This window comes from Chenopodium quinoa, unplaced genomic scaffold, assembly GCF_001683475.1.
Source record: "Chenopodium quinoa cultivar QQ74 unplaced genomic scaffold, ASM168347v1, whole genome shotgun sequence".
Classification (NCBI taxonomy): domain Eukaryota; kingdom Viridiplantae; phylum Streptophyta; class Magnoliopsida; order Caryophyllales; family Amaranthaceae; genus Chenopodium; species Chenopodium quinoa.
Window position 1 is genome coordinate 10,462,805 of NW_018743331.1, and position 72,089 is coordinate 10,534,893.

General features: G+C 37.6%; 2 protein-coding genes and 1 long non-coding RNA gene across 4 annotated transcripts; 2 read left to right on the forward strand and 1 right to left on the reverse strand.

Annotated features, from left to right (window-relative positions):
* Positions 1-7,902: 7,902 nt before the first annotated feature.
* On the forward strand, positions 7,903-26,953 carry LOC110737924. Of its 2 annotated transcripts, XM_021918271.1 has the most exons (11): positions 7,904-8,363; positions 8,566-8,682; positions 12,736-12,836; positions 13,024-13,095; positions 20,907-20,988; positions 21,116-21,196; positions 22,894-22,932; positions 23,706-23,771; positions 25,616-25,765; positions 26,479-26,607; positions 26,736-26,953. In XM_021918271.1, exons 1-11 carry the CDS (start codon positions 8,115-8,117, stop codon positions 26,751-26,753), a joined length of 1,104 nt encoding a protein of 367 aa, XP_021773963.1. In that variant the 5' UTR covers positions 7,904-8,114; the 3' UTR covers positions 26,754-26,953. The 2 variants fall into 2 exon arrangements, with proteins under 2 accessions (XP_021773964.1, XP_021773963.1); XM_021918272.1 differs by lacking the exon at positions 21,116-21,196 and having other exon boundaries at positions 7,903-8,363.
* Positions 26,954-33,395: 6,442 nt separating this feature from the next.
* Positions 33,396-37,373, forward strand: LOC110737634. Its single transcript, XM_021917967.1, has 5 exons — positions 33,396-33,613; positions 34,133-34,597; positions 35,320-35,898; positions 36,029-36,749; positions 36,795-37,373. Exons 1-5 carry the CDS (start codon positions 33,396-33,398, stop codon positions 37,371-37,373), a joined length of 2,562 nt encoding a protein of 853 aa, XP_021773659.1.
* Positions 37,374-54,148: 16,775 nt separating this feature from the next.
* LOC110737526 lies at positions 54,149-54,611 on the reverse strand. The gene is made up of 3 exons (XR_002514423.1): positions 54,507-54,611; positions 54,302-54,412; positions 54,149-54,216 (listed from the first exon to the last, which is right to left on the reverse strand). It is a non-coding gene; the product is annotated as an uncharacterized LOC110737526 (long non-coding RNA).
* Between the last annotated feature and the right edge of the window lie 17,478 nt (positions 54,612-72,089).

Consider the following 72,089-nt stretch of genomic DNA (forward strand, 5'->3'; position numbering starts at 1 on the left):
CACAAGGTGACATAGTAGGTGCCGATTAGGGTAGCTCCTTATTTGGAAGCTTAATATTTTAATGGACTATTTTTAAGGAAGGAGACTCGTTCGATGAGTTATCAAAAACTATATATCAATAAATTAAAGTAGAGTCATGAGTCAAAGGTAAGTTGACATGTGTTGTAGGCAAGTGTGTTTTATTTATTTATTTATTATTATTTATTGTTAGGATATTCATGTTAGTGTGATTATTCCTATTAGTGCATATGTACTAAGCTTTTGTTGATTCATACTTTGTTGTTTGTGTTTGGCTTTTCATTGGTTTGACCCTACTATGACCCATTTTATATGGCGAGTAGTGAGGTTGAAATAAAGAGAAGTACAGGTCGAAGGAGCATATCAAGCATGATGGGATTGAGCGAAGAGGGATATATGTTTCTTTGTTTATTATTTATTGTATTGAATTATTTATATAATCGTTGACACTAACATTAATTATTGTTTTGATATTTTAATTTGGTTTTTAAAAGGGTCTTTAATGGTTCCAAGTTATTTGTTTAATGTTAGTGGTTTTAAAGTTGAGTTTGTCTTATTAAAATTTATTTTTATTTGAGTTTCTGAAAGTTAGTCTCCGTCATAAGACTTTGAAAATAGCCTTTGTCGTTATCATGGTGGCGGTAATACTTTGGATATTTCCTAAGAATGAGTTTTATTTGGAGTTAGAAGGTATTTTACAAGAAGGGAATTTCCAGGGTATTACACTTTCGACCCTAGGTTCCTTAATCAAGGAGTAATAGGCATAGCAACATCCCCGTGTCAAGTCGCAACACAAGGTCTCAATCTGCATTCAAAATAGAACAAGAGCAAGAAACCACTGATATCCCTCTTACCAGTAAGTGCATTAGCTCTAGTTTGTTCAAGCTTCTTGTACCTTGTTACTCACTATGATTTCCTTCATGTTAGGTCTGGCTCCGAACATTAAAAAGAAACGAAAGTATCCAGAAAAGACTACGCCTTCCAACCCTGTTTCAATTGACAGTAATGAAGAAGAGCTAGGGAATACAACAAGCATTCTAGATCTCTTAGAGGAAACTGTTGCTTCAAGGTTACTATCATTAGAGAAATAGCCACCCCGTGATCCTATACCTTTTCCTCCAACAAGTCAAGATCCTGACAAGAAGAAGAGAAAAGGTGATGATGGTCCAATTAAGGACCAGAGTGCTGCTTCAGATAAACAGCTATTGGGCAAAGATTCATCATCTGGCGGTGAACCACAAGCATCTAGTGGTAAACCAAAAGCTTCGCAAATTGAAGATGATGTGGGTGTGCAAGCAAGTCCTAGCCAATCAAATGTCAAGACATCTGTTTCAAGAACAACTTCGGTTTCTTATCAACAATCCAAGACCCCTGCCACTATGCAGACAAACCAACCTACTTAAATTGTTAATGTTAATGCTAAAGTTGATGGCCCCTAGTATCTGACCCATCGCCTGTGACTTTAGAGTTTATACCCGAGCCCAAATAACCTTCTGATGTGGTTCCTAGCAAGGGCAAAGCTGTCCAGAATGGTGCTGAATGAGGGATGATTGACCCTGTATCCATTCCAACTCCCGAATCTTTGCCTGAATCGACACAATCTCTTGTGACAATTTAAGATGAGGGAGTGGGGATCCATGATGATACTGCATCAAGAACCACAGGGTCCATTCCACAAACGGTGTATAATGACACCATAAGTGCCCAGGCTAAGGGTGCTGAGCCTCAGATTGATGCTATGAAATCAAATCTCCGAGAAGAGGCTTTAGTTGTAAAATGTGCATCTCTAAATTTAGGTGAGTAACACATGTCTTCTTTTCATATCTCTTTATGGGTATCTAACATGCCCATTATTTCCAGCATTGAAAACCATCGATAAAGGAGATCAGGGCAACAAAGCTTTAACCATATAAGAGTCCGGTGAAAGTAAGCAACCTAACCTTATTAAGTTATGATGTTTATTTAGTCTTTATCAACACCTGATTGTTACACACATGTATCCAACAACTATATCTCTAGAGATCAAGTTTCTTGATGAAGTCCTAACTCTTTGTGAGAGAGTAGATTTCCAAGAAGCACCAAGTTCACAAATTAAATTATCTCTGGAACTCATGACTCAAGTTCGTCTATTGGGAAATAGTGATCCAGTAGTATGGGAAGATCTATCTGACACTTGTCAAGCATGTGCTATTGAGTTAGCCAAGAAAGGATCATCTCTTCCCCCTTTAATGATTTTTGATATATCTCAGCAAGTGTTCCAAGTTTTCCAACAACTAGATCTTTTAAAGAAAACAGATCTAGAGATAGATGCTGAAATGGAGCATCTGCGGACTGAGATTGATGAAATCATAGAAGAAGAGAAGATTCAGGCTAAGAGATCTATGCTAGAATGGAAACTTCAAGATTGTAGAATAGAGAAGAAACAATTGAAGCGTCAGATTTCTGAAAGTGCTCTAACAATTCAAGAAACTTTGTCTCAATTTGATCGCCACGGTGAACAGATGGCGTGGATGAACAAATGCAAGATTCTTCTTTCTGAGGTTAAACGTAAAGCATTTGCTGAAAAGTCTCTTCGCCTGTGAACAGTACATTTTATTTGCCAAAAGCCTCCAACGATGGATACTTTTGTTATAAATTTTTATACTGCTCCTATTTGCTTGGGTTGTACTGTTTTATGAACTTTCCATTAAGCGCCCTTGGAAACATTTCCCCATCTAAATATTGCAACAAGTAGGCGTTCCCTGACATGACTTTGTGAACTCTTAATGGACCTTCCCATTTAGAAGACCATTTACCAAAGATGTGGTCTTTGTAGTCATGTTTAGGAAGCTTCATCTTCCACACCAAATCTTCTTCCAAAAAGATTTTATGTTTCACCTTTTTGTTGTAAGATTTTGCTACTTTTTTTTTCTAGGCTTCGATTTTAGCTAGCTCTTAGATTCTTTCACCCTCAACGTCCATCAGTTCAATGGACATCGATTATTGGTAGTCTTCTTGGCTTATCCCCATTTGTTTAGCTACCCTAGTGGATTTAGTGCTTAACTCTGCTGGCAGGTTCATGTTCATACACTAATTGATAAAGAGTAGTCCCTATTGCATCTCTATTTGATGTTCTGTATGCCTAAGTAGCATAGTGTGTAAGAACATGCCAATTTTTAGGATTTTCATCCAACATCTTAGGAATTCCTTTAGAGATTACTTTATTAGTGGCTTTAACCTATTCATTGGCTTGAGCGAAGTAAGGACTTGAATGAATCTTTTGGATTACTAATTCCTTGACATAGTTGCTTGGTCTATAGTTACAGATTCTAGAATCCCGTACCTTGTAAAGATTTTCTCCTCTAAGAACAAGATCACCGGCCTTGTATTAAAGTTTCTGAAGGCCTGGACTTCAATCTACTTTGTGAAGTAATCTGTAGCTATTAGAATATATTCATGATGAGCAGATGAGGGAGGTTTAATTGGCCCAATTGCATCCATCGCCCAACCTCAGAAAGCCCAAGGTTTAATAATGGGGTGCAACTCTATTACTGGTGCCCTACTTATTGGTCTAAAGCGTTGACATTGTTTACAACCCTTTACATACTGCAAACAATCTTGTCTAACTAAAGGCCAATAAAAACCCATGTTATAGATTAACCACCTCATCTTTGTTCCTGCTTGATGAGACCCACAAATTCCATGATAAACCTCTGCTAAAATGGTTAACACTTTCATTGTGTTAACGCACCTTGGTAAAATTCCTTGAGGATCCTTTCTATACAACTTAATTCCCATAAGAAAGTATTTAGTAGCTGTTAGCCTAACTTTTGCTGGAACCTTTTCTATTGAGGGGTCTTTTAAGTACTCTTTAATTTGCTCTCTTCAGTCTATGTCCTGTGCGAGGATACTATATTTATGTACTTCTGCCTTCACTTTTTCATCTAAAGGTTTCAATTTGTTTGTGTATATGTGAATCACTGATTCATCGAAACCTTCAAAATCAGGTAATGAAGCTTGTTATGCCAAAAAGTCAGCCTCTCTATTTTCTTCTCTTAGGATATGAGATACTTGGATGAATTCAAAAGCATTAATGAACTCTGAAATGATAGATGAGAAGGTCATCGCCAAAGGTGATATTCCTTTGTATTCTTTTTTTACTTGAGCTATCACCTGTTGTGAATCGCCTAACACCTTAACCTTTGTAACACCCATATCTTTCAGAGTCCTCAAAACAATCACCAAGGCTTCAAACTCTACTCTATTATTTGTGCATTGAGTCAAGAAAGTGATCGCCATTTTAGTCACTACACTACAAGGTGAATAGATCACAATTCCCGCTCCAGCTTACTCGCTCCTGCTAGATCCATCAAAGAACATTGTCCATGGTTTTTCTTCCTGAACCATGACATTCTCCATAAGTGGATGGTCGGCCAAACAGTCAACCAAGGCCTGTCCTTTAACAGCCTTTTGAGGCACATAAGTCAGTTCGAATTGTGACAGATGCATACTCCATTTACACAACCTTCCTTTGATGAAAGGGTGATTTAATAAGTATTTGAGTACATCTGTTGGTGAAATAATCTCCATCGAGAAAGCCATAAAATAATGATTAAGTTTGATAAAAGCATCATACAAACTCAAGCACCATTTTTTCAGCATTGGTGTATCTAGTTTCAGTATCATGTAAGATTCTACTTAAATACAAAATTGCTTGTTCATGACCTTGTTTGTTCTCTTGGGTTAACATGCTCGCAATTGAATCCTTGGTAGCTGAAAGATACAATCTAAAAGGCTTTCCATTTTGTTTTGGAGGAATTCGTATTGGTGGAGTCGTCAGCTTCCTCTTGATTTGTTTGAAGGCGTCTTTATGTTCGGGCTCCCACTTGAACTTTTCTCCTTGCTTAAGTTTAAAAAGAGAAGAAAACAATTTTGTTTTCCCAGCTAAGTTAGTGATAAACCTTAGAACTTAATTAATCTTTCCCAAAAACTTCTAGAGTTCCTTTTTATTGGCCGAAGGTGATGCTTCAAGAATTGCGTTAGCCTTCTTTAGTCAACCTCTATGCCGTTCTTGTGAACCAGGAATCCCAAAAAGTTAATGACTTTAACCCCGAAGGCACAATTAAGGGGGTTTATCTTTAGATCGAACTTCCTCATCCATTCAAACGCTAAAATGAGGTGTTCTAAATGCTTTGATAAGTCATGGGATTTTACCAAAACATTGTCTATGTAAACCTCCATAAAGTCACCAATCATTTCATCAAATATGAGATTCATAGCTCTCTAATACGTTGCCCCTGCATTCTTAAGTCCAAATGGCATCGCCACATACTCATAGAGTCTTAAGGAGCCTGGGCACCTAAATGTCGTCTTTGAGCGATCATTTTCAGCGGTCCTTATTTGGTGATACCTAATAAAACCATTTAGCGTTGATACAAACTCATGTATTGATGAGGCATCTATCAACATATCTGCTACATGCATGGGATATTGATCCTTTGGGGATGCACTGTTGATGTTTCTATAATCTGTGCATATCTTGATTTTGCCATTCTTCTTAATCACAAGAACAATGTTAGCTATCCACTCTGCATATTTGGTGGGTTATATGAATCCTTCTTCCAAGAGTTTGGCAATCTCTTCCTTTATTTTAGGAATCAACTCTGGCGATAAACGTCTCAAATTCTAGACTATAGGATGTAACCAGGTTTAATAGGAAGCCTATGCTCGTTAATAGAAGGATCTATACCAGGAAATTCGTGATGCTCCCATGCAAAACAATCCTTATATTTATGAAGTATATCAGTCAATAATGACTTGTCTTTTGTGAGTAATTCCTTACTTACATAAGTGAATCTAGGACAATCATTAGTTCCGAGATTGACCTCTTCTAGAGGATCATGGATTTCTTGTTTGATATCTTCACTCGTAGCCCGTACCTTTTCATTCTCTTCTCCATCATAGAACTCTTAGTTCGAGTTTGGCGATGATCGGGTATGGTCATCAGAGTTTGAGTAATAAGATAGACATTCAGGAGCCTCCATGTTTGTGCATTTGAAGTGCTTTATATTACTTAAGATTGGATATGTTTATTATCTTTTCTTTGTACATTTGTAGTTTGAACAAATATTATGGATAATTATATAAAAAACAAATTCAGATCTGGTACTTTATTAACTCTTCAAAATTTATATGCAAGTTATTACTCGCAACATGATATAGAGATTAACACAAACATGGAGGCTCTTGAATGTCTATCTTATTACTCAAACTCTGATGACCATATCTTTATGTCAGTAAAAGGTCTTTGGGCTAAACTGGTTCAAGCATAGAAGGAACTGGGCTGATGTCACATAAAGGCCCAATACATAGAGGCCGGTTTGGGAGGCTAATGGATGTTTTTAATTTTTGAAGAAGTGTTGGAGCCAAGAAGCATAACCGTACAATAGTTATGGGAGTTAGCCATAACCGCTCCATTTTGCCTATAAATAGAATTGCAAGGATTAAAGGAAGGCATCAGCAAATCAATCAACAACAAGCATTTCATTTCTTTTAAGCTTTCTTCTTAGATTTCATAGTCTCCCTTGGCTTAGTAGCCAACAGTAGCATAGTTTATCACGTAGAATTTATTGAAAATCGTTCGCCTTTCCAAATGTTTGATCATGGAAGTAACCTCTCCTTCAACTTGTACATTTGTAGACCTGACTTGATCTTTTAACTAATGGAATGCATGTTTATCTTTCGTCATATGTTTATCTACTCGTTTCTTTGAGCAATTTAACTTGTTTACTTCTTTTGGGAAAGCTTCCTTATTTTTTAATTTTTTGGTTAGCAAGGTTATAAATCTTTGAAATCAGTAACTTGAGGGGCAGCCCCCTAATACTCTAGAACAATATAGAGTATTAGGTTAGCAAGGTTATAAATCTTTGAAACCGGTTACTCGAGGGGCAACCCCCTAATACTCTAGAACAATATAGAGTATTTAACTTATTGGTAAAGAACAATATTTACCTCAATAATTGTCAACCAAACAAAAATGACTACATTTGGTAATTGTAACACTTAATAAAACGGAGGAAATACCAATATGCAATCACAAGGAAAGATAATACATAAGGAAAGAGAGTGCTAAATGGTATACATTTTAGTTGTTTGGATTGAATTTGAGTTGAGTTAAATACAAGTCGAGCCATTGAGAAGTAGAGTTGAATACGAGATGGTTAATAACAGTAACAAGTTGAGTTGATTACAAGTGAGGTCACTATTAAGCCGAATTGAATTCCACAGGCAGTAACAATTCGAGTTGAATTTGGGTTGGGTAAGTAATAAGTCAAGCTGAAATATGGGTTGGGTCAATACCCAACTAGATTCAATTCAAGTCTCAACAAGTTTAATAAGGTTTAGTTAATAAATTGTTGGTTGTATTCGAATTGGGTCATCTCTGAATTAATCATATATGGTTGGATTATGTGTTGTACACACTTAATAAAGTTTTTGGTTATATAATCTATTATTATAGAACCTATTTGAACAAAATGATGCCCAAATGACTATAAAATTGTCAAAGATTGAATTTTGTTCAATGACTATTGGACAACTAAAAATTCATCATATAATAGATACCAAATCATTGCTAATTTTTACAACATGTCGTAGTTGTAATGTCCGTCTTATTTGATTTAATTATTTATTTTTAATATTATAATTTTTCATTTTTGATGCTTAATATTATCATTTTTGGTTGTTGTATGTGTAACATCAAGTTAGTAGACTAATCAAACTATTGACTAATTTTCCTTTAAACAAACGCTTTTTGTTTTTTTGGTTCTTTGATTTCAATTCACGCCATTTAAGTACTCCATCTAAGCCATCTGGCACACTTTTTAAACTTTTTGCAATCATTATTACTCTTGTTGGCGTTATAATAATACTTCACTGAATCATGTGATGACTTCCTAGTTCCTACGAGTACATTGTAAATGAATTAAACTATTAAAAATATTTTTGTTTTTGGGTAAGAAATCAAACTCTCAGTTTCCCACTTACTATGAAAACTTTTCCACTCTTGAATTGAATTTGTGGGAGATTTATAGATCTGGAAACTTGTAACAAATTAGATGATGAAGCGAAGAACAACAAGTTTCCAGATTAGATCTTCTCATAACCATAAATGGAAAAGGCGGTTGTTCTTTGTGATTCTGCTGTGTCTTTGCATTGTGAGCTTTGTTTTGCTTGAAATTAATCGACCCACCATCAATTTGCTCATGCCCTTTCCGAATTTCTTTGCTCAAAAGCCTAAGATTGCTTTCCTGTTTATTGCTCGCAATCGCCTTCCTCTCGATTTCGTCTGGGATTCCTTTTTCCGGGTGAGTTTCTTCTTTCGCTATAAGCATCGTTAATTAGTTTTGAACATAAGGTATTACTTTGAGAGCGAGGGATAGCTCAGGTAGTTAGTACTTCCCTCCGGTTTCAGGGGATTCTTGGATCGATTCTCAATCACCCGCCCATGTGGAAAGGAAAAAAAAACTAATAATTTGGGAATGTAATTTTGTGTTTACCTGTTTGCAGGGTGACAAGGATATAAGGTTTTCAGTCTTTGTTCATTCAAGACCCGGATTCCTGTTCAATAAAGCAACAACAAAGTCCTTGTATTTTCTAAACCGTCAAGTTAATGATAGTGTACAGGTACCTTATATCTTTGTGAATCTTGAGCTGATATCTCGCAATCCTGTGAAAAAAACATGTTATTTGAATGAGTGAGAATACTGATAAATTTAGGAGCGTAGGTAATCAATTTTACAGCTTTAATATTTATTGTAGCTTTCTCCTTTTATTAATTAGTGATTATCGACAATAATAAAATGCCGTGGCTAAACAGGATTGAAGTGACAGTAGGTGCTAATATAAGCGCCATCCTTATCTTGGCTTACTATCTCGAGATTGGAAATCCAGTTTCTTATTTTGCTTCTCAACAAACAAGTAGAAATTGAATATCTCAGAGGCTGTCTTGCCCCATGACTTCCGAATAGCAAAAGATTATCCAAGTGATGTTCTGGTTTAGTTATATTGCAATACTTTAACTCAGCAATCTGCCCTTTAATACAATGCACAGAAGGAAGTGCTGCACAGGAAATATTATTTGATAATGATTAAATTGATTATAGTGACTACTTTACTTATCTTTGGGCATAAAAACCGACGAGGAGAAAAAAAATTACAAAGGAGGATGGCTAAGTGAATGGGAAGAGATAATAAGTAGATTTCTAATCATATTGTACATCGAGGAGAATCTTGGGCGAACCCCCACAAGTATGATTCCAGAGGAAACTACAAACGGTATGCTCAGAGTTTCAGCATGCTTGTAGCTAACATTTGAGTGAGCACCCAACTAATATTATGTAAAAGATTCGGAATTTCGGATAGATTAAGCAAAGTAATAGAGTTATAAGAAAGTTTGAGGAAGAAAACTTGAATCTTTGATATTTCATCAAAAGTATCTTACAACAATAGGTTCAGCTTATCACTCTCCGCTAGTGACTAGAGACCACTAATCTCCTTAACTCATCTTACAAACTGCCTATTTCATCAATAGCTCTCTTCCCTTTTTATATGTACACTTTCAATCCCTAGCATGGCTCTAGGGTGGCAGCTGGTTTGTCTTCTAATGCTTAGTCCACTAGTGCCAATTGGTTGCTGCTCTAATTGCTGGGCCACCTCTGCTACTGTAGGGCCGTTGCTGTTCTTCTTAGTGGCCTTGCCACGTCCTCTCCAGGAATATGTTAGGAGGACTTTAGTCTGCTACTGCCAATTGGTTTCTGCTCTTCTTAGTAGCCTTGCCACGTCCTCACAGGAATATGTGAGGAGGACCATGATTTTTAAAATTTTTAGTTGATACAATCAGACCGGATTCCTTTCCCCAAACAATGGCGAGGGATCCCTCGGTCCATTGCACCTCCCTCGTCATAGATTTTCATCTTGTCCTTAAGGAGGAATGATGGAAACCAATCTTGATTAATCGATGCTTTCTCTTGGCCTCAATTGATGGCAGCCCTTTGCATTTAATCATGGCTTATGTGTGAAAATTGAGTTCCCATTCATGTTTTTGGTGCACTACCAGGACCTCCTCTGGCTCTACAATGGGAAACCCCGTGTAATCTGACCACCTCTTTCGTGAAAACATCAACATGTCTAAGTCCAATAAAATGAGCGTATATGGATTGTAGATCCACCACCACAAATATTTTGTCTTTTCCTTAGGACCTGGGTGAACCTTCCACAAAGGTAAGGGAAATGTCCTCCCAAATAGTCTTAGGATTAGGAAAAGGTTGAAAAAGCCTCGTCGGTCTCAATTGAGAGTTCTTTATTTTGTTGACACACCGCGTATTTCTCACATATTCCCCCATTGCTTTTTGCATTTCCGACTAAAACCACTTGAACGACATCGGCAAGTATGTCTTCATTTCCCTAGAATGACCCCTAGTCGGAGAGTCATGATACTCTTGCAAAAGAATCGGAATAAAGGAAGATCCCTTATTTTCTCACTATATGCCCTTTGTATAAAACCTTACCATTCTCTAATGTGAACCTAATCATTACCAACCATGCATCCTGTTAATTTCTTGTTGTTATTTGTCCCACTGAGAAATTAGTGTGCTCACGGCACCCTTACCCTCTGCCACCTTTCGGGATAGAGCCTCAACCACTCTACTTGAAGAGCCAGACTTATATTGGATTTCGAAATCGAAGCCCATCAATTTACGCACCAACTTTTGATAATCCGCCCTCACTTCACGTTGTTGAGTGATGAAGCGAAGGCTTTGTTGATCAATTCTCACAATAAAGTGTTGGCTCATTAAGTAATGTTTCCAATGAATGATTGCAAAACTTATGGCCATAAGTTCCTTCTCACATGTGGACTTATTTTGAGCCCAAACCCCTAGTAGCTCACTGTAAAAAGCAATCGGTCTGTTGTTCTACATAAGCACAACACCTAGGCCATTGCCGACACATTTGTCTTGTTTACAAATGGCTGACAGAAATTGGGCATCACTCCACACATAATCGCCACGAGCCATCCTTCTCATTCGCTGGTAAGAGCGGACTTGTAAAGGGCTTGTAGATGGTTTGATGATTCTGGCTTTTAGCATCTCTCAAATAAGCTTTTCAATTTTGTCTTTTTGTATTTGCGGGAATCGAGTTTCCATTCTTGAATGTTATAGCATGCTCATGCCTCATATGGGCGGCAACCCAAATGGGGTGCTAGAATCGGGCAACATTCTCTTAAAAAACTCTCCCTTTTTTATTCAGAGACTGTATGATAACTTTGAGGGACTTCCAACTACACTGGGAATTTCGGTAACCTGAAATTTATAGTGACTTACCTAACTTCTTGAGCCAATGGACCCTAAGTATTACATCTGCGTTCCCGAGATTGAGTGGTAACAAGTCTTTTTTAATCTCCAATCCGCACACTCCTCTTCCTTTTGTCATCCGCTCGTTGTGGTGGGTTTTAATTCCTCCACCCTTCCGACAGAAATGATGTTATGCGTGGCCTCCGAATCCACCATAACAATCACCCTGACCAAATTAATGGTACCCTGCAATTTCATGGTTATGGGGATTAAAGTCTACACGCAGGCGGCAGAATCGAGCTCTTCCTTCATCGGATCTGCCTGCTCTTCCTCCTTTTGATCCACCTACTTCTTGCACCAATTCCCGGTTCTCCAACGTTCATCACATCTAAAACACAAGCGTTTTGTCTTCTTTTCTTGCAATTCTTTTTTATGGATGCCTTTTTTTCTCCCCTTAGAGAATTAGATGAGCTGGCTGGCCCATGTTAACCGACCCTTGGCAGGGTTTATTGAAACTCCTTATGCCACTTTTATAAGTAGTGGTGTTAGGTTGCCCACAAATGAGCCCATACTCCCAGCAGTCCCTTTAGCAAGCGCTATGATAGGCCTAACCTTTCCTGGCCCACAATTACCTCTTCTCCAACTTGTCTCCTATCTTGACCAACTCCATAGTTTGTTCAAGATTATACAGATCAAGTAATCGGACCTCTGTCTTGATTTTCTCCTCAGCGACCCAACATTATGCTTTCCAGCACATCTTCGAGAGGAGAGGCCAACTCTGAAAAATTTCTCTTGTATTCGGCCACCTTCCAACATGGGTGGCTGCTAGCCTGCGGCCGGATGGTGAAGCACACCAAACCTGTCTGATATTTAAATTTTTATTACGCATAAGAGTGAAGTGGAAACATTAATTTTGAAATAAGGATACTTAAAAGTATATATTGATTGGAGTCTGGAAATAGGCTTTGCTGACTTGGAGTCAGCATTTAAGTACAGTGTAAGATGTGTGCTGGTTTAACAAACCACGTATGCACAGATGTTAAAGCTATTGCCCATGGCTCTTTAAATTAGCTGAAGGGTATTTGTGATATCTATCCTCACCTGGTCATAATTAGCTCCACTGCCCATTTGTTTCTCACCTGTCTCTTAAGAATGGTTCAAAACAATTATGCACTTTACCTTTGTCACAGTGATAAACTACATACTTAGATGCATGCATGCAACTAGACTAAGGTTTGAGTCTTGTTAGCTCTGAGTTTTCTTTTGCATACATTTTTTCTTACCCATCTGTTTTCTTCTATTCAATTCAATTTGCATTGCCAGTTAGTTAAGCTTGTCCATTGGAAAGTTTTGCATTTTTGGCCTGTTATGAGCTTTATTTCTCCAGGTAGATTGGGGAGAAGCTAGCATGATTCAGGCAGAGCGAATTTTGCTTAAAAGTGCACTTGTCGATCCTGCTAATGAACGATTTATTTTCCTGTCCGATAGGTGAGCATTAATCTGTTTGAGGTTCATTTATTTTATCCTGCACATGTATGTGTATGTACTCTAATAATTTCACACCGACGATTAGTTGTTAACTAGGCCACGATTGATGGATATTATTGTTTTACTAGGTGCTTATCATAGGTCTTCTCTTTCTAACAATATTTCAGCTATGTGATTTTTTTTTCAGCTGTGTACCACTATACAACTTAAGTTATACGTATGATTATATCATGTCAACATCTACCAGTTTTGTTGACAGGTAAGATTTGTTGGTTCATTTTTTGAATTGCGGTTAGTTTAATTTACCAATTTAACTAAAATTGTTCATGTCAATATTACCAAATAATTCATTTAGAAATTAAATAAGTGGAATCTCTCTTTTCCATCATGGAACTTTGTTGCAAAGTAGACTAAATCTATGAAAATTCTTGATAAGATCGAATTTTCGAAAACACTATAGAGCTTTGTTCACCATCTAATATATAGTCCAATTTAACACATGTAATAACAAGGCAGATACCACACATGGACTTTTGCTTTCTCTCGCTTAACCCCATTTCTTTCATTCTTTTCTCAAATTTCCATTGCTATTATTCAGTTTATCAAGGATTAGACCCACAAGCTATCTTACTAGTTAAAGGTTATCCTGAAACTTAATCCTTGTGATGCTCAGTCCGAATCGGATGTAGTTCAGGCAGTAGTTCCTGAGGATATACATTATAAAATCATTAAGCACAGATTTCCAAGCCTTGAAAGGATTATGCTAGGAATGGGCCGAGGCCTCCAATCATTGCCACATATTCTAGACGCAAGAAGAAGCAAGGAGGTTAACAGAAAATTCAGGGAGTTGCTGTCACTTTTCTGTTATGCTTATTAAATAAAGATTGTATTCTGTTATTATCCTAGAGGGTTTATTAGTCCTTTTGGTTAAGGGAATATTTTCTTTTATGATTAGGGGGAATGAATGCAATGAGTTGGTAATTAGTATAAATAATCCATCCAGGGGTGTAGTGAGGACATCCAGAAAATTGAGAAGTAATTGGGAGAGTGCCTTCCTCTCAAAAGAAGGGCTGCTTGTATTGCTTGGTTACTCTGGCTAATTAATGCAGCCCCTAGGACTACTCTACATTGCTCTCAAATCCTCTATTACTGTTTTTTCCTGTTTTGTCTTTCTTTCCCTCCCTTGTAGTTTCATTTTGGCACTGCAAGCACAGCCAGTAAACGGTATCGTTCTGGCGACTGTTGGACCAGAAAACATGGCCCCTAAAACCAATGCGCAACGAATGGCACCAATCCCGATGGCTGGATCCTCCGCGCTGAGCGCTACTTTCACTTCTATCGCTTGAGTGAAGGGGACAACATCGAGGCTGCCCTTCTCTGGTTCCAGTATGAGAACCGACGCCGGCGAGTTCGTAGATGGGTTGAGCTGAAGGCTCTTATCCTCCGTAAGTTTCGGCCACACGAGGAAGGGGGGCTCTACGAACAGTGGATGGCCCTCCAGCAAGGTTCTCTAACGGTGGCCGAATATAACCGGAAGTTTGTTAAGCTGATGGCACCGCTAGACACGGTGGCAGAAATAGTTGCTCTAAGTAACTATATGACGGGGTTGAATGGCGACATTCGCTCTGAGGTAAGAATGATGAGGCCTTGTGATTTAGATGACGCTATTGAGCTAGCTATATCAGCAGAGGAGAAATTATGCTATGGGCCCCACCTTAGTAGCCCAGATTTTAAAAACCAGAAAAACACCTACTCAAAAAATACCCACAAACCAGCCCAAACAATACCTTACCCACTCCAGTCCTAATCCTCACTACACCCAAAGCACAACCTCTCCTGCCCAAACAAAAACAAACCGTAACAATGGAGGCATAAGGAGGTTGAGCAAGAAGGAAATGCAACAGAAGAGGGAGCTAGGGCTCTGTTTTAGATGTGATGAAAAATGGAATGTTAACCATCGGTGTAGGTGACGAGAGTTGAGTGTGCTGCTAGCAGTGGATGATGAAGAGGGGGAGGAAGAGGAGGTAGGTGAGCTGACGGTGGGTGAAGCGCCGGACGACAATCTGAAGTCTGATACCCTAGCGCCACCACCAGCGGTCTCCCTGTGCTCTGTGATGTGTGATGGGCTTAACTCAGGCAAGAACGATGCGAATTCCGAGTACTATTAACGAGAAGGAGGTGGTGGTGTTGATAAACTCGGGTGCCACACACAATTTCCTGTCCACAAAAGTAGCCCAGTTTCTGGACCTTCTGATTACCGATAACTACGCCTTTGGGGTGACTCTAGGTGATGTCCGGGCAGTGCAAGGCTCCGGAGAATGCAAGGGCGTAGTGTTACACCTACAGGGGATAACTATAACAGAGGACTACTTGGTCCTACCTCTTGGAAATTCTGATGTTATTCTAGGGATGCAGTGGTTGGAGAAGCTGGGTACGGTATCTACAAATTGGAAGAAGCAAATAATGAAGTTTAGGGGGGAGGAGCCAGGGACCCTCACTGGTGACTTGTCTTTGGGGCGATCAAGTGTGTCTCTCAAAGCTATGTTCTGCTCACTTTGTTGTAAGGAGGGGCAAGGATTTCTGTTAGAATTAACTGCTATTAATAAAGGGCAGGATAATAGAGAGCCATAACCAGAGATTCCCCCCTACCTTCGGTCCATATTGAAGGAGCACAGGCAGGTCTTTGAAATGCCTAAAGGCTTGCCACTCAGGAGGACAATTGAGCACTCTATTTTGTTGAAAGAGGGGACTGACCCAATCAGTGTCCGCCCGTACCGCTACCCACAGAACTAGAAAACCGAAATAGAGAGACTGGTCCATCATACAACCCTCTATCAGTCCTTACTCTAGTCCGGTGCTGGTGGTTAAAAAGAAAGTCGGATCGTGGAGGTTTTGCGTTGATTCCCGAGCACTCAACAAAAGCACTGTGCCAGACAAATACCCAATTCCAGTAATAGACAAGCTGCTGGATGAACTCCATGGGGCTCAGTTTTTTTCACCTCAAATCCGGGTACCATCAAATCCGGGTTTCGAAGTCAGACATTCCGAAAACTGCCTTTCGCACTCATGACAGCCACTACGAATTTCTAGTGATGCCGTTTGGACTCACAAACGCTCCGGCGACCTTCCAATCCCTCATGAACACCGTTTTAAGACCATACCTCCGTAAGTTCGTCTTGGTTTTTTTGATGATGTTCTCATTTATAGCAAAACGGTGGATGAGCATAGAAATCATTTGTCAATAGTCCTGAGTGTATTATGGGAGAATCAGTTGTATGCTAACCGCAAGAAATGTGATTTTGGCCAAAAGAAGGTTGCGTATTTGGGGCATGTGATCTCGGGAAGTGGTATAGAGGTCGATCAGACTAAAATTGAGGCCATGACAGCATGGCCGCAACCTCGGAACTTAAAGGAATTGAGAGGATTCCTGGGATTAACGGGGTATTACAGGAAATTCCAACCCCTCCCTGAGCAGTTAAAGAAAGACAAATTCGGATGGCATGAGCAGGCAACCGAGGCATTCCAGAAATTGAAAAAAGCCATGACACAAGCTCCAGTCCTAGCCATGCCTAACTTCAATGAAACCTTCATTGTTGAAACAGACGCATGTGGCCATGTGGTGGGAGCGGTGCTAACCCAGCTGGATCACCCTATAGCTTTCTTCAGCCGAACATTGGGAAGCAGGGCCTTGGGGAAACCAATTTACGAGAAAGAGATAATGGCAATCGTGCTAGCAGTAGAGAAGTGGCGGCATTACCTTCCGGGCCGTGCATTCATTGTGCGTACGGACCAGAAAAGTCTGAAGTATTTCTTGGAGCAGAGGGAGGTTGGACAGGCATATCAGAAATGGGTAGGCAAACTCCTGGGGTATACATTTGAGATTCTGTACAAGCCTGGCGCAAGTAACAGAGTGGCTGACGCCCTGTCCCGTGAGTTTTTCCCTGATATTGAATGTTCATCGTTAGTTTCTGTGTGTGGATTCCAATGGGAGCAAATTTCGAAGCTAATTCAGCAAGACCCATTTATAAAGAAGCTAACAGAAGAGATTAAGGGAGGGGTCCAGCCCTTGAAATGGTTTACCCTGGAAAACGATATTCTAAAGTATAAAGGCAGAATCGTAGTCCCAAAGAAATCGGCCCTCACAGCAGCTCTCCAAAAAAGCACAGCCTATCACCCCCAAACTGATGGCCTGACGGAGGTGGTTAATAAAGGGTTGGAGGCTTATCTCCGTTGCTTCATAAATGGGAAACCAAGTTCCTGGTACACATGGGTACCGTGGGCAGAATATTGGTACAATACATCCTACCATACTTTTACCTTGCACACTCCATTCAAGGTCCTATACGGAAGGGACCCTCCACACTTGATAAGATATGGCACAGGCAATACGTCTAACACCTGTGTTGAGGAGCAGTTACTTGAACGGGATGCGATCTTGGATGACTTGAAATTTCATCTGCTCCAAGCTCAGGAGTACATGAAAAGTTATGAAAATAGGAAGAGGAGAGGACACTTCGAAATTGGGGACTGGGTATATTTGAAATTACAGCTGTATAGGCAACGTTCGGTGGGTAGAAAGGGAAACATGAAGCTGTCCCCAAGATACTTCGGGCCATATGAAGTGACCCAGAGAATCGGTGCAGTAGCATATAAGCTCAAGCTTCCTGATGAGGCACAAATACACCCTGTGTTTCACATTTCTCAGCTGAAAAGAGCTAATGGTCAACACCTCATTCCTACCCCCTTGCCCCCTCAGCTTTGTGCTGACTTAACCTGGGCTGTTGAACCGGAAGCTGTGCTAGGGGTGAGGAACAAGATGGGAGGGCAGAAACAAGCCTTGGACCTGGAAGTTTTGATTCACTGGAAGAATATGTCAGAGTGTGACGCCACTTGGGAACCATATGCAGACATGGCCCAGCGGTTTCCGGACTTCCACCTTGAGGACAAGGTGAAACTTGTTGCGGAGGGTATTGCTAGGAATGGGCCGAGGCCTCCAATCATTGCCACATATTCTAGACGCAAGAAGAAGCAAGTAGGTTAACAGAAAATTCAGGGAGTTGTGGTGAGCTGTCACTTTTATGTTATGCTTATTAAATAAAGATTGTATTCTGTTATTATCCTAGAGGGGTTTATTAGTCCTTTTGGTTAAGGGAATATTTTCTGTTATGATTAGGGGGAATGAATGTAATGAGTTGGTAATTAGTATAAATAATCCAGCCAGGGGTGTAGTGAGGACATCCAGAAAATTGAGAAGTAATTGGGAGAGTGCCTTCCTCTCAAGAGGACTGCTTGTATTGATTGGTTACTCTGGCTAATTAATACAACCCCTATTACTGCTCTACATTGCTCTCAAATCCTCTATTACTGTTTTTCCTGTTTTGTCTTTCTTTCCCTTCCTTGTAGTTTCATTTCAGCACCGCAAGTACAGCCAGTAACTTGCAGATTAATTGAAGGCCAAATCTAATAATACGCTTAGGCGATGTTATCTACTAATCCCCACTCTCTATTGTTTGGAACTCTTTGCCAGAAATCTCCACCCAGCCGCCACCAAGCTCCTCTACCACATGAGGTGGCTCTGGTCTCTCGGAGTGAACATTACTAATCTATTTCTATTTCTGGAAATTCTCGCAGAGAATGGAACGAATTCATAGAGTACTAGGGTGCTGCACCTTGTCACCCAACTTAGAGTAGTGAAGGAAACTCATCGTCGATGAGCTAAAATGCCGCCTCACCTAATCACCACTTATGGAACAACAGCATTGTTACTCCCTTTCGAATATATCAGTGCATCGCTTTCAAGTCCGATGATGGCAATCATTAACTTCTCCACATTTAACTAGAAAAAATTGAAAAAAATCCTCTAATTGAAGAATCCAATCCTCTGAATTCTTCATTGCGAAATCCTAACAATGTTGAAGAAAACATATGGCCTTGGATAAATTCTTTTGTCAAAATTAGGATTTTTAAAAAATGGTTTCACCAATCTCCGTTGGAAAAATTGATGACCTAAGATTTTGAAAAAAAGACTTAAACTTGCTTAAGTGCTTGGAATTTCATATAGGAGCGCATAATAAAATACAAAAGAAAAAGGGAAATTCTCTTTTGGTAACACTATACTATTTAATTTTCTCAGTGGTGAATTGCGAAAAATCTTACTCTCTTTGTTAAACTTGAACTATTGATTACCATTGATAAGTGTTATTTTAATAAAAATCCTTAACTATAGTTAGTTTTTTACTTTTTTTAATAATTAAATTATTATAAAAATATTTTTTTTAAAAAAAAAAAAACCAAACCCCTCCCCCACCCAACCTAGCCACCAGCAGCCCCTTCCCCTGCCGGCGGCCAGGCCTCGGCCGGCGACAGCCGACCTCCCCCACCCCCGGCCGGCGACGCCCATTTCCCCCACCCAACGCCACGACACCCCACTTCTCCATTCCCCCACCCCGATTCTTGTTCTTGTATGCTTCCCTCAATGTCGACTTCTGCTTTTGGGACATCACTATCAAAACTTGGGCAAAATCCCCAATTACACCACCTTACTCAAAATCCCCCCAAAAAACCCAATTAATTCAATCAAATCATACAAAAACCTTAAAATTAAAAACCCTAGAAAATGGAAATCGAAATTTGCTTAACCATGAGATCCTTAAGCCGATTCAACAAATCAGCCTTAGGTTTTTGCATCAACTCATGGGGTTTGTTTTTTGCTGTAAAAGTTCACACAAATATTGTAAATTCAATCAAAAACCGCAGTTCGAAGACATTAAGAAAGCTTGATTTATCGAAATTGGAGGAGATAAGTAAGTGAAATCGTCGGGGACAGGGGTAGGAGGTCGCCGGCAGGGGAGGAATGGTGAGCGTCGCCGGTCTGGGCACCGCTGGTCGAGATGGGGAAAGAGAGGAGGTGGGGGCGAGGGAGGCTGGGCGTCACCCGCTGGGGTTGGGGGAGGTTGGGCGTCGCCGGGGGTAATGGAGGCCGGTGCATTGGCGAAGGTGAGGCCGGGCGCCGGCGTGGATGGGGGTGGGGGAGAGGTGGCTGGCTGTTGGGAAATGGGTTACTTTTATAAAAAAAATATTTCTAAAATAAATGTAAAAAAGAAAAAAAAAAAAAAAACTAACTAACTATAGTTACATATTTAGGTAAAATTTATCATTAATGTTATAGTTGACTTAATATAAAAAATTTAGGTTTACCAAAGATAATAAGATTTTTCGCAATTCACCACTAAGAAAATTAAAAAGTATAGTGTTACCAAAGAGAATTTTGGAAAAAAAAAAATAAGAATAAAAATATCAATAGGTTAAGAGCACTATTACCAAGATGATCTATTTGATTTAGGCAACTTAAAAAAAAAAAAATACAAATGCGAAAAACAGTAACTTTGATTTTTTCTCAAAAGGAATTACATCCAACAAAAAGCAAATTAATGAATCAATGAGTTCAAGTTGTTCAAGTGATTCAATTGCCCACAACTTTATAGACTTTAATCACCAAATTTTACGAGAACACAAATTTCTGAAGCCCAAACTGACAAATTTTTAAAATTTATTTCACACCTAAATGTATCCGTCTAGCCCCTATGACTATTTACAAGGACTAAACTAAGATCTACTAAGATTACGACAAGTCCCTAACTCTTAACCTCTAAAGGAAATCAACTTAGCTTGCTTAAGTTTGACTAATCAGATCTCATGCCATGTAAAGAAATCAGAAAAACAATATTCCTAATTGCTTAAGACATGAAATGGCTATTATAAAGGATAGTGAAAACTTGTAAATCAAATCCAAACATAATAGTTCTAAAATATGAAGAGTCCTAACGAGATTATTACTCAATTAATTGGGCCAGCCACCGTGCTTTACTTCCAAACTACATGTTTGTTAGCTTTCATACAACGCACAACCTTTGTATTAAAGCCAACATAAACCCTATGCAAGGCCTCTGTTGAGCTTTAAGACTAATGCAATATTCTTATGAAAAAGACCAAGTACATCGTCAAATGCTTCTGCATTAGGTTTATGAAAAGAAAGCTATTAAATTTAGTTTTGTTTGATGGTATTGATAGTTTTTCTGACTCAAAGGATGGACGCTACAATCCAAAGATGCAACCTGTTATTCCTGTTACAAATTGGCGTAAAGGCTCTCAGGTGTGATTTTTATGAACTTAGTGGTTTGATTAATGCTTGTAGTATTTACTAAGGTAAAGTAATTTTTTTAATTTTTTTTAATTTTTGTGTAATTTATTCATTTTTTTTTTTTGGGCTGTGGGGATAGTGGGTTATACTAAACAGGAAACATGCAGAAATTATCGTAAAAGACGAAACTGTTTTTCCTGTATTTCAGCAACACTGCAAGGTAGATACTTCTGCCTGCATATTTGAAAAAACTTTTCCAATTTTATTTATGAATACGAGATATATTATCATGTATTTCATCCATCAACTTTAGGAATATATATGTACATATCTCTGTATATTACTACGGTACTTTAAGTTGATATTCATTTAGAGACTAATTTTTTTCTTAATTCTAGTTTCCTTTTGTCACAGTAGTCCAACATTTAAGGTGTAAGAGTGTTATAATGATAATCTATGATGCTTGGACTTTTAAGAGTGCCATGCTTGGTGTAGATCTAAGAGTTAGTAAAAAGATAATTCTTAACTCAGACTTGTGAGAATAGTTACTAATTGTAAAAAAATTACAGAAACCATAAACACAGAGGAGAACTAAGTTAAGTATTCTTGCTAAAATGCTAGTCATTGACCGTTATACCAGAATCTTTTAGTCCAAACTATATTTGTGTTTTGATTGCTGAAGTAAACTAACTTAAGCCAAGGAAAATAAAGCAGGTGTTAGACCATTATTAACATGAAAATACCATCTTTTCCTTATAAGATAGTGGTGTTTGATGCAAAAATGCCATATTTTCCAAGAGCGGCTCTGGTAAGTAAAATAAATCATAACTGGGATAAATGTAAGGCCCCACCCACAGAATGAAGTGATACCAGAATCTCTTGGTTTCTTTGAAAAACGTTTTGTGAGGCATTATGAAGGTGGAAAAGTAAGTTGAGATCAGTAGATCTAGCTATGAAAGGCCTTTACCACAAATTCAAATGTATTCACGCTGGATATTCCATTGAAAGTTGCATAAATACCTGACACCATTCTTATATTTTAAGACATTGTTTAAAAGAGGCATTAGGGTATTGGTCCCTGTGGAGTGATTACTAGGCTGAAACATATGACGCATTGCAAGTTTGAAAATTATTAACTCTGCTTAATTAGGTGACTTATATGGAGGGATGTTAAGTGATTTCAAGGTGCAAAAGCGAAATTTTTAAGAGGAGGCAATTAGCCAACGATGTTGTGAATAATGAATGAAGTTATCTAATTTATTTTTTGAAAGTTAAGGCTCATTATAGATTGATTTCATATTTTTAAACATTCAAACTTTGACAAGAGTTTATGGAACTTTTAATATAGGCAAAGTCATGTAAAACCTTGCATAGAATAGAAACAACACTAATTCTAGACAGTTGCCTAACAAACTGTGTGCGAGCTTCCTAGATTACCACGTAAGTCCACTCTAAGCTTTTAATTTGAAACTTAATTGGGCTAAACTAAGCATTTTGTAACATAGTGGATCCAAAAGACCAAAACAAAGCTTTTTTTAACCGCACTATAAAAGTATGGAAAAATCACTTGGGGTTTCAACATAAATAATATTTTATACGTAGCAATTCCATCAAGTGTCTTTGATCCATGCTATATAATACAAAAATTCAAGCCCAACAAGTGAGTCCATTCCGAATCCCAATGTGTAGGTAAATTAAATGGGCTAAAGTTGGCACAACATCAGCCATTGTTCGAAGGAAAGGTTGTCAAGATTTTGCGGTCCTCTTAGGCCATAGATTTGAACTTTGGTTCTCATCAATTTTAGGTTGTTTTTGTTCCCCATTTTCATTGTGTTGTTTTACAAGGAAAGGATTTGGTATTTTGGTTTATTCCAACTCAAGGCTTGTGGTTCTTACAAATGTTTCCTCTTGATGCAGAGAAAGTCACTTCCAGAATTTTGGCGTCATCAACCCTTTGTAAGAGCAATCCTAGCTTCCTCTCCCTCCTTTTCTCTTATTGTTACATTGTGTGTTTTTTGTTACCTACGTGTTTATTCTCCATCCCCCTCACCCCGCCCAGTTTTGGGTGGGTGTCTTTGTGTGTCTACGTGGTGGGTTGCAGGTGTATGTGTGCATGATGTACTTTACTTTGTTTTGTTCATAATAAGGTAAATAAATTAATGTGGGACATGGAATTTATCTTTTCAATTTTTGTGTTGATGAATCCACGGTGAGTATAAGATAATCTAAGCGAGGGAGTGTAGAAAGGTGTAATAAATGTGGGTTAAGAGGGGTATGATGTTTTATTTGGAAAATATAACCTTAGTAGACAATTAATTACATTATATATAGGTAAATCATTATAAAACACCTAAAGAAAACTTCTAAACCAAGTTCTTACCTCAATCGCTGTGATGTGATCTGCAATGAACGCATCGTTTCCATTCCTACGACACTATAAATGTTTTCCAGATCCGTATCTAAATTATGGATGAATCTCTACAATCAATTATATGATTTTCTTGATTTAACTTTATTATAACCTTGAAATGTGGATCTGAGTGACTTTTATTGAGAATAATTGATAAAGAACCTGATTTTGGAATCGGATTACTATCATGGACTTTTGCATGAGATTAAGCTAGTGCATTTCTTGCGAACTCATTATTGTTCTCTTGGTGTACAAATTTGTACAAATCAGGTGATACATTCTTGGATTTTACCTGATTTTCTAAAATTTTGTATCGCAGCCAGTTGATACATCTAAGGAACACAACTGCATACCAGATGAACATTATGTTCAAACGTTGCTTGCTGTAAGTAGCCCAATCAGAGGATTGTCTTGCAAGTTTATTATCTTTGAAAAAATTCTGGCATTGCTTTAAACTTGATTTTCTAAATTTAGAATTATGATTATCTAGTGCTTTTTAACTTCGCTAGAGGGAGGGTTTTCTGCTGCTATTCCCAAGCCTAAATAAAGGAGGAGGTTATGGTAGGCCAGTGACAGCTAGTGTAAAACATTGTCACATCGCTTGACACGAGCCACAATGATTGAGAGTAGTACTAGGATGGGTGACCTCCTGGGAAGTCCTCATGTTGGTTCATGTAGCCGACCCCACTAATGGGATTAAGGCGTTCATGTAGAACAAGAAGAAGAAGAAGAAGATTATCTAGTGCTTTTTGTTTTTAATTTATACTACCTCCGTTTCTTTTTATTTGCAACGATTAGACATTTTCTACTTACACTTTATGTCAAATCGTTGCAATTATAAAGAAACAGAGGTAGTATTTATGTTGGACTATGCTAAAATTAGGTAATTATAATTGTCTAAATTTTGCGGGGCAGCTATATGAAAGTTCTGTACGTTTTCAATTTTAAACCGTTATTGAAAGTTCTGTACACTTAGTTTATTCAAATTTTAAAACATCTTTCCACTTGTTATCTTGTTATAAGATGATGAGTGGGTATAAGGAGAAGTAAAAAGCAAGTCAACTTGTTATAAAATGATGAGTTGGTGTAAGGAAAAGTAAAAAGCAAGTGGGTGCAAGTTAAGTAGGAGAGACAGTGTAAAATTGTCGGTGTGTGTAAGATACACTAAGAGAGTGTGAAGGTGTAAATATTTTTGGGTAAGAGGTGTATGATGGTAAAGATAATCTGCCAAAATCGGATGAATAAAGTGGATAGAAAAAAAAATCATAAGTAAGAAGTTAGTAGAGAAAATTAAGATAGAGGTAGTATGTTCTGTTTGGTTTTATATACTATAATGTTCGTAGATAGATGTATATTTCCTCTTGAACAATTATTCTCTTACTTTTTATATACTACCTCCATTTCGTGTAATGTGCAATATGTACTAAAAAACGGTTACAAATATTTTATTTATCTTTTCCTTTTTTAAGTTGTCATTTCTCTCTATCTTTCTCCTCATCACATTCATCTATAATTCATTATCTTTCTTTCTCCATTTAACACTAACAAACAGATTATGTCTAGGAGTCCGTATCAAAACATTTGTTGCGTATAATATAAAACGGAGGTAGTACTTACTTTTTTTTTTTTTTTACTAAATATATTTCCTCAATTCTCAATATATTTTGCAATATGTAGGGGAGACACAAAATCTAAGAAAGTGGGTAAAAAGTGTGGGGTACCACAAAATCTTGTAAAGTACCTGCAATCCATGTGAATAAGAAAATAAATTTATAATAACGGTATATTGGGTATTTATGTGTGAAAGGAAATGTTGGATTGCCTTAGTCGGAAATGATGTTATATTTGTGAAACTTCTACAAAAGGTAATTGTTGCAAAAAACGGAGGAATGAAAACATAATGTTATTATGTATGATGTCATTGGATTAGTTTAAATGTAAAGTTTTGCACTTAGGCCGCCTGCAAGCTTGAAGGTCAAATTTTATATATGATCAAAGCAGACTAAATGGTGTTCTTGTGGTTTGGTCAATAAATTCTACTTGTACCATTTTTGTACAATTCAGCCAATTAACTTTTTCTGTTTGCTGTGGGCTGATATGCTCCCATTAGTTATTAGGAAGTTCATAATATGGAGGTGTAGAAATGGGTTTTAAGTGAAATTTTTTGTTATTGTTATTAGTAGTATTATTATAATAATAGTAAGTAGTACTCATTTTTATGTAATTCAGCTAGAAGGCCTTGAAGGAGAGATAACAAGAAGATCTTTGACACATACGGCTTGGGATCTTCCAGCCTCTAAAGACCATGAAAGACGTGGATGGCATCCTGTAACATATAAATTTTCAGACGCAACCTCTGAATTGATTCTCTCCATTAAGGTATGCTTCTTCCTATTTTACGGCAGTATACTGTTTTGTTTAAAACCAACACTAGTTCTACTGTTCCCTCCTTTTCCTTCCATGTATTTTTATAATGGACTTGTGCTTTTTTTTTTTTAAACAAATTATTAGAGTTAGCCTACCTTGTGAGGATGACTATTTATTGCACACTAATGATGCACTCATATTGAGTTTTGTTATTATAAGAAGGATACACCTATATGGTTGGACTGGTCCTTATACTTGGCTGATAATCTCATTAAATCTGTGAGACAACAATCACCATGTCGTTTCATTATAGACTAGTAATATGGTGTATATGGTTATGGAGGATCCGGCATAGTGGCAGTTGCAACAGTAATCTTATCTAGTGTTTTTTTTACTGAGTCTTAGGGCATGCTTGGAATGGGGGTATTTTTAATATGGGGATACTAAATGTAAGTAAAGAAAATGTAGATGGATTTAGGTGATGAGGAAAAATGAGGTTGTGATGGTGTAATTCCCAGGAAAATCCAAGCATAATTAATACTTGTTTATATTACCCTCAATCCAAGCATGCGCTTGATCAGAAAGCCTAGGGTTATCTTCACATTGCGATTAATGTGTAGAAAAGTTAACTGCAATTTCATCCCTTGCATCACAATTAAACATTATACTACCAAATGTTGGTTATGTTGGAAAGTGGATGATTAAAATTCTTGGCAACTCTGCAGGATATAGATAACATCTACTATGAGACTGAAAATCGAAGAGAATGGTGCAGTAGCAAGGGTAAACCCTCCCCTTGCTTCCTCTTTGCAAGAAAGTTCACTCGGCCTGCAGCCCTTCGTCTGCTTAATTTGGTAGGCAAAACAATTGCACAATATTGCAACTGATGGATTTTATGCATAGTTTTTTTCAAATTATATCTTCATTTGTTATTGTCATTGTCTGCTGTTTATTGTCTAACTTTTCCCGTGTTGTCGAACAGTCTCTGCTTGGTTCATAGAGGAGGAATTTTGATGCCTGCGCATAAAGTATTGGGAACTTATCATATAGTGGAGCAATAAGTAGATAGTGAAAGGCAATGTATCCAAACACCTCAGGCACAAAGAGTAGAAAAAAAAAACTAAGAGAAACTAGTAGCTTATATATCATGTATTATAGGAATTTATTATCTAAAATCCCAGTTAATTTTTTACTTATTTATTTTTTTTAATAATGTTTCTAGCTGTTTTATTTATTGATTAAGTAGATTTGCTTTTTTTTTTTTTTTTTTTTTTTTTTTTTTTTTTTTCTTTTTCCGGAGATTAAAAAAATTGCAAAAATTACCTTAGCCGTGGTAGTTGATGAATTTGAATATTGGATAATAACAAGATTTTAGATTTTTGGGGCTACATGTGGAGTATATAGTGTCTATTTATAACAGGGAAAAACAAAAAAAAAAAAAAAAAAAAATTTAAGTATGGATAAAGTCATATATTACTCATGGATCATACCAATCCTATTTTATTAGATTTTAAATAGAAATAATCTTTTTTCATCCAATAAATTTTTTAGTAGATTATTATATATGAAAGCCAATTTAACAATGTGAACAAAGAACTAACTAGGACAATTGGATCTAACTAAATTTTTAGTAGATTAATTCAAACATATTCAATTCATTTTCCCAAAAATCAAGCGTACTGTATCTCCTTTCTCTCTCCTCAACCATTTTCTCTCTCTACCATTGAAGTAAGTGAACTAAATTCTCCGAGGCATTCAAGCTTTAACTACTCCATTGAAGCGACTTTAATTTCGAGTTTTCTCTAATCCATTGAAGCAGATTATGAGGTAAGATGTTTGTTTTCTGCATCAAGTTCGTCGAATTTGGAATTTTTTTTAATTGTGTTTAGGGTTCCAGTTGACGAATTTGTTTTGATGTGATTGAATTACTTTTGTTATTGACAAGTATTTAATGTTTTGCTACATGTCTATAGTATTAGATTTAGCTTAATTTCGAAATTTATAAAGTTTGTCATAATTTCTACTTAAAGTGGAGATTTATTAGGAATTCATTTGTTGGTGGTTTTTAATGATAACAATGGCTTTGAATCTCTTACCTTAATATCTTATTTTTCATATATTTAGAAATAGTTTTGCAATAATAAAAGTTGTTGAAGTAGATTAAAATTCCACTAATATAAACTTCATGTCCTTAAAAGTATATTGAATTTTTCTGAATTTAATTTAAAATTTGAGTATTTTTGGTGTTTTTCTTGATAATATTAATGAATTGCCAGTAATTTAATTTGGTCATATTTTCTAAATTTTCTAGAAATCTTATGAAGTACCTGTAGCACCATATTGGTGGATATTTTAATTTTGTGTGAGTATTACTGCATCTGTAAAGTACTCGATACTTGTAGTTTTAGTTATATTTGTAGGCTAGTATTAGTTTGAGACTAGTATTTGTGGTTTGGTTATAATTTTAGGCTATATGACAGAATGATTGATTGTAATTATATTTTTGATCCAACCACTATCTTTGAGATTATTTCCTGTAGTACATGGAAACCTATAGTTGTTCCATAAATAAAAAAAGGGAATTATTATATTTTAGCTCTAAATAAACTAATATTGCGCAAAAGTAAACTTAATTTCTCTAAAAGTAAATTAAATATGCTTTTGTTCATATTCTAATCAAGGTACATTGCTTATATTATGTGCTTCATCTTTAGATAAGTTCACATCTTTATTCCTCATAAGTTATAACTTAGTCCTTGAGTAGTTTGTTTTTGTTTTATATTATGTGCTTCATCTTTAGATAAGTTCACATCTTTATTCCTTATAAGTTATAACTTAGTCCTTGAGTAGTTTGTTTTTGTTGGATGTGAAATTTAATGTTAATACGTGGGCTAATAAAATAGTTGCAGAGACCTAAACTCCTGATGCTCAGCATTCTTTTTCAAATTAAAACAAGAACTAAAGTCATTATCAAACAACAATGTTATTAAATTAACATTTTTGTTGATATCTTTTTATTTTTTTATTTTTTTTGTAAATTATATTTAATTAACAATGTTATTAGGTCGATTCTTATATTAGTTGTCTCTAAAAGTAAATAAAAAAGAAGCTAAAGTGAATAAAAAAAACTTTATAGTAAACCTACAAGGTTAAGTGGTAGCGGATGCATAGAGTTATCAATAAAAGTAAATATAAAATGCACTTAAGTAATCTAAAATTTCTGGAAAGTAAATTAAAATAACTAAACATAGAATTAAATTAGCTATAAAGTATACTGTGGATGCCTAAATATGTCTCGCTTTTCATCGCCATTTGATTCGAGTAGAATATGAAAAAAAGGAACATTTGAGTCTTGATAAGAAATCTATGCCATTTTCGTTTTCTATCATTTCATAAGCCATTCTAGCCATTTCAATAGCCCAAACACTTTTATTAGCCCAAAATCCATATTTCATAGCATGATTTTCCCTTTTCGTAACTAGAGCCTGAAATCGAGCAAATCTGACTTTTGTGACTCATAAATTTAAGCAAATCTTACATGGTTGGATTACATACCCTTGAAATAAGCTTTTTAATGATATATCATAAGTTTATTTCTGAGTTATAATGAAAAAGATATGAACGAAATACCATACTCAATCCAAAACCAACACTCCTGCACTATTTTGACAATATCTTTCAATTAACAAAAGGTATTGACCTGATTCTAATTGGGCTGCAAAATAGACTTCTATAGGTTTCTAACAATATATTATTTGTCTTAAAACGAGTATGAGATAAAAAGTTATGATAAAAACAAAAAGTGCAAAGCTGTTGACCCGTGCGACGCGCTTTCAAAATTCTATCTTCTTTTAAAATTCTATCTTCACCCGATTTTTTTGCCCTATAAATACCACCCTATTTTCTGATTTTTAAGAGGCAAATCTGAGACTCCGACAACTATTTTTTCAATCCAATATGATCCAAAAGACTTAATCATAAAGTTTCGACGTACAATTTCTATTGTTCCAAGCTTTATTTCTAATCCTATTCAAGTAATTCAAAGTCCAAAACAAGATTCGAAGGTTCTACCTTTTTCACCAAGGCGGAAGGTAAAATTCCGAGGGTGATATCAATTTTTCTAACACTTTAATTTAATTCTTTTAATTTATTATTTTTATTGAAGTTAATGACGATTTATTCATGATGTGGGTATTCAATGATGCACATTTGGAGTGAGTATTAAATTCTCTTGATTTTATTTACTCTAATTATTTTTACTGCTTTGAATACTGGCATCATGTTTAGAATCGTTACTTTTAATTATTAGTATAATGTTTAGGCGTTATATTAATCACGTTAGTATCATGCACAAGATTTTATTAATAATTAATTAGTATCATGTTTAGGATGCTTTAATTACTTATTTAATTATGAATGAGTTGATTCTATATTTCTTTGCATGCTTATTTGATTTATTAATTGCATGTTTTAATCAAGACTTGTAATTGAAAATCATGCCTAATAAGATAATTTAGACAACCGGTTTAGGTTCCTAGTACTCTTATTGTTTAATTCTAATCACAATAATTAGTTTTATGTGTGCATTAAATATTCAACGAACTTAGATTACTTAGTTTGGAGTGAATTGAATCTCGTTTGTATGTATTTTGGGTTGTAGTTAATGTATGACGCTAAAAGAATCGAGTAGAGTACAAGTACGAGTAGAATTAACTTCATGACTCAATCCGATTATCATCCTCGAATATCTAGTCATGGTTCAAGACTAGGCTAGTATGGAGTTAGTAATCTCCTGCATTATGAATGGGGTGTATGAAATGAATGGTGTCCTTCGAACAAGTGTATTATACCAAGAAAAGGTTCAGAATTAATTACGAAGCTAATTGTTCAGTTAAGTCAAGTGATCAGAATGCCTAGCTGGAGGCTGCTTCCGATCAATAAGATTAATATAATTAATCTCACAACTTGCTCTTAACTGAATCGACGGGTCGTACCCAAGCACGTAATAAATCGGAGCGACAGATTAAGCTGGAGGGCCTAAATATGTCGATAATTATATTTTAGACTTAAACGTCGGATTTTGAGCCTAGAGCGTTGAAACCTAGCTTTAAATGTTAAAGCGATTCGAAAAATCAACTAAACGAAAAAATCGTTGGGTGACACAATATGCTAGGCTCGCAAGCCTAGCACGAGACCTTGCCGTGTAATCCCCCATATTTTTCTTAGTAAATAATAATTATATATTTTTATGTATACGAATATTTTTAATAATTTTATATTTATATAAATATTTTGGAAAGATTTGACAAAATAGAAACGATAACTTATATTTCAATAGCATAGTTACTCACTTTGGGCCATGACTACCATTCTAATTCTACAAAAAAAAAAAAGCCCATACCCTCATTTTAATTAAGTAAAATTTTCTCAAAACCCACGTATAACTATTCCTATTGCCTTCCCTTTATTACTCCTCCTCTACTGCTTCCTCGTCTCCATTCAAGACTCACAAAAAAAAAAAAAAAAAAAATTCGCTGCACTGCTGCCCTCGCCACCTACTGCCACCACCAGCCGGAGAGAACTTTGTAGAAGGTGACTTCTAGTCTGAAGGTGGCCAACCAATTCGTGTACTCAAGGTATGTATAAGAATACGAGGAACCTTGATTTTAGGAGCATGTTTAGGGACTTGGAAAAACCTAGAATCGTGCTAGGGAACTTGTGGATTGGTTGAAATTGTTTGGTAATGAGTTGATTGATGATAAATGTGATGATTGGTTTAATTATGTACGAGAAATTTGCATTGATTTTCCTTATGAGCATTATTTATGAAATAATTTGCAAAGTAAGCTTAGAGGCAAAGATATAAGGATATATGGAATGAACTATTTTTGTTACTTGTTCATTTATATTGAAATGGAATAAGTAAAGGAAGAATTAAAGTCTTATAAGACGAGGTTGAGAATTTGAGGTGCCTTGTGCACTTAAGGTGTTTATACACCGAGGTAGTTAAAGGATGAAATAATAAATATTGTTTCACTAATAAATTAAGAATTGAATTGGAAACTTGAATAATTTGAATGATTGATGTATGATTGGTTGTGTTGTTTTGCATTTGAGTCATCACCAAGTTAAACTGGTAAATCACGTAAAGTGCAAGAAGGGTGAACAATAAAACTCTGGATTTGTGCACATCTAGAGTAATGACAAACAGGGGTTGGGGTTCACGAGGTATTAGCCGTGTACTTTTTCAGAGGCCGTATAATCTACGAGTTTATTGTTTTCAAATACTTTTAAAATTATAATGAGTTAGATGAGATCTCACACTAGCTATGGCCACGGAGTCACGCCCGTTTGCTATTGGATGTTTATTAATGTCTTCCGAAAGGAGGTATAGGGTTTTCTTTTATTAATGTTCCGAAATGGGGCATAGGGGGACATCCCGGTTAATTGATTAATCCAACCAAATTAATGAAATGATCAGTGCTAGTTATTGATAACTTAGTAATGATTAACAATTGAGTCATGTGTTCAATTCAATGATTATATTGTGAGTGTACAGAATGCTTGTTAGTAACATGCTAGGGCTTTTTACTATATTTCGTAGCTTGTATGTACTTAGCGTTGCTGATTTCGTGCTTTTGTATGTATCTTCTTGGTCATGATCTTTGCCTTTCTATGACCCTGTAATGATTCAATTCTTACACTTGTAAAATTGGGGAGCAGATTAATCACAGGTTTTTACACAAACTGAACTTGCATCAAGGTGATGGGATTTTGAATGGAGCGTTGGTTAATCCTTTAGATTATTTCATTTCATAAATTGATTTTATTTTGACACTAATTCTATTTACTTCCTATTTTACTAGGTTTTGAATAAGGGTCGTTATGGTTCCAACTTGTAAGACTAAATTTGGTTTTGACTTTTAGTTTTAAAACTTATAATCTTTTAAAAACTAAGTTAGTTTTCCGCTGCTGATTTCTGAAACTGGCCTTAACGTTTGAACACGTGGCGGTAGCACGCCAGTAATTCTCTTACAGGTTATTAAAAGTATTTACATGTGAATACAGGTCATTACAGGATATTACAGGTTAATGCAGGTTTTACAAAAAAAGAGAATTATTGGGGTGTTACGAAGTGGTATCTGGGAGCTTAGGTTAGATTTAATTACCACTAAAGCCAATTAGTACGTCTTAGGCACCTAACTAATCGATTAAGGATTTTGTATTTAAAAGTAAAAAATGATTTTAAATTTAACTGTGTTTGAACTATTTGTTTTAAATGTTTATAAAATAATTTTGAAACTTGAATTATTTATTTGGTAAGATTTGGGTAGAATTAGAAAGGGCATGCATGCATATTGATTACTTCGCATTTATTTAATTATTTTGCAAGTTGCTTAGTTAATAAATTGTGTGATAGTTTTCTAATTAAATTTCTTTCTTGATGTGTTCATGTTATGCCTTTCGAATGCTTGTTATGTTGGGATAACGTAGAGAGATGGATAAAAATACAGTGAAGGTGACTCTTCTTAAGCAAGAAGAGGAGACCGATTACAGCACAGACTCTTGGGATGAGTGGACTTTACATCCAAATAAAAATGATGAAAGAGAGGTAACATACCAACGTTGGTAGGAGTACAGGATGACTAAGAAGAAAAACAGAAAGAAGGCTATTCGGAGAATCCTTTATGAGTTATCAGATGACGAAGAGGATTTAGAACCACCAAAACCACAGGTTTGGAAGAGGACTACTAGGAATCTGAATCCGCTTTACAAAGCTGTTATTAAGGACTCCAAAGATGAGAATGATCCTATTTTTGATATTAAACTTATAATGAAGAGAAAGACAAGAACTCTAATGTAGCCCCTTACAGATTAGACTTATTAGAGTATAGTTAGTCTTAGTAAGGTTTTGCTATCAATAATGGTTATTAGAACCTCATTTAGTTTTGACTTTGACTATTGGATTTTAATTAGTAGCTAGAGCTACAGAGTTTGGATTGGGATTGATACTTTTATTGGATTTATAATAAGAGTTATTATTCTATTATAAGGATTCCATTTCTGATTTTTTGTGTTTGATTTAAGACTAATATAAGTTCTGTGATTACATATAATTTTGAGGAAAATTTCTTTGTTTATGATTAAGTTGAGTAAGAGTGGCGCGGGATGGGAACTATTTTTTTTTTCTTGACTTTACTTAAACCTGCGTGTGGATTGTGCTATTATTGTTTGATTTTGCTTAGGACGAAGGGGTGCAAATACTAAGGTACCCTTTTGAACCAATTTATGTGATAAATGTAGTATTTAATTGAATGAATATATGCGCACGATGTTTGAATTCTGTTTAAGCTGGAGTAAAAGTTTACCTTCTTTCAGGCATAGAACTAGAATGGCGAATAATGCTGCTTTAGCTGAGGCCATCTGCATGTTGGTTGAGAATTTGAATCAGAATCGAGCTGACCAACTTGATCCCCATGCTGAGATGTTTAAAAAGTTGGCTCAAGTTAGGCCACCGGTTTTCAAGGGAGGTGCTGATCCTACTTTCTTGGAAAACTGGATTAGAGAGTTTGATAAGCTATTCGTGGCATTGAATTGTCACGAGGGTATGAAAGTTTACCAAGCTGCTATGTACCTCAAGGATGAGGCCGATATCTGGTGGAGAGATAATGCTGAAATAGTTAAGGCCAAGCCAAAATTTGGGTGGGAAGTGTTTAAGACTGCATTGAGGGATAAGTTTTACCCCCCGTTTTTGAAGAAACAGAAGGCTCAAGAGTTTATTAACTTAGAGATGGGCCAAATGTCAATCTCAGAATACTACAATAGGTTTATGACCCTTGCCAGGTTTGCCCCTGAGGTTGTACCGACTTAGGAACTAAAGGCTTAGAGGTTTGAACAGGGATTGACCAAACAGCTGCAGAAAGACCTAGCTGGGAAAGTCTTTAAGACATTAGATAAGGTATATGAGAGAGCTGCACACATGTACCACCTGAACTCTAAGGATGTGGGGGAGAGTGCTAAGGTTGGGGAGAAAGGGAAGGACTTTGGGAATTCTGAAAACTAGGGTCACTTCAAGAGGTTTAAGAATGGGAACCCATATGAGAGGAATAACCAGAATGTTAGCAGATTTTCCAACGCTAACAATGGGGAGAGGAAGTTCAACTGCAAGAGGTGTAGGAGAAACCACCGTGGGAGAGACTACGAGGGAAATTTGGTGACTTGTAGGTTTTGAAATAAGAAGGGGCATAGGGAGTATGAGTGTTACACCAAGCAGAACCAACAAAGAAACAGTGGGAATACCCAGCAGAGGCCCAACAACTTTCATAACTAGGAAGGTAGAGGCAATGGTCAGAATGGGAAGTTCGGGAATGGTAACAGTAATGGAAGCAACAGACCTGGAAATGGCAATAGCAACTTTGGCAATGGCAACAATGGTCTCTAAGGAAAAAGCAACACTCCAGGGCGCTTGTCTGTGATGAGCAAAGGAGAGGCTGAAAGTCCTCAGATGTAGTCACCGGTACTTTTTCTATTCACTCTGTTTATGTTAAAACCTTGTTTGATTCTAGAGCAACTTACTCTTTCATCTTTACTTCTGTTGTACGCAAATTAAACTTATCTGAGTCGAGTCATGTCGATGTGTCAGTCAGTAGGCAGACTGGCAAACTTGTTCATTGCAATAGGTTATTCAAAGGCTTGCCTTTGAAAATAGGAGAGGTTGTTTTCCCATCGAATCTTATTGAGTTTAACTTGGGGGACTTGGATGTCATTCTGGGGATGGACTGGCTAAGCTTATACAAGGCTAAGATAGACTGTGAGATACAGAGAGTGCACCTAAGTGATCCTTTGGGTAAGACGGTGTCCTATAGACGTTTTGGGAAGCCGAAGGGCATTGGGATCATTTCTGCTTTAAAGGTTAAGAAGTTGGTGAGTAAGGGGTATCCATTGTACTTTTATTGTGTCCAAGATTTGAGTAAGGGTGAGAAAAGGCGGATTGAGGATGTACCCATTGTGAATGAATTTTTAGATGTCTTTCCGGATGAGATTTCGGGGATGCCACCTAAACGGGAAGTTGAGGTTACCATTGACTTAATTCCAGGAGCTGCACCTATTTCTAAAGCACCCTGTAGAATGGCACCAGCTGATGAGTGAGCAGAAAGTTCAATTGCAAGAGTTATTGGATAAGGGGTTTATTAGGCCTAGTGCATCACCTTAGGTAGCACCATTCTTGTTTGTGAGAAAGAAGGATGGGAGTTTGAGGCTATGTATTGATTACAGAGAGTTAAATAACGTGACTGTGAAGAATAAGTACCCTTTATCGAGGATAAATGATTTGTTTGATCAGTTGAAGAGGGCGAGTGTGTTTTCAAAGATCGATTTGAGGTCGGGGTACCATCAGTTGAAAGTTGCAGATAAGGACATTCCAAAGACAACCTTTAGAACTCGTTATGGGCACTACGAGTTTATAGTCATGCCATTTGGGCTAACCAATGCACCTTCCATATTCATGGACTTGATGAACCAAGTGTTTCATGAATACTTAGATAAGTTTGTGGTTGTGTTCATTGACGACATATTGGTGTATTCGAGGAATGAGGAGGAACATGCTCAACATTTGAGAACCATTCTAGAAACTCTTAGAAGTAACAAGCTGTATGCCAAGTTTTCAAAGTGTGAGTTCTGGTTGGAAAAGGTTGCATTTCTAGGGCACTACATTTCTAAGGAGGGTGTATCAGTAGATCCCGCAAAGATCAAGGCAGTAAGTGAGTGGCCTACTCCTAAGAATGTGACCGATGTTCGTAGTTTCTTGGGATTAGCTGGGTATTATAGAAGGTTTGTTAAAGACTTTTCGAGAATAGCCGGACCCATGACCGCTCTTATGAAGAAGCAAACTAAGTTTGAGTGGAACGACAGCTGTGAATTTGCTTTTCAAACCCTGAAAGAGCGACTAACCACAACACCAGTACTAGTGTTGCCCGATGGGAGAGACGGATTCGAGGTATACATTGATGCTTGAAAGCATGGTCTGGGATGTGTTCTGCAGCATAATGGGAGAGTGATCGCTTATGCATCGAGACAGTTGAAGACACATGAGGTTAACTATCCTAGACACGATCTGGAGCTTGTAGCTGTTGTGTTTGCCTTGAAGATTTGGAGACATTATCTTTACGGTGTCACCTACAAGATCTTTACAGACCATAAAAGCTTGAAATACATTTTCACCCAGGATCACTTGAATATGCGGCAACGTAGATGGTTAGAGTTCCTCACAGACTACAACGTACACATCCAATATCATGAGGGAAAGGCGAATGTTGTTGCAGATGCGCTTAGTAGGAAGTCGAGTCATAATGTTAATGCTTTGATTGTGGCTGATGAATTGTGTGAGGAGATGAGGAGACTGAACCTTGAAGTCTTTAGTCAAGGGGAGTTAGAAGGATTACCGAGTGCCTTGACTATTCAACCATCCATATTTGAGGAGATTAAGGAAAAACAAGGGGAGGATGAGTCATTTCAGCAGATTAGGGATAAAGTGACTAGCGGTGCAGAGACCGAATTCAAGATTCATAAGGATGGGAAGTCTGAGATACAAGGAGAGATGGTGCATACCGCAGAAGTGTGAGGATATAAAAAGAAGAATCATGGAGGAGTGCCATAACACACCTTACTCAGTTCACCCTGGGGGAGATAAGCTGTATAAGGATTTGAAAGAGTTCTACTGGTGGCCGAATATGAAGAGAGAAGTTTCTGAGTTCGTGTCTAAGTGTTTGACATGCCAGAAGGTGAAGATAGATCACAAGAGACCCATGGGGAAAGTACAACCATTCGAGGTACCAGGATGGAAATGGGATTCTATTTCCATGGACTTTGTGACAGGATTACCAAAGGCTCGCAGTGGGAATGACACGATTTGGGTGATTGTAGATAGACTTACTAAGTCAGCGATGTTCATTCTAATCAAGGAGACCTGGAAAAAGAAGCAATTGGCAAGTACTTATGTGAAGAAAGTGGTTCATTTGCACGAAATTCCCAAGGACATTGTGTCGGACAGGGATTCGAGATTCCTATCTAAGTTTTGGCAGAAGGTGCAAGAAAACCTTGGGACTACCTTGAAGATGAGCACTGCCTTTCATCCTGCGACGGATGGCCAGATTGAGAGAACCAACCAAACCATGGAGGATATGTTGCGAGCTTGTGCCTTGGATTTTCAAGGGAGTTAGGAGGATAACTTACCTTTTATTAAATTCTCCTACAACAATAGTTACCACACGAGTATCAAGATGGCACCTTTCGAAGCATTGTATGGAAGAAAGTGCAGAAGCCCAGTGTGCTGGAATGATTGCAGTTAGCGTGTTACTTTGGGAACAAATTTCATTGAGGATATGGTGAGTAAGGTGAGATTGATTCAGTCAAGAATTAAAGCGGCACAAGATAGGCAAAAGAGTTATGCCGACTTGAAGAGAAGAGGTGATGCGTTTAATGTTGGGGACAAGTAAGGTCTTTCTAAAGGTCTCACCAACAAAAGGCGTGATGCGATTTGGCAAGAAAGGGAAACTAGGTGCTAAGTATGTGGGGCCATATGAGATTCTACAACGTGTGAGAAAAGTGGCTTATAAGTTGGCTTTTCCAATGGAGTTCGAGAAAATGCATGATGTGTTCCACATTTCCCAATTGAAGAAGTATGTGCCTAGTGAAACCCATGTGTTTCAAACAGAGACGATCCAACTAGATGAATCTTTGACATATGAAGAAAGACCAGTGAAAATCCTAGATCACAAAGTGCGAAGTACTAGGAACAAAGATGTGAAGATAGTGAAGGTTCTTTGGTCTAACCATGAGTACGAAGAGGCTACTTGGGAGGCCGAAGAAGAGATGAGAAGGAAATACCCCGAGTTATTTGATGAGGTGAGTTACGAGGGCGTAACTCTTTCCTTTTAAGAGGGGTAGAATGCAGTGTGATTTCGGGTTTTTACCTCATTTATGCCATTTATTGTTTTAAGTTTGCATGATCTTGCTTATTATTGCCAAATATTGTTGTGTTTTCATGCTAATAAAGTACGTAAATTTTGGCTAAGTACGAATTATTGAGTATGAGCTCAGTTTGTTAGGCATATATGATTAAGAAACAAGCAATTTACAGCAATACAAAACGTAAGAGTTTTGAGGATTTTGGGTTAAGTTTCGGGGACAAAACTTCTTTTAAGAGGGGTAGATTGTAATCCCCCATATTTTTCTTAGTAAATAATAATTATATATTTTTATGTATACGAATATTTTTAATAATTTTATATTTATATAAATATTTTGGAAAGATTTGACAAAATAGAAACGATAACTTATATTTCAATAGCATAGTTACTCACTTTGGGCCATGACTACCATTCTAATTCTACAAAAAAAAAAAAGCCCATACCCTCATTTTAATTAAGTAAAATTTTCTCAAAACCCACGTATAACTATTCCTATTGCCTTCCCTTTATTACTCCTCCTCTACTGCTTCCTCGTCTCCATTCAAGACTCACAAAAAAAAAAAAAAAAAATTCGCTGCACTGCTGCCCTCGCCACCTACTGCCACCACCAGCCGGAGAGAACTTTGTAGAAGGTGACTTCTAGTCTGAAGGTGGCCAACCAATTCGTGTACTCAAGGTACGTATAAGAATACGAGGAACCTTGATTTTAGGAGCATGTTTAGGGACTTGGAAAAACCTAGAATCGTGCTAGGGAACTTGTGGATTGGTTGAAATTGTTTGGTAATGAGTTGATTGATGATAAATGTGATGATTGGTTTAATTATGTACGAGAAATTTGCATTGATTTTCCTTATGAGCATTATTTATGAAATAATTTGCAAAGTAAGCTTAGAGGCAAAGATATAAGGATATATGGAATGAACTATTTTTGTTACTTGTTCATTTATATTAAAATGGAATAAGTAAAGGAAGAATTAAAGTCTTATAAGACGAGGTTGAGAATTTGAGGTGCCTTGTGCACTTAAGGTGTTTATACACCGAGGTAGTTAAAGGATGAAATAATAAATATTGTTTGTCACTAATAAATTAAGAATTGAATTGGAAACTTGAATAATTTGAATGATTGATGTATGATTGGTTGTGTTGTTTTGCATTTGAGTCATCACCAAGTTAAACTGGTAAATCACGTAAAGTGCAAGAAGGATGAGCAATAAAACTCTGGATTTGTGCACATCTAGAGTAATGACAAACAGGGGTTGGGGTTCACGAGGTATTAGCCGTGTACTTTTTCAGAGGCCGTCTGGTCTACGAGTCTCTTGTTTTCAAATACTTTTAAAATTATAATGAGTTAGATGAAATCTCATACTAATTATGGCCACGGAGTCATGCCCGTCTGCCATTGGATGTTTATTAATGTCTTCCGAAAGGAGGCATAGGGTTTTCTTTTATTAATATTCCGAAATGGGGCATAGGGGGACATCCCGGTCAATTGATTAATCCAACCAAATTAAAGAAATGATCAATGCTATTTAGTCAATGATTATATTGTGAGTGTACAGAATGCTTTTTAGTAACATGCTAGGGCTCTTTACTATATTTCGTAGCTTATATGTACTCAGCGTTGCTGATTGCGTGCTTCAGTATGTTTCTTCTTGGTCATGGCCTTCGCCTTTCAATGACCCTGTAATGATCCAATTCTTAAACTTGTAAAATTGGGGAGCAGATTTATCACAGGTTTTTACACAAACTAAACTTGCATCAAGGTGATGGGATTTTGAGTCGAGCGTAAGCTAATCTCTTAGCTTATTTCATTTCATAAATTGATTTTATTTTGACACTAATTCTATTTACTTCCTATTTTACTAGGTTTTGAATAAGGGCTGTTATGGTTCCAACTTGTAAGACTAAATTTGGTTTTGACTTTTAGTTTTGAAACTTATAATCTTTTAAAAACTAAGTTAGTTTTCCGCTGCTAATTTCTGAAACTAGCCTTAACGTTTGAACACGTGGCGGTAGCACGCCAGTAATTCTCTTATAGGTTATTAAAAGTATTTTACAAGTGAATACAGGTTATTACAGGTTATTACAGGATATTATAGGTTAATGCAGGTTTTTAAAAAAAAAAAAGAGAATTATTGGGGTGTTACATGTCGTACCACGCGTTTGAGGGAAAGGTTGCTCTTGACTGAACCCGATGAGTCACACCCAAGTAAAAGCCTAGTAGTAGTAGCTTCGCATGGCTTAGCATGCTGGGGCGAATTGAGTGCTGGTTGGCTGCGTGCTTACAGCTAGCTAGCAAGCCTAGTTGGGTGCTAGCACTTGCTAGTGCTGTTGCCGCATGCTAGCACATGCTAGCATGTTGGTTGGGTGCTAGCACATGCTAACAATGCTAGCGTGCTTGCGCCTGGCGATGCGCGTAGTAGGATAGCCCAGTGATGAGCTTGCGGTGTAAGGCTGGCAGGCCTAGCCAAGGGAGCAAGGCTGATAGCTAGGCGAGTCTTGCAGCCCAAGTCACGGGCAGTTACCCAGCTGACCGAGCAAGGGGCGGGCAGCCTTGCCTTGTTCCCCAAGGGTGTAGGTGGTCCTCCCACCTCCCTACTCTTGTATGACGACAAATGGCACTTAACTATTTGTTTGTGCTATTTAATTTGATTTAGAATTAAATTAAATACCTAGGATTTTGGAATTTAGATGGTGATCTTCCTCTATGAATACCCCATGGGATTTGGGGATTTTTCAAGAGAATTTGATTCTTGGGATCTCCATCTGATCGTGAGAACCGAGAGTTTATATCTCAAGTCGTTGTCTTAACAAGCTCTAAGCTAGCGCGTAAGGACAAAGGTTGGACGTGTGGGTGAACTTCGTTAGAGGGGCTACATTTGGGGTTCTCGGCTTGGGTTCGAGGTCAAGCACGCTACAAAGGTATACGTCTAACCTCGTATGTGTTTTATATCTATTGATCGTATGCAGTTTTGGTTTCTACATGATGATTAGATCGTAGTAAAACCCAACATTTTAACCTTCATGGATAAAATTGTTGTTGCCTTTTGGTTTGTCTCTTTTCGTGGTTGCCTTTAGTTAAATGACCCATGATCGGCTTTACAAGTTCCTTAAAACTTGTTAGGGGCTACCTACTTTTCGTCCCTAATCGAATATGACTTTATATGATTGTCAAGCACGTTTACAACATGCTCAACGTTGGCGCACTTCGAGCGACGCCTGCATATACAAACAATGTAAGAGTTTATTTCTAGTGATCATGTTACTTTTATGCAGTAGTTTTGTAATATAAATGCAACATAGACTTAATTTTAAATTTAGTTGCAAACCATGCTTATGGACATCAAAGCTAGAATGTTGATCCATAAGCGATTTTTCACTGCAACTTTGTTGTCTTTACTTGCAATTTCCTTGGATTGCCAAAATATGATGTTCTTAACAGAAGGTGAACAACAAATGAAAGTTATAAAAAATCTCAAAAGTAAATACAATAAACATAAATTAATATTAAATCGAAATATTTCAAAAGTAAATCAAAATAGTTCAAAAAAGAATCAAAATTGCTTGCAAAAAAAAAAAAAAAAAAACAAAATCAAAGGTGGATCAAAATATCATAAAAGTATATCATAATAACTCTAAAGTTTATAATAAACAATAAAAAGCAAATCAAAATATCGTTAGAAAGTAAATAAATAATATTAACTGAAAGTAAATAAAGTTCTTAAAAGTAAATATAATCATAAAAGTGTATTTACAATTAAATGGTTCGAAGTTTTAGAAGAACCTATGTGGGATTCGAACCCACATCTTATTTACATTTGCATAATGCTCTACCTATTTTGCTAGTAGGCTATTATGTAACACCCTAGAAATTTCCTCCTTTTAAATAATTGTTTTATTATTTAAAGTTACGAAATAGGAAATAACTAAGATATTATCGCCATCGTGATAATGACTAAGACTTTCATGAAAGACACACATTGTAAGATATTTTTAAAACCTTTCAAAACAAAGTCAAAGTCCAACAACCAAACCAAACGAAAGTAAATTTAAACTAAAGTCAAGCGAAGTCAAACCTACAACTTGGAACCATTGTAGGCCCTTTTCAAAACCAAGTAAATATTTAAAACTAATGTGTTAGTCTCATCAAAACAATAATAATAGGCCAATAATTAATAATAAGCACATGTTCAAGATAAGACTAGAATAGAATTTGCGCATCACTCCAACCCCAACATGAATATGCCGCATCCCCTGAAAATCTTCTCTTTAAAATGTTCCTACTACTCATCATAAGAAATGGGTCATCGTAGTGTTAAGATAAAGACAAGGCCAACACTCACACATACGTAGAATACAATAATCAACAAAGCTAAGTACATTAGCATAAAAGGAAAAACACTAACATGCTTCAACCTAACATTAATTAACTTACCATTAGCCCTGAGTTTGATGAGTGACATTTATATCACTCTTAGGGGGTAGTTTTAGAGTCATTTTCATGCTTGTTTTCTCTTATTTTTTCCTTTTATTCTCTTGTTTCCTCGTTAATAAAGTTTCTAATTTATTTGGTAATTTTGCCGTGTTTTAGTTTAATTCTTAGATTTAATTAGTTTTAAGTTTGTTTTGTTATTTTATTTGAATTCATTTGCCTATTATTTAGTATATAGTTTAAGTTTATTTTCATATTTTGCTTGCTTTTATTTGACTTTATAGTTTTAATTATTTTTCGTTTTAGTTTTGTTTCTATTATTTTATTCTATTTATTTTCATTATATTTATTTTATGGCCCGAACCTCTCCTCGGTTTTCTTTGTGTGTGTTGGCTTGCATTCGGGTTGAGGTATGAGTTTCTAGTTATTCATTTTCAAGGTTCGAGGCTCAAGTGTAGCATATTGTTACACCCAAAAATAGGATTTTTGACTTTTATTAACTTTTTCTTGACTTTGACTAATAATTAGGGTCTTAGAGTTAGTGAAAAGTTTCGGAATAAACTGGTGAGAATATAATGAAAATGGGCTGGTATCATCTAAAGGCCTAATGCCAAAAAAGCCGGTTTGGAGGCAAAGCGAGTAATTTAATATTTGAAGATAGTTGCGCCAATGTATGTAACTGTACAACACTAATGGGAGTCAGCCATAACCGCTCCTATTTGCTTATAAATAGTAGAATGAAGATCAAAAGAAGGACATCAACAAATCAATCAACAACAAGCATTTCATTTCTTTTAAAGCTTTCTTTTTAACTTTCATAGTTTCCCTTGGCTTAGTAGTTAAGCGATAGTTTAGCGATAGTTAGTTTCTCCTAGCATGTATTGAAGATCGTTTGTCTTATCCAATTGTATGATTGATGAGTGTCATTTATGGAACTCATATGGTAGCATTTTAGGTCGTTTTTCCTCTCTTTTTAAAGCTTTTCTCTTTAAATAATGGTTTACTTTTGTTCTTTTGTGTTTAGTTTCTTCGTTTCCTTTATTTTATGGTTTCTTGCGATTTAAGGGTATTTTCGTCTTTTCTACTCTACTCGCTATGCTTTCCTTTATTGTAAGTCTTGTTCGGGGCTCGAGATTTATTTTAGAAGATTTTTCAAGTCTTTTGGATGCTCGAGACACGACCTCACACCATTTGGATGCCTAAGGATCAAGTTTAGAAGCATGCTCCTACTCAAGGCTTTGCACTCTCGTGCCATGCTCTTATTGCATCTTAGGTCATGAACCCGCTATAATGAGGATTTGTTGGCTGCCCCCCTCGTGAGCATCATGTGAGAGCGTCGGCGATAGGCATGCATGTGCGCGTAACACTCGAAGTATTGGTGTGGAGCTGTCAAGTGATGCGGAGTGTGCTGGGGGCTGGTGCGGCTATGAGGGTCACACACCCTGTGGTGCGTGCGCATAGACCTCATGGTGCATGCGCACCACAGGCCAAGGCTCCGGGCTTCTCTCTTTTTCTATTTAAAGCATTGACCTTGCCATTTTTGGACATGGCGTTTTTTCTAGTACACTTTTGACATTTCCAAATTTAGATAGAGAAAGTAGAGAGAGAAAGTTGATAGAGAAACACTTAGATACTTGATTTGTACTTCAATTTTCTTTAATCAAGCTTGGATTTCCCTTAATCAATGATAATTAGTGAGGTTTCTTTTCTTTAATTCTTCTCTTTTGGTTTGATTTTAGCTTTGATCTTGGATGATTGTTTGATTTGGTTTAATTTCTTGATTATTTTCTTAATCAGTTGATTTTGTCTTTGCTTAATTGAATATGATGATGATGATGACGATTAGCTTTGTTTTGTTTCTTCAATTCATAATGATTAGTGAGTAGGTTTCTTAGCTAGGGTGTTGGGGAAGCATGTATGATTGATAGATTGTTTCTAATTTGGGGATTTTGATAAATAGATTGTTGTGATTAAATTGATTGATGGATTTGTGCATGTGTTTAGTTTGATAGGATTGATCAACCTAGATTGCTAAACTTGATTGCATTGTTGATCTTGATGACATGACCACTTGATTTGAGATTTTCAATTTGTTTGAATTATGATATCTACTAGTTTGTCATTCATAGTGGAAACCTAACTTGACAATTAGTCTAGATAGCCTTTTGAACTCTTTATTTGCAAATACTATTAGTCCTTGCTACACTTTATTGCTTCGATTCACCCCCAATTTGGCACCTTTATCATGATTATTTGTGGAACCTAATCCCTAGCATCTTTGAATTTGAATCTTTCTTGATTTCTTGTTTCTTGACTAGTTTAGCTCATCCTATATTCACACTTTTTCTAAGATGTAGCTTAACATGAAACTATAGTGATTGACTCCCCCATTCCTCGTGGATCGACTTGGACTTGCCCCGGCCCTATACTAGGTGTAGGTTTGGTTTATAAATTTGGTTGACTTAGGTATGCTAGTTTAACGACCCTAGTTTCACCCTTTGTCAAATGGCGCCGTTGCTGGGGATTGAACCCGGGTCACCTGCGTGATAGGCGGGAATACTTACCACTATAAATTTGCTTATGCCTTTCATGATGAAACTTTGGTGTTCACTTTATTTTAATTTCTTTTTTTTGAGTTTGTTTCTTTCATGCACTGCTTATGCTTGCCCTTGTTTCTTGTAGATGACTCCTCTATGACGTTCTAAGAGGCCTCGCACCTCTAGCAATGCTCCCCTACAAGGCAAATAGTTCCACCTCCTCCCGAGGTTTACGAGACTTTTGGTATTGAGTTTACGAAGAAACATTGGGATCACTTTGTTGAAATCTCAAAAAGGAAGCTTCTCTCCACTAGATTCTATGATGAATCAACAACTACCCAACTGGGAATCGATAAAGATGTTCGATGCCTCGCAAAGAATTTGGGGCTACTTGAGTTTTTGTGTCTCAATGTTCCAACATATGCACGTTTGACGTATGACTTCCTCTCTTCTTTCAAGGTAAAGAAGGTTAGGGATGGTGAATCCACTACAAGATATTTGTCCTTCCAACTCTTTAACAAGGATCATTGTATCTCGAAATCTTAACTTGTTGCATACTTTAGGTTCCCTTGCCCTTTGGAGGAGGATGATGCTGTTCTACCAGTCTTTGGATGGCCGATCGAGATGAAGGAGAGCTTGAGATTATTGACTTCACACAACATTTGATTGGTCGTTTCCTTGACATTCGGAATGGAGTTCAACTTACGGGAAGCATCCAACTTGGTGGCATGATCATTAACCTTGCCCTTTGCATCGATGACTCCTACAAAAAATTGATTAGTGAGCTTCAACCCATTCGAGACCATCGTGAGAAATCACCTTCCCATCTCCTCAATGAGTATGCCCTTATCAACCAAAAGTTTTTGGAGCGTACTACAAGGGCGGATATCTACATTTGGAAGGGTCTCACATATTCATGATTGGTGTGTTATACTAAGCAAGGAGGGTACTGATCGTATGCTTGCAAAGAACTCCCTTTCTTGCGAAGAGAAGGTAGGTTGAAAGGTACGGAGCCTATGGAGGTTAGTGATATTGTGAGCACTAGTCGCTTGATGTCGGATAAAGGCGAGGGGAGTACCCATTCTACCCCTTACCATAGTGCCGAGTGATTCCTTTCTTGCTACCACCTTGACTTGTGTTATTTCGGTGTTGTTTCTTATGACTACATGTTGTTAGGATTTAAGCTAGGGGGGGGTAGCTTATTCTAAGCTTGGGGGACTACTTACTTGATTTTGATGTGCTTCATTTCATTCTCTTCCCCTTCTCTTTTGTGATTCACTTCGACTATTGTTTTCAGCTATTGTTGGTTGGTGATTGTTTCTTATCTCATTGCTTTTCTATTCGCTTTCTCAATGTTGGTTGTTTGGTTGATTGTTATGATTCTCCTCTGTCTGCTTCCTGATTGACTGTAGTTTATACCCCATTGATTCTCCTTGATCCATATCCCTTTGAATCTAAATTCTTCTAGTTTAGCGTATTGTTTTTCTTTTGTTCATTTTTCTTTATTTTTCATGAAGTTACTCACTTTCTTTTATGTATAGTTTTCTTTCTTTCCTTTTCTTGTCTCGCTTTGTAGGTCCTTTGTCGGAGCATTTACCGCATGGGAGAATGGTGAGAGCTTCCTTGTTGCTTCATTTGTTTTTTAGCTTGGATCTCTTGGTGAGACCTTTCTAATTTCTTTTCTTTTCTCTCCCTTTATTTTCTTGTGCGCATAATTTAGGATTTAGAATAGGACGAGTTGAACGGTTCAAGGTTGTATGCTATTAACACCTTGAGGGTGTTTGGGGCTATTGATGTTGTTGTCGAATGGCCATTGTTTGTCGATTGGGAATTAATTGTATTAGCTTGCACCTTTGTCTTCTTCTTCTATCCTATTCTTTTCTTTTCTTTACCTTTCTTTTCTCCTTTTCCTTTCCCTTTTGTTTACTTTCAAAAGTACAAAAAGATTTTCATTTGAGGCAAAGTTTGCATTGTGTCTTGTGATTGCTTTTTCTTTGGACTTAATAACATTTGGACTTGCATTTTTGGATGTTTACCTTGTTGATTATAGGATAGGGTATGCTAAGTGTAGACACCTGATTGTGTAGACACCTGATTGTGTCTTGTGAGTGTATGCTCGGTTGATTATAGGATAAGGTATGCTAAGTGTAGACACCTGATTGTGTCTCCCCAAAAACCAAACCCAATGATGAGTACCTTTCACGTCTTTGATTAACGAGTTTAATAAAGAGTTGAAGAGTCTCATGATGTTTCCTTAAGCCTTGACTATATCCTTAACCTTACCTAAATGTTTTAATCCAAAACCATTCATTTCTTGTCTTTAAACACAAAATTATTCATTTCGTGTCCCTTAAAATCATTCATTTCGTGTCCAACTCATAAAAACGTCCAAACCAGTTTATTTTGGTTAATAATCATGGTCCAATTATTATTTAATTGGATAAGGCTTGTAAAGATATTTCCAACGATATATTATAAGTCCAAATCCGACTTAAAACGAATAAGTTATGACCAAAATACAAAACCGAGCCCAAACTGAGCCTAGGTCCACCTTACCTACGACCTAATGATCATCTGAGGGTCCAAATACCATATTCCCAATCCTTAACCCATTAGGATGAGCTTCTAGAATCCTCTAAAATGTTATAATTTATCCTTTCTGAAAAGATAAAGATCAAAAGAGTTCGAGATTGAATAAAACATCTCTTTTTGATAATCCTTGTTCTATTAAAATAAAAAGACGTTCGGAGATAATTTGCATAGAAAACCAATCAAAAACCAAACTTCGAATAAAATAGATTATCCTTTTGAAATCATCGCGCCACGACAGCAATATCGCACCGCAATAGAACCAACGCGGCGCGATACACTTAACGCACCGCGATACACTCCAACACATCGCGATGGTCTCAACGCACCGTGATGGTCAACGCACCGCGATGGTCCCAAAGCATCGCGATAGTCCCATCGGGCGACTATGGACACTGTCGTGCCACGATAGGTCTATCGCCCCGCGATGGAACCCGTTTTATTCCGTTTCAAGTTTTGATCTTTTCTGGTCGTTTGACTCTCTTTTTTCCTTATAAACAAATGCCGTTTTCCCCGTTTTCAAATCAGCTAGAACCATCAATCATTAGCTATAACCTCCGAGTTCAAATCATCATCTATCATCCATGATCTTAGCCTACAAATATCCTTGATACTCATCTTAAGCAGTCACAATACCTCATTCACGATATTCGAATACTCGTAGCCATACTTGACGTTGCCTTTAATCTCGACGTGAAAAGAAGGTTGAGGCATCAAAGTGAGTAATTCAACTGCCCTTACTACCGTTCTTTTGATTTTGGAGTAGAAATCATGTTTACAATATTATTTTAATTTCTAGTATCATGCTTAGGATGTTTTTATAATTACTAGTATCATGTTTAGGATGTTTTTATGATTTCTAGTATCATGTTTAGGATACTACCTTTATTTGATTATTAGTAACATGCTAAGGTTTGTTATTAATCTATTTAGTATCATGCCTAGAATCTTGCTATTAATGATGTTTTGATGATGTTGTTATGATGATGATTGTTGTATTAATCATATGTTGCTTGATTATTCATGGTTTATTGTTTTTGCTTGATCTCCTCCCTTTTTTCAAGTTTAAAGGGAATTTGTACTTGAAATCACGGCTAATAAGATAATTAATCATTTGATTTTAGGCTAATATGATTTTAATTCAAGTGATCACCAATAATAGATTTGATTATGCAATAATAATTAACCTACTTAGATTAAACATGTTTAGAATTAATTTGATGTATCTATGTTGATCGAAAAGCACACATGAATATCATTAGAATTGAGTAGAGGCCTATTTAGGGCGGGTTTAATATCTTTTAGGTTGGATTCGTACCATCATCCTCGAACATCCAGTCATGGTTCCAGACCACTATGGAGTTAGCTATCTCCGTGATCGTGAATGGGGTGTAACCTTCACACCCGTGAACGGTTTTTAAGTTCCTAAAACTTGTTGGCGACTCTTTTATCTTTAGCTTCTTTTCCTTGGAACACCGCCATACCTAAAAGCATGAACCGCAGTAGGGTTCAATGATGAGTTTGAAAAATTCCTTACAGTTTTTGGCGACTTCGCTGGGGAGGATTTCTTAATTGATTCCTAATTTGGCAATTAATTTAGAATGAGTAGATGAGACTTGAAATATTCTAGATATTCATTGTGCGTAATTTTGATTAACATTGTAGAATAAGCATAAAAAGTTTCGCATTGGAAAGGCCATTCGTAATGTTTCAAAAACATAGGAATATACACGTAGGAAAGGCCGAAAATATCTTTCACAACTAAAATCTAAAAGACGCTACAAAACATCGAAAAAATATCGAACATAGAAATATCCACAAAGCGTCAGAACCATCGCAGGATGACAGAAACCATTGCCAGACAATAGCTTCATCGCGCCGCGATAGAGCTATCACTGTGCGATAGTTCTTGCCTTCCAGTGACAGATCTGTCGATTTTGTGCCAACTTTTTGACTTCTTGTTTCGCCTGATTCTAGTACTGTCACGACAACTTTACTTCCTAGTTGAGTTTATTTCGACTTTTCTAAACCCATATGTGTTCTACATATGGTTTTAGCCCTTGAGAATTCACGCTCCATCCACCCTAATAAATGCTCCATGCAATAACGGGTGCATCCGAGTTTGTTGCATTCACTAAACCATGGAGTTGAGTTTAACTTTCAAGGTCCCATCCATCGTGCCAACCCTTCTAAGGTAAGGCTTCTGCGTGATTTATCCGGACTCTTAACCATGGACCCTCTTGGATACTATAATCCTTGACCTTAGAGAACTAGAGCCATGGCTAGGTTGCAAACTCATTACATCATATTGTGACTACTTGTGCATATCTTACTTGTGCATAACTTGTTTGTGATTAAACTAACCTTTATTCTTGTACATATGCCTATACAAACTAACCCTTTGTCTTAACTGCTTCTTGTACATTTGACTTGTATATACTAACCCAAAGGACTTTGCTTAATTAATTTGGTTAATTAATGAACACCTAAAATATTAATATGCTCAACATAGTAGAATTTAGGCTTAAACCCTCGAAAGAACGATTGAAAACAAGCTACAGTGATGCTCCATTTTTGGCGCACCACTTTGGCTTGTGGCGCAAAACGTTGGTGAACATCGCGTCGCGATAGACTTATTGCACCGCAATGGAACCATCGTCCTGCGATAGTTCCATCTCTATGCAATGATTCAATTTTTACTTACCGAGTCTTCGCGTCGAGTCCCACTGCCATGTTTTACCAGTTTAAAGTCAATATGAGGTATTTCCCTGGTCTTGTATGAGTCTAACCGCATGTCTAGTCACATGGTCATGGCACGAGTCTTGTACATATCACCTTTCACTCATAAGTCTTTGCACACACTTGGTACATACTTTCTTAACACTATGGCCATGTTTTAGGTCCATGCATGAGTCGTCCTTTCTGTCATTTGAGTTAAAGGTCCGTTCTATTCCCGGATTTCTCCATATCTCTCCACAAAAATACGCTCTTTCCCTTTACATCATTACATACCTTTCCATGAATACACTTTCCTTGAACACTTCCCACATTCACATATTTCCCTGTTTCACGCTTTCCCCATACACATCATTCACCTCACACACTATGATCTTTCCCCACCTATGCATGTTGAATAAAGTTCAAATCCTGTGATTGATAATGAGTGTCCATGGTTTCCTTTCCACAGCGTTTGGTCAAGGAAAGAAGGGCGCTTAATCTGAGATAATACCTTTTTACAAGTACTCCTTTTCTAGAACACGGTTCGAAAGAAGAAGAAACCAATGGCGGCCAAACAAGAGGATGTTGACAGAATCCAAAAGACCGTGGATGGTCTTGTTGAAATGATTAAAGGACTCAGCACTCGAATGGAGAAGGCCGAAGACCCAAGCAAACATGTCCCACTTGAGACAATCAAGCGCGTCGAGGAAAGCCTAAGTTAGGATCTTCTTCGCACAAGTTCTCTACAACTGACATTCCCAAATTCAAAGCTACTGACAATCCTTACTTACATTTGAAGGCTTTTAAGACAATCATGGAGATTAAAGGGATTGATAAGAAAATATTCCCTCCATTATTTTCTCTTTCCTTAGAACCCGTATGTCAACAATGGTTCTTCTCTATAGGTTCTGAGAAAATTGCTACTTGGGACAATATTACTCATGCTTTTATTGATAGATATAAATGTAATGTTCAAAGAAATTGATCATAGCGAGCTTGAAATCATGAAACAAAAACATAATGAAAGCTTCACCGAATTCTATACTAGGTGGAAGGAAGTTTCTGCTAAGATGATCAAGGTCCCAAACGAGAAAGACTCTGTGAGAATGTTCATCAGAAATCTTCAAGACAAGTACCAAAAGCACCTGAAATATCAACTCTTAAACACTTTCAAGGCTTTCTACAGTATAGGCATTGAAATTGAAGACGGTCTTATGAAGTTGGCAGCTGCTAACAATAATAACGCGAAAGGAAAGAAGAAAGACCATCCTCCTTCTTCCTCTCCCATTAATGAAGTACATGCTATAGACACTCTTAAACAACGAATACAAAGGTCAAAAAGAGTGTTTACTCCACTTGGCATGAGCTATGAAACAACCTTCGATAAACTACACCATAAAGGACTGGTCATGCCCATTGGACCTATCAAAGATCTAGTCCCAAAAGCCAGATCACTAAAGTGGGATCCTAATAAACACTGCAAGTACCACCTAGGAAGAGGTCATGATACTGAGGAATGTTGGAAACTCAAAGAAGATATCCAAGATTTGATTGATGAAAACAAATTTTCCGAGGTTCTAGCCATCGCAGAGGATCAAATAACACTACACGAAAAAAGGTATTTGGCACCGGTTCAAACCCCCCTTTGCGCACCGGCTTTGAACCATTCTAGATTTGAGGGATGCCAAATCTCTGAAAATTTGGCACCGGTTCAAAACCGGTGGCTATTTAAAGATTTGGCATCGGTTAGCCGGTGCTAAATACCCTCTTTGGCACCGGTTAACTGGTGCCAATTACCCATGGCGCCCTTTTTTTTGTTTAATTACAATATAATAGGCACCGGTTTGAAGCCTGAACCGGTGCCTTTAACTGTGTTTTTTTTATTTCGACAATAAATAATAATATTGATACTAATACTAATAACAACAATGAGAAGCTGTACATCCTGCATTAATTCTACCATTATTATATAACAATAACAATAATAAGAATAATTATTATTATAATATTATAAATGATAATAATAATAATAACAATTTGTAAATTGAAATAATAACAATACATAAATATTAATTATTAATCCCAAATGTAATACTATTTACAAACAATACTAATTTAAAAAAAGTTTCATAATTACAAACAATACTAATCAATAATGTAGTTAACAAGTTCAAATAGAAATGATATTTACATGTTAAATGTGATGAAGGACGCCAACATGTCTCGATCTTCATTAAGTTTTTTGCTCATCAACAGACCTCCCTTTTGTACCTTGCAAAATTAGGAATAAACAAAAAGTAGGTTAGAATTAATTACTTAGGTTATGCATGTAAAAATACATTTATAAGTTCAGTTAGGCAAAAATTTATTACTTAGGCCTATTTGACTACTAGGATTCCTATTTCCTACATTTCTTGTCAAATGAACTCATTATTTCTCATAACATGTCATTTTTACTTAGTTATAGGCGGCTATGGCTTGAAATCACAAGGAATGAGCAGTTTAAGTGTTTTAGGGTTCATTTTTATCCCCCCAAGTAAGGCCTATTTGACTACTAGGATGCCTATTTCCTACATTTCTAGTCAAATGAACTCATTCTTTCTCATAACATGTCATTATTACTTAGTCATAGGCGGCTAAGGCTTGAAATCACAAGAAAGGAGCAATTTAAGTGTTTTAGGATTCATTTTCATCCAAATTGGCCCAAGTAAGGCCTATTTGACTAATAGGATGCCTATTTCCTACATTTCTTGTCAAATAAACTCATTCTTTCTCATAATATGTCATTATTACTTAGTTATAGGCGGCTAAGGCTTAAAATCACAAGAAAGGAGCAATTTAAGTGTTTTAGGAATCATTTTCATCCAAATTGGCCCAAGTAAGGCCTATTTGAATACTATTTCTTACATTTCTTATCAAATCACATGTTACGAGCAAATAAACTAAGTCAATGGCATACCTCATCAAGGTGTAGTGTGTTTGTACAACGACTCACTATGTCAAACATGAATCTCATCACGTATAGGCCACAATCATTTCCGTTATCTTGTTGTGCGCACTAGCACGGGAACAAAGTACATGACTCAAACATGCATATATAGAAAATTAGTAACATTTTACGTATTGTTTAATACGAAAATCACAAGATCATGTGGCATTACCATCGGTGATTTCCATGTGGGACCTTGAGGAGCTCGACAATTTATCTTCTTCATAACACTATATAAAAGTAATGTCAAATTTGATTAGTATGACTAATAAATGAGTTAGGTAATGATAATCAACACTAGGTAGAATTATTTACTTTTGCAGTATGGACTTCACGAGGAGCTTTTTTGGATGAGGCAATCAAGCTGAATCAAAAAGGAAGATTGTGTTACTGGAAACACAAATCACCAACAGGGTCCAATGCAAACTACATAAATTCACAGTAGACAAACAAATCAATTATTAGCCATGTACAACATATAATCAGGGGAAACAAATGAATTTGACATGGTTAGACGTACTCCTCATAACATGGGGCCAATATGAACTTGTCTCTCGCACGTACTGATTCCTTGATACCCCCCCGTTCAACATAGTACAACACGTCAGGGTGGTTGCCTAAGATTCTAGTAGTGGAGATCTGCTCGGGGCATAACCACCTAACTTGACACGGAGAATCAATGTCACGTAAGTGCTCCTGTAGTGCTCTGCATGCATGATAATAGAATATTAATGGAAAAATAAACGATAATCACCACTAATCTGAATAACATACTTTGAGCGGCATTGAATTACCTCATGAATGTTTGAATGAGGGAAATGTTAAGCATTAATCCACTTAGAAATTCCTTCACATCTTCTTTGTTGAGCCATGAAATTGCATCGTCATCATAGTGGAACAATGCCTTGGGTAGTGCAACTTGAACGGGAGTCTCACTAGGCAACATACTAACACGGTTGTGTAGATAAGTTAAATCTTTAGAGGGCGATTGAAGGACCGTGTCTGCAACAAGTGGAGTAGCTTGCATAGCTTAACCTCTCGAAGAGTTCTTCTTTGACGCTTTTTCACTCTCCGACCGTTGTTCACTCCTTCTTTGGCACCGGTTGATCAATGCTTTTAAGCTGCTCCACCCTCCTTCTCTTTGAAGTTTGACTTTTCTTCGAAATCTGATAAAGCAAATCACGCAATTGGTTAGAAAATAAATCCATCCAACTCTTGGGAAGACAACCGGGCATAGAGTAAAGAGTGAACCCAAAATCTAACCTCGTTAATCAACCTTACCCAATCACATGGCCATTGCACAAAGCTACCTTTCGCTTTCCAGAGTGTAGTAATCCCATCCTCCTCTACAGGCACCGGTACTCGAATGTACTCGAACCCCACAACCACAGAATTGATCCCGACCGAGTAATGTTGTGGCCTAAGCGGTCGCGAATGGACCGTACCACTAGTCAGTTGTGCACTAGCATACGCAACCAACTGCAAAGGTCCACTATTTGATAGCCCCGGGTGTAGAGGTGCACAACGGTTCTCTTCCTACACCAATTTGGAAGATCACTTACAATTAAGAACCAAACATATCACAAGTGGCCAAGCATCCACCAACAATCAAATAAAACCGAAAACAAAACAAGCGAAGGCAAAAAACTCTTCTAGTTAACACCACAAAACCGAACTCACCTACACAAATAAGCAAACAGAAACTGAAATCACACTCAAACAGCAAACATCAAACAGCAACACACAGAGCAGAAAGAAGCATCAAGCAACACAAAAAAACAGCAACACAACAGCCAGCAACACAAAAAACAGCAACACACTCAAACAACAAACAACAACATAGCAACAAGCAAACAAAGACACAGCAACACAGAAACAACAACACTCAAAAAAGAAAACGGCAACATGGCAGCCTACAAACAACAACACAGAAACAACAACACAGAAACAACAACACAGCAACAGCAACATAGAAACAGCAACACAGAAACAGCAACACAGAAACAGCAACACATCAAACAACAAGACAGAACCAGTAGCACAAAAAAGCAGCGCAGAAACAGCAGCACAGCAACACCAGCACAAAAACAACAAGACAGAAACAACAACAGCAACAACAGCGCAGAAACAGAAACACAGCAACAACAGTACAAAAACAGCAAGATAGCAACAACAGCATAGAAACAGCAGCACCCAACAACAGCAACACAGAAACAGTAGCAGCACAACAACATCAACAACAATAGAATCAACACAATAGCAAGCAGCACAGCAGATCAGAAGTAGACAGCAGTAGGCAGATACAAACAGTAGCAGACTGTAGCAGACAACAGTAGCAGACGTAAGAAGCATACAAAAGCAGTAGACAAAAGCAGGTAGACACAGGCACACAACAGACAGGCAGGGGCAGACACAACAAGCAGAGGCAGACACAGCAGAAAATAGCAAAACAGAAATAGTCAGCACAACAGAAACGAAGAAACATCGAGCTATCTTATCAAGTCGTTTAAAACAAGCTGATTTAGAGCTGACTACCCTAGTGAGAGATTAGTTTAAAATTAAAATGCAATTAACAATCATTTTTTCTCTATATTTATCGAGGTATCTTATCAAGTCAACGCTTACAAAGAACTAAACAAATTACCCGTAACTCTGGAAAGTGAACCGGTGTTGGATTATGAAGCTCCCTCGAGTCCGCATGTGTAGGAGTACGAACCTGCAATAGTAAGTTAATAATGCCACGTTAGATCTCACGTAACTCAATATGCCAAAACTAATAGATATGAAACTACCTCATCATCGTCTCCATGTATCTCATCATAGTCTCCATGTATCTCATCTTCTTCTTGTCCTTGTAGGTGACTACATGAGTCGACCGGTGTAGTCGAGGGGAAAGGCAAGCCCGGCAAGTTCAGTTTCTTTGCCCAAGCATTGAATTCTTCTCGCATTTCGTTGCGCACTTGTTCCTTAATTGATGCCACCGTGGCATCCAAGTCAACCGGTGAGTTCACACTTGCTCGGGATCTTCCTGATTTAGTATATTCTGGACCCATCACCTTTTCCCATCCTAGCAAGGTCCCTCCCGCACCTAATACCCGTTCTGGATGGTAGGGTTTTCCCAAAGCCAAGGTGAAAGGGTCCTTCTCTACTGTTGGGACGAGTTTGCCTTCAACCAGTTCTTCAGTGTACTCAAGCTATAGCAAAAACAAAAAGGCAACATGAATATAGTTAATGTTTTTGTAAAGTGATATTTATGCTAAAGCTTCATAAAGTTCACTAGTTCATAGTTTCTTATGAGTTTATCTGCCATTTCTTTGGTTTCCGGAGCGTTAATGACCCATTTTCCGGTTTTCTTGTCACGCGAATGCAGAGAACAAATGAAATCGCCAGCACGACTCACTAACGTAGTGGTCGTGGAATAAGAGGCTTCTTTGGAGGACCCTAGAAGCGCAGTGGTATACTCCCTCCCTCACTCACGTTTCCCTCCATTCACCAAATGTCTTACACCCTATACGATAGGTGTATTGCCTCTACAATGCATTTTTGGAATTTTGCTCCCTCAGTTCCTACATAATTAGACATGTTAGTATCATTTCATAAAAAAGAGTTAATAATTGGAAATTTTCACTTTTGCTACCACTCAAACACCCTCATTTCACTTTTTTTACCGATCTAAATTTTTTTTATATTTTACTACCACCAAAAGTTACAACATATAACTTTTGCTACCACTTAACAGAAACCGTTTGGGTTCCGTTAAGTGAGACCCATTATCTCATTAAATAATGATTTAATTTATTAAAAAGAAAATAAAAACTTAAATAAAATCTCATCCACTCCATCCCGTCAGCCACCTCCCTATCAACCACCCCTTCCCCCTCCCCGTGCCGGTTGCCGGCGACCTCATCCCCCGGCGCCGACGACTTCATCCCCTGGCGCCGGCGACCCCATCCCCCTCCCTTTTCCCACCCACGCTGCCCACCTCCCTCCTCAAATGCCTCCTTCTTCTCAACCCATCTTCTCACACACACTCTCTCTCTTCCCCTCATTTTCACATAATGCCCTCCCCTCCTTTCGCCTCCGCTGGCGATTTCCCGGGACTGGCGACCCTGTTTCTTCCCCCACCCAAAACCGGCACCCCTAACCCTAAACACCACCCTTAAAACCACCCTAAAAAGATTTTAGGGTTTCGTTTTTACGCTTTTAGGGTGGTTTCAGGGAGGGGTGCGGCCGAATGGTGTTGCTTGATGTTGCTGCTGGTGTTATTGGTAGGGATTGCGACTGGTTGCTACTGCCGCTGCTATTGGTTGTGCGTGGGCTTCTTGATGCGGCTGCTATTGGTTGCAAATGGTGTTGCTTGATGCTGCTGCCGCTGCGATTAATTGCTGGTGCGTGGGCTGCTTGATGGTGGTCGATTGTGGGCTGCCTGGGTGCTGTTGTTGGTGTGATGATGGTGGTCGATTGCATGGGAAATTGGAGTTGATTGCTGGTGGTGATGGAAGTGACGGTGGAGGAAAAAGGGAGATGTTGCGTAGTTAACTAAGTGGGGCCCCCAAACGCCAACAGTAATGAATTCCGTTAAAAAGTTGCAAATTTTAACAAAGGTGTTTTTGTGTGGTAATAAGATAAAATAAAAATTTAAACAGGTAGCAAAAGTGAAATACGTGTGTTTTGGTGGTAGCAAAAGTGAAAATTTCTTTAATAATTATACAATTGTCATCAGATTTACTTAAACTTACAATTGCTTCCTTTTTACTTTTTTGAAGAACAAAAGCTTCCTAATCATCCTTCGATATGCTTGGCCATTTTTGCCTTGGGAGTTGCTCTTCCTCGATAACTTCATCATCATTGCCACCTCCTTTCTTGTTCTTTGGTTTTTTCACCCTTGTCTTTGTGATCCACGTACGAACTAAGAGGGTCTTGAAGCCTCTGAATCTTTCTGCCAGTAAAGATTCAAACACCCTTCTCTTGGGGGCATCATTAGGAATGTTAAACACACTCTGCAAGCATAAATAAAAGCGATTATTAGTTTCCCCTTTTAAATAACAATAAAGTGAAGGTATTTATAATTGTGTGCAAGTAAAACACTTTCCCTTGTATCATTCCAAAATGTGTCAATCAAGCCCGTAGATACTTCCCGCCAACCAAGAGTAATGGGGATTTTGCGCGCACAAATCCCAACGTGAACAACATATTGACGACGCCATTTGCCTGTAGATTGTCTTGCCTTGTCATACTCTAGGGCCATGGGACCGACGGGTTTCTTAAAACTTGTCGTCGGACCCCTCGCCTTTTTCTTAGCCGGTGCCTTCACCCCCTCCCACTTTGTCCTTGGCTTTGAGTGTGGGAAGTAGGATTCTCACCAACCGTCTTAGAAACTGCATTGTCAATAGGAGGTGCTTGTTCAGCTGAAATCTCAAAGCCATCAAGCCTACGCTCCAACTCATCCCGAGCCTGATCTTCTGCTTCACCCAAATCAGGCTCCTTGTTCACATCATATAGCTCATCATCATCCTCAGATAAATCATCATTATCATCCTCTACATCCTCGACACAAATACGGTCCTGATCGTCCGCCATGAGATGTAAACACCTTCCATTACAAACATAACACGTTATTAGCTGTAATATAAATAAATTTGTAAGGTAAAGTTATAATCAAATATAAATTGCTGAATCATAATACAAATCAACATACAAAATGGGCAAGTGTAGGTCGTTTTTATTCCGTATTTCAAATATTTTAAACGTTACTTCATTCGTTTAAAAGAAAATGTGAAATATGGGCAAGTAAGTTAACACTTTCATTCATTTTCACCTAACCTGTGATTTAATAATACTTTCAACGCCTACAATTTCAAAATTGCTGAAAAATATTACCTTAATCTAATATTCCTTCGTTGTGGTCTGATCGCATATAATTGGCTTGGTCGTCTATGTCATTTGTTACAATAGGTCTAGGAATAGTGAAAGGTGCCGAGTCATTAAACGCATCATATTCTTCCTCATCCTTGACATCTCCAATGCCTAGGATTCTTCTTTTGCTGGCTAGCACAATAGACCATTTTGAATCGGCTGGGTCAATTACGTAAAACACTTGCTTAGCTTGAGATGCAAGGATGAATGGTTCCGCACTATCATTCATATGGCCAAGATCTACAAGAGTAAAGTCATCATATCTGACGTTACGCCTGATATTATCAACCCACTGGAAAAGAGCAACCGTGAAGTTACAATAACAAGCTCCCATATTTCTTGAATTCGACCATAGTATGAAAACTCTGCATTAACGGGTGATTTATCCTTAGCACTTGAAAACTCCCTTGACGATGCTACAAGCGTTATACCACTGTTTTTGGTCGAGGAAGATTTCAAATCTTGACGTTCAGTCCAAAAAGTGTACCCATTTATGTCATATCCCTCAAATGAGCGAACATCATCCCTAGGACCATAAGCAAGCCACCTTACTGTATCAGCGACTCTCTCATCCATTCTACCAATCACTCGATCATGAAACCAACTCACAAACCTCTTATTATGAAACTGCATCAATGCCCTTTCACCTTTCGATGGGAATTCATCACGCAAACTAGCCAGGTGCTCATCTAAGTATGGGTGAACATCTGTAACATGGTGCAACACATATAGGTGTGCTTGTAAGAACTTATCTCGGTCAGGTGACATTCGTTTCTACCCGATTGTGCCCTGAACATCAAGTCTCCCTTCATGTCGAGAAGTAGGAAGACCAATAGGTTCAACAACGGCTATATAGTCAGCCACAAAATTACCAATCTCTTCACCCACGGTCCCTTGAATCATACTTCCTTCCGGGTGAGCTCGATTCCTTACCTTATCTTGCAATATACCCATGTGTCTTTCAAAAGGATAGCACCACCTCATGAAAACTGAACTGCATAACTTAATCTCACGCACCAAATGAAGAATAAGATGCACCATTATGTCAAAAAATGAGGGTGGGAAGTACATCTCAAATTTGCACAAAGTCACAACCACATCCGCCTGCAAAGCATCAAGTGTACAAGGATCAAGCACTTTACTGCATATTGTATTGAAAAATGAACAGAGGCTTGTAATAGCTTCCCTCACGTGCTTTGGTCAAATACCACGTATTGCAATTGGTAGGAATACTTGCATCATAACATGATAACATAGGATTTCATACTTGTCAGCTTCAATTCTCCGTTTAAGGATACAAATCTTTTCATGTTAGATGCGTACCTTGATGGAACCTTAATGCCGTACAGACATGCACAAAACATTTGTTTTTCTACCCTTGACAATGTGTAGCAATCCGGAGGTAAATAAGCCTTGTCATCCTTGGCTTTTCCCTCATATTTCTTCTTCGACGCATCTGTGGCCTTTCCCTTTCCCTTGCTCTTCCCCTTTCCCTTTTTTGAACTCATTTCATTTTCTGTTTCCTGTTCCTTTCCCTTTCTAACCTTTTCCCGAGCCCACAATTCTTGACGAACCCCCATCTTTTCCAATTCTAACCGTGCACCCTTTCCGTCCTTTGTTTTGCCTTGAATATTCATCAGCGTTCCCACAAGAGCATCACACACATTCTTCTCTATACGCATTACATCAAGATAGTGCCTAACGTCATGTTCTTTCTAGTACGGAAGCTTCCAAAAGATTGATTCTTTTTTAAAGAGAGCAGTTGAGTCTGCAACTTTTTCTATTTTCCGAAATGCTGTTTGTATACCCTTAACTCGAGCATAAACCTCCTCACCAGTCAACGGACTAAGCGCAGTCCCCTCTTCCAATGTCCCATCGAAAGCCTTTTTCTGCCTACGGTACGAGTGATCGCGCTTGAGCAACCTTTTGGTCCGCACGTACACCTCTTTGTGAGAATGATCAAGGCGAATGCTTGGTGTGTCATCAATACAAATGGGGCATGCTTTTTCCCTTTGTTATTGTACCCAGACAAGTTTCCATATGCAGGAAAATCATTAACGGTCCACATAAGAGTTGCACGCAATGTGAACATCTCATTCTTATGAGCATAAAAAATGAGAACCCCTTCGTCCCACATCTTTCTCAAATCGTCAATAAGTGGCGCAACATAAACATCTATGTCGTTTCCAGGTTGCCTTGGCCCCATTATCAAAAGTGAAAGCATTACGTATTTCCGTTTCATGCACAACCAAGGAGGAAAATTGTAGATTACTAAAAGTACCGGGCATATGCTGTGTTGGGTACTAAGAGTGCCAAATGGATTCATCTCGTCCGTGCACAACCCAAGCCTTAAATTTCTGACTTCATCACCAAATTCCCCAAACATCATATCAATGTTCTTCCATTGCGGGGAGTCGGCTCGATGCTTCAGCATTTTGTTTTTCTTTCTTCCCTCTGCATGCCACCTCAAGTATTTAGCGTCTTTTGGTGTTGAGAAAAGACGCTTAAACCTTGGAATTATGGGAAGATACCACAACACCTTAGCAAGAGGTCCCTTCGTACCAGCATTGCAACTCATGCGCTTGTAGCGCACCTTCTTGCATCGTGGACACTCCTCCAATTGCTCATATTCATTTCGATAATGAATACAATCATTAGGATCGGACATGCATGTATCTTCTTATACTCCAAACCAAACGGATACATGAGCTTCTTTGCGTAATAGTAAGACTTAGGAATTTCATTCATGTCAGGTAACATCTCACTTAACGCAGTCAACAAAGAAGTAAAACTATTGTCCGTCAACCCATGCTTCGACTTAATGTTAAAAAGTGTTAGCACGACTTATAGTTTGGAGTATTTTTTGCACCCAGGATACACATGCTTTTTAGAAGCCTCCGATAATGGCTTAAACATGTCACCTTCAACACCACGCATCATCTCATCCACCCCTTCATCCTTGACCTCATCCACCTGATCATCCTCAAATCCATCCTCATCACCATTATCAATAATATGTTCATCATTCTAGTATTCCTCGTCCACACGAATCTCATTGCTTCTATCATGCACAAAATTCCCATCAACATCCCCACTGCACTCTCCTTCTTCACCGTGCCAAATCCATACATGGTATTTAAGCCTAAACCCACGACAAATTACATGATCTCTAGTGATTTCAATACTATTAACCACCTTCACATTATTACAATCAACACAAGGACAGTAGAGCCAATCGACACCCATTCTGTGATGATAAGATGAAGCCCTCTCGCAAAACTCTTGAACCCCATCAAAGAATTCCAATGTATCACGTTTACCATACATCCAACCACGATCCTTCTCCATTAAGTAACTTATCTCTAAACATAGTAACATATTACGAATAATGTATAATTGCTACATCTATTATATATGTAAATCAAAATCAAACACATACCATGCATATAACATTAATATAGATTAAAAAATGCATATATGCTTCCAAAGGGTCCTTATCAGTCCAAAGTAACCCATCTTTGAATGTGTAATCTCACTAGTGAATGTATGTCGACTTTCCAATTTTAAGGAAAATCCGGTAGCATTTCCCCCCAGTTCTCCAAGTACACGATGTTGGTAATTACTTACCCACATATCTACCTAGAGAACAGGGTGAGGAAATGCTAAGCCAAGATATTCCTTAAAATCGAAAAAAAAGACATACATTAACCACTTAAGTGAGAGTAAACATTCAAGAACAGTCCCAACCGGGGACTATTCAAGACTTTATCCTAATGACAAAGCCTTGAAAGGGTATCTAGGAATATGATGATGCAAGCATTTCAAATAGCATGTTTATTAAGAGTGATTTAACCAAAAATAATTGTCAAATAGCATAAAGTTGCATGATTTTCAATTCACATCCATTCATAATCTCAATAAAGGAACAATGAAAAAAATAAGCAAGGTACCTTGATCTCTGCACTGTCACATCACCCTTGCTCCAAAAAAACCAATGCAGATTGAGACAATGTACAAAAAAATATACAGAATAAGACAACTAAATTGAACCATTTAGCAAATTTTAATCTTAGACAAGGTTTCCTGCTGCTCCCATTGAAAATAATAATAATAATAATAAGGAAAAATTGATTCTAATAATCCCACCTTTGCCCGGTTCGCTATTAATAATCCCACCTTTCTATTATTATTTAATAATCCCACCTTTTACACTTTTTTCTTTTGTTGGTCCTAACAGGTAAGTTTACCGGATGTAGCAGGTTATATGTCCTACGTGGCATATGATCGTTATTTTTTTTATTTAAAAAAAAACCTTTTAATATTTTCACCCCCTATTTTCTTAAATTCTCCTCTGTTCCTCGTTATTCTCTGTTCTTTCTCCAAATAAAATTCTGCTCTCTTATTTTTTGTGAAGTGGAACACTAGTTCCTTTCAAATTGTTGTGCGCTAACAACATTATGCCTGGGGGGAATGCTGCGTCTTTTGGATCTGGTTCTTTATCCAATTCAAGGGGGGGTTTGAATCAAAGGGTGAAGTGTAATTGTGGGAGAGATGCTGTTGTTCAAACTGTTAGGAATGGGCAAATGGATCATCCATCTAAGAAAGAACAACACGGTACAATCAATTCGATACAATAACCACATCCACAATATATAACAACACAAACATTCAAAAAAACAACCAACAAACAACAATAAACAATCTATTACGGTTATCTACATCAAAACATATGAAGTACAACCATATGAAGTACAACCACCAGTTCATCCAATTTACAAAAACTCGAATTTAACCAATTTCACAACTCGAACAACATTTTCAGCGAAAAAGATAGGAACTTGCAATGTAAAACATGTTCATTTACTTAAATTGACAACAAATTCAGAAGCTCTGGTTGCGAATTGCGAACCTGTTACAGTGGGTTCGAAATCAATGCTCAACAGAGAAGTACGAACAACAACCCGTCCTTTTTTCGCCCTTTTGATGCAACAATCTTGAACTTTTGGGAGGTAAAAATGTTGTTGGATGGTTAGTGCTTTAATAATGGCGATGAAATTAGAAAATTAGAGGAAACATACTTCTATTAGATATGGGTTTTCGAAAAAAAATAGAAGAAATGGAAGATAGAGAAGAACAGTGATGTGACACAAGTAGTTGGGTGTAATTAATTACCCACCAAAAAACTATACGAGGAAAGCCAAAGAAAACCAACAGCCTTAGATAAAAAAAAAATTTAAAAAAAATTTATGTTGACTTTAGTAGCCGGTTTCCAGTAATATAGGACCAACAAAAGAAAAAAGTGTAAAAGGTGAGATTATTAAATAATAATCGAAAGGTGGGATTATTAATAGCGAACTGGGCAAAGCTGGGATTATTAGAATCAATTTTTCCTAATAATAATAATAATAATAATAATAATAATAATAATAATAATAATAATAATAATAATAATAATAATAATAATAATAATAATAATAATAATAATAATAATAATAATAATAATAATAATAATAATAATAATAATATAATAATAATAATAATAAAAATAATAATAATAATAATAATAATAATAATAATAATAATAATAATAATAATAATAATAATAAAGTTACCTGATTTATCTAAGGTTTAATCTTAGATACTCATAACAAAGTTAATCTGCTTCAAGTAGAGATTCAGAAGGAAAACCTAAGCAATTAAACAAAATCTATGTAAAATTACATGTACACATGTTCAAACTTCCTGTAAAGATGCACAGTAAGTGTTCATAGACAAGGTTTCCCGCTGCTCCCGTTGAAAATAATTTAATGATAAGCAAAATTACCGGGCTGACTATTACAAAACACCTCTGCTATACAGGGAACTAGAAGAGTTTTACTTGTATATAAATTATATGTATCCTTAGTGATATTCTACGCTAAGACTATGTACACACAAACACAGATAATAACAATACTAAAGATAGAGCAATTAGACCAAGCACCCAACTCAGCCAATAGAAAAAAACAAAGACAAGCCCTAGATAACGAAGGAATTCGGTAGATTAAGAAGACCACAATGGCCCAAATCTTACCTCGAAGCTGCTTCAATGGAGGTGAGAAAACTCAGAATGCACTTCAATGGAGAATAGAGAGCACGAGTTCAATGGAGGAGAGATATGGAGAGAGAAGGAGGTGCATGCAGCTGCTTCAATGGAGTGAGAGAGCTCAAAAACGACTTCAATGGAGAAGGTGGGAATTCGGAGGTGGTGACCTGGAAGAGAAGGTGAGGACGAGGGAAAAAATTGAGTTGAAAAAACAGCAAAAAGAAAAGAAGAAGAAGAAATACGAGTTGAGAAGCCCGGGTTTTTTTATTTTAAATGCGCACCGGTTTGAACCGAATCGGTGCCAAATCCCTTTCTCCCCCTTTTTTTTTTAATTTTTTTCTCTTTTTAATTAGCACCGGTTTGAACCGGTGCTAAAAGTATAAATCCCCACCGGTTTAATAGTAATCGGTGCCAAAAGTATGTATTCCTAATCCTGCCCATTTCTTTCTAACCGATTTTAAAAAACCAGTGCCAAAAGTGCGGTGCCGATTTGCTTTTTTCTGCTAGTGTAACCTTCGACCCTTCTCTCCTCATTACACCTATTGATAAGCCCATGATTGAAGTAGTCTATATAACTTCTATTAACAAAGTGACCATGATTGAGGAGGATGAAGAAGTTTTCTTATATGTCATTGAGGAAAACTCAGCAAGTCTAAAAGAAGATGTTAATAAACTTCGAGATGTCGTTGCCATGCTTATGAGTGTGGTGGAAGACCTAGCGAATCGGATATCAGTCATTGAACAAAACCCTCATCGCCAAGATCAGAGGAATGAAAAGGACGACCATCCACCTTCTTCTTCCCATCAAAGATTAAAGGAAAAACTCAATGCTCCTAAGCCACGGGTAAAACGGACCATTAATGAATGCACACCCATAGGAATAACTTATAATGTAGCTTTTGACTATATCCATGGACAAGGTTTCATTCATCCCATTGGTCCAATTCAAGATCCAATACCTAAGAGACGTTCTCCTAATTGGGATCCAAACTCCTATTGCAAATATCATAGAGGCAATGGTCATGTTACTGAAAAGTTCTTTACCGTTAAGGATCGCATTCAAGACCTCCTTGATTCGAATGACCTTCATGTTCCTCCGAGAAACAAGAAGGACAAGGCTAATAACAATGGCGATAATGGCAAGAGCAGGAAGAACGATAATCCTTCTTCCAGTTCTTCCCATAGCAACTACATCGACGCCGATGAAGCTCTGGGCCCTTAATAAAGATACTTTAAAAGATAAGAAACTCAAGAGAGTGTTCACACCTATTGGAATACCCTATGATATCGCTTTCGATCATCTCTACGATCGAGATTTATGTTGGGTTTTGTGGTGTCCGACACCGCGTGGAAATAATACCCGATAACCGGATCGCATGCATAATAATTACAACATAAACAAAAGCATGCAAAATAAACATAAACATAAGAGAAGAGAGAGAAAGAATGCTCACCCTTGTAGCATGCTTCACTCAACCGTTGAGCTCGGACTTGAAATCTATAAGTTCTGCAAGTGCGAGAACCTCTGATGGCTCACACCCTCTCTACCGAACCGAACCGGTCCTTACCCCGAAGTTTGGTCGGGGCTAGAAAAAAATAACTTAGAGATATTAGAACAAAGGTTTTCTCTCTTTGTAGATCCCTTGAAGTTCATCAACTTAAGTGCCTCTTCGAAATGCCAAATGATTTGTATTTATAAGGATGGTGCCCTTGAAATCCCATCATCTTTCAATGTGGGAGAGTTCGTAAAAAGGCAAAATAGAAATATAATTTAATTCCAAATTAAATTAAAAGGCCAAATAAATCACCAAACGACAAGTGTCACATGGAGAGCAAGGGGTTAGGTGAGGACCACAAGGGGAGGACCACCTTGCCCTTGCTCCTCAAGCAAACCCACAAAACCGCTCCCACACTCACGCCTACTCATAGTGCGCCAACTAGTGTGGCCTGCCTTGGGCACTAAGGCTGCCTTGCTGGCGGCTTGGCCCCTTAACTGGGGCTGCTAGCTGGCCTCGCATGCTCGAACGCTCAGCCTAGAAAACTATGCGTGCTTGCGAACTGCTGGGCGTGCTGGGTGCTCCTACTGCAAGCCTAGCTTGCGTGCTACTGCTTCCTCGCACAAGACCTAGCGAGCATTAGCTGTTGGCCTTGCTTGCTAAGGTGCGGGGTTGGTACTGCTAGCATGCTAGCACGCTTTGCGCGCCAGCGATACTAGCCTGATGCGCCAGCAGCAAGTGATGTTAGCATGCGATGCTAGCTGCTAGGTAGCTCGGCATGCCGCAGCTCCTTAAGCCAGCATGCGCATGCTGCGGCTGGGCTTGCAGTCATGTCTCCCATGCTGGCAGCCTTTGCTAGGCATATTTCCCGAGCCCTCGGATGGCTCGGCCATTCCGAGGCTAGGGATATATGTTGTGACTTGTTGTTTGGCTGATTTTTTCGTATCGTCGTTTCCTAAATTCGACTCGACTTACGACGCTCGGTTTTCACGCTCTAAGCTCGGAATTCGACGTCTTTGTTCGTAAAAACTCTATTGACTCATTTAATTTTTTGGATTAATTCGCCGCTTCGGTCCGGTTACACGATTAGGTGTGACCCGAAGGGTTCAGTCAAGATTAAGCTGTAATATTACTGATCGGAAGTGGCCTCTAGCTAGGCATTCCGATCACTTGACCTCAATGAATAAATAGCTTTCTAATTAATTTCGATCCCTCTATCGAAATAATACACTTGTCCTTTGAATCTCCCACTTGTCCTTCCGGACAAGTGTGCTGTTTGTGTATAGCTTGTTTCCTATGTAACTTTTATGTCTCTTCGTGAACTACAAGGTAAGATTTTTTCGTCATCCTTATTACGTCTAGAAGTGTTTCTCGATTTTTGAGTTCGACTGTCAATAAGAAGATGATTTCTAAAATCCATTTGAGCACAACCATGCATTTTAACAGTCTTGCTCTTCGAGAGGCCTTGTAAACAACAAAGACATGTTCCCTACTTTTAATAGGGGGATATTCTCAGTCTTGCATTGTTAGCTTCCCTTACTAAGAGGCCCTAGCCGCCCAACAATTGCCTTTATAATCCCCTTGTACGGCAGACGTTTGACAACATCAAAGCGGACTAGTACCCAAATAAGAGAACTAACAATACTCATGGTCGAGGAAAGTGGTTCCGATAGCCATAATGAGTAATATAATTATGACAGTTGCTAAATCTCTTAAAGTATTCTCATAGGTCGATCCGGTATAGTTCCAAATTGATACCCGTGCAAATGATTTATGACAATTTTGTCCTTGTAGCACAAGAATCGGTGCTACAAATCATACTACACACTAATCTCACGCGGTCATTAGTCGTCCGAATTTCAAATGACCTCGATTAGGGATAATTTTGATATGATATTCAACGTTCACTTAATAGGTGTTTCTTTATCCAAGACATGGTCTTGGTACTCTATTTTGAATGTTCTCAAATTGAATGGACTCAATATTTAATTCTAAACCACAATTAAATAGAATTGGAATTATAATTTACAGAAAAATTAAATTACTCCAGAAATGAATGGTTTAACATAGTGTTTTACATTAAGATCTCCAACACTTATTTAAAACACACAAATAGGGAAATCAAAGCCAATCTCCAATATGCCTGATTCCTATTGCCTCAGCGTGCTTGTTGTGTTTCACTTGGGGAAAATGTTTAGTGAGTGGATCGGCTACATTGTCGTCCGTTCCAATCTTGCAAATTATGATATCATCCTCAGACTTCCATTCCCTCATCATGTGAAATCGCCTCATGACATTTTTGACTTTCTGATGTTCCCTTGGCTCTTTAGCCTAAGCAATGGCCCCACTATTATCACAGTAGAGGTCTATTGGTCCCTTTATTGAAGGGACAACACCAAGTTCACCAGCAAACTTACGAATCCAAACTGCCTCCTTAGCTGCCAAGTATTCGGCTTAGAATCTGCAATCGTGCTTTGCTTAGCCCTTTTCCAACTGAACGCTCCTCCATTAAGATAAAACACGAATGCTGATTGTGACTTGAAGTCCTCTTTGTTAGTCTGGAATCTTGCGTCGGTATACCCTCAAAAGCGAAATCCTTACTCCGACTATAGACCAGAAATTTATCCTTGTTCCTTTTCAGGTACTTAAGGATATTCTTGGCCGCAGTCTAATGCGCCTCTCCTGGGTCTGATTGGTATTGGCTCGTAGCACTCAAGGCATATGATACATCCGTCCTAGTACATATCATGGCATACATGATCGATCCAATAAGCAAAGCATATGGAATCTAACTCATCCTCTCTCGCTCATCAGGTTTCTTTGGACACTGTATCTTGCTGAGAGTTATGCCATGTGACATGGGTAGGTGACCCCTCTTGGCTTCCTCCATATTGAATCGTGTCAGCACCTTATCAATATAAGTACTTTGGCTCAATCCAATCATCTTCTTAGATCTATCCCTATAGATCTTGATGCCCAATATGTACTGCGCCTCTCCCAAGTCCTTCATTGAAAAACACTTTCCAAGCCAAGCCTTTACAGATTCCAACATTGGAATGTTGTTTCCAATAAGCAATATGTCATCGACATATAAGACAAGGAATGCGATGTCACTCCCACAGACTTTCTTGTAAACACAAGAATCATTTGGATTCTTGATAAAACCAAACTCACTAATGGCTTCATCAAATCGCAGATTCCAACTTCTACTTGCCTACTTTAGTCCATAAATGGACTTTTTAAGCTTGCATACCTTCCCAGCATTGGTTGGATCTACAAAACCTTCCGGCTGTGTGATGTACACAGTTTCTTCCAAATTCCCATTAAGGAAGGCAGTTTTGACATCCATTTTTTATATCTCATAATCATAATATGCGACAATTGCTAGGATAATCTGGATGGACTTAAGCATGGCGACTGGCAAAAAGATTTCATCATAATCAATGCCGTGAATTTGCCTCTAACCTTTTTCCACCAAATATAGCTTTGTATATATATACAATTCCATCTTTGTCAGTTTTCAACTTGAAAATCCATTTACAATAGATAAGTGTGTAACCTTCGGGCAAATCAACGAAGTCACAGACTTGATTTTCAAACATGGAGTCAATCTCAGATTTCATGGTTTCTTGCCATTTTGCAGAGTCGGGGCTCGTCATAGCCTTTTTGCATGTCGCTAGCTCATCTTCATGCATAACCAGGATGTCTTGATTCTCGGTTAAGACAACACTGAGGTATTTGTCTGGTTGAGATCTTGGCCTTTGCGACCTACGTAGGGTAATAGGTTGAGCATTTTCTTTGTCATTTTGACTTTTACCATTTTCAACAGTTGCTTCCAAAGCACTTTGATTGTCAGTTTTGTCAGTTTAACTTTGTTTATCACCTTCTCGATCTTTATCAAGTTCGACTTTCCTCCCACTTGTCATTTTGGAAAGATACCCCTTTTTGAAAAAGACACCATCTCGAGGAACAAATGGTTTCTTCTCAGATTGGTTGTAGAATTAATAACCCTTTGTTTCGTTTGGATAGCCCACAAAGAAACACTTGTCAGATTTTGGTGTAAGCTTGTTAGATATGAGTCTTTTGACATATGCTTCGCAACCCCAAATCTTAAGAAAAGACAATTGTGGAGGTTTCTTCGTCCATAATTCATATGGAGTCTTTTTGACAGCTTTTGACGGAGTGCAGTTTAGTGTAAGTGTCGCGGTTAGAAGAGTGTGTCCCCAAAGAGAGATAGGAAGATCACTAAGACCCATCATTGATTGAACCATGTTTAACAGAGTTCAATTTCTCCTTACGGGCACTACATTCCATTGTGGAGTTCCGGGAGGTGTCAATTTTTAGAAAATTCCATGTTCTTTCAGATGATTGTCGAATTTGTAGCTCAAATACTCGCCACCTTGATCCGATCGAAGTGCTTTGATTTTCTTGCCAAGCTTCTTTTTTACTTCACTCAAAAATTCTTTAAATTTCTCAAAAGATTCAGATTTGTGCGACATAAGGTAGACATAGCCATATCTACTAAAGTCGTCCGTGAAAGTGATAAAATAGCGATAACCATTTCTTGCGGTTTTGCTCATTGTTCCACATACATCCGTGTGTATAA

Bases quoted from the DNA above. Each gene is read 5' to 3' on its own strand.
- LOC110737924 (XM_021918271.1), top strand. From the start codon at position 8,115: ATGATGAAGCGAAGAACAACAAGTTTCCAGATTAGATCTTCTCATAAC. The intron at 8,683-12,735 runs GTACCTTATATC...TTATTTCTCCAG, and splicing joins AAGTTAATGATAGTGTACAG to GTAGATTGGGGAGAAGCTAG. The intron at 25,766-26,478 runs GTATGCTTCTTC...GCAACTCTGCAG, and splicing joins AATTGATTCTCTCCATTAAG to GATATAGATAACATCTACTA.
- LOC110737634 (XM_021917967.1), top strand. From the start codon at position 33,396: ATGACTAAGAAGAAAAACAGAAAGAAGGCTATTCGGAGAATCCTTTAT. The intron at 33,614-34,132 runs GTAGCCCCTTAC...ACCTTCTTTCAG, and splicing joins AGAAAGACAAGAACTCTAAT to GCATAGAACTAGAATGGCGA. The intron at 34,598-35,319 runs GTTTGCCCCTGA...GTTTGATTCTAG, and splicing joins AGGTTTATGACCCTTGCCAG to AGCAACTTACTCTTTCATCT.